Genomic DNA, 72,089 nt, shown 5'->3' with positions numbered 1-72,089 from the left:
CACAATTCCCAGTAAATTAACTGTAAGAGATTAGAGGGGAGAAAAAGAGAGAATATATTTACTAAACTTATTTTCCAGCTCAGACAATAATGCCAGGATTTTATGACAACAACCCAGCATGGGAGTTTGAAATTTAAACAGCATGACATAACCACCAAAAAAACCCATTTTCATTTTTATAGGGATCAGGTAATCAGCTACCCATAAGTGCAGATTGGAAATGTAATTACTTTCATGAGGTCACAAATGTTTGATTCAATCTGTTTGGTAGGTGTAACTCTGACCCACCTGATATCTCCATCAAACCCCATATCCCACACAATGATAACCAGGATTGGTGATCTCAGCCATGAACAATCTCTTGAAAAAAAAACAGTCCCTTGCTGGGATAACACTCTTAGAGAGATTGGGCCACATTCAATTGTATAATCACTGAAATGCCATGATCAGACTCCTCCCTAGTGTCACACCCTGCCAGGAACAGACAAGGACCCACTCCCACTAAAGGAGATCCTCCCAGGATCAGGCAGCTTTCCCAAAATAACAGTCCATCCCTGGGGTCAGATCTCATAAGTACAGGAGACCTCTCCTCTTGCTTTTGGAAATCTGGGACAATCTTCCAACTGGAAGTGTGAAGCGTCAGGAATGGGGAGATGGAGTTGAACCAGAGGCATGGAAAAGCCTACCAACTGTCTCCAAGTAGTGGATACCTCAGCCCAAACCAGCCCTCACCCCATTCCACTCCTCTGTTAGTAGAGTAGGCCACCTATGAAAATAAAAAGGGTATTGTAATCCATTTTTTAAACCTCCCTGATAATTGGGAATATTGCAATATCAGATTAAATGGAACAGAGGTGAAAAAAAACGAGGAAAGATTTGAGCATTGAAGTCACATCTGATAATCGTGTTGCCCATGCTAAACGCACCTCCATCACCAGATTAATACCATGATCCACACCACCAGTATCATTTGTTGGCTGATAAAAATAATTCTGACCAATATCTGCTGTCAATTGCTGTTTTCCAGCTCCACTCAAACAGATTACATACATTGGTCTTCAAATCTGAGATCTCCCCAAATAACTTAGTTATTAACTCTTATTATCAGCACAACTCGATCTCTTTCTCCTTCATGTCTGGATGACCTAAATATTGAATATTCCTGAATCGTTAGGTTGCCATGTATCTGTAATGACAATAAAACCAAACTCATGTATGTCTATTTGTGCCTTTAAGTCATCTACCTGGAGAATGCTATAAACATGCAAGGGGAGCGTCCTTAGCTTTGTCTTTTTGACCTAATTCTGATTTCTAAGCATAATCAATGCTCAGTTTTCTTTGTCCTGTTGTTGATCCTCCATAGCATCTTTTCTCCGTGTTTCTCTTCCTTCCAGTTTGGGTTATCTTACAGGTCTCATTGAAACTCGTCAGGTCTTCTTCAAACAGAACCAAAATATTTCCCAGTGTGAGGCTGTCTGTGCTTATGCCCAAAACGTTGATTCTCGTGCTCCTCTGATGCTATTGCAAACCTGCTGTGCGTTTCCAGCACCTCACCCTTGACTCTGATCTCCAGCATCTGCAGTCCTCACTTTCTCTTAATCAATGTCCTGTACAGTCACAATCTCCCAACTCCTATACTCAATGTTCTGATCAAAGAAGGCAAGTATACCAAATGCCTTCCTTACCTGCAACTACATCTCCATGGAACCATGCACCTGCACTCCCAGGTCTCTTTGATTGGCCAAACCCAACAGGACCTACCATTAAGTGTGTAACTTCTGCCCTCAAGACTCAAGCCCTGATAAAGTTCATGGACTGAAACGTCAACTTTCCTGCTTCTCCAATGCTGTCTGACCTGCTGTGCTTCTCCAGTTCCACATCTACTGACCCTGGCTTCCAGCATCAGCTGTCCTTGACATCTCCAGGTCATGAAAGTAAGAGGCTGTGTGATCCAAAGTAAAGTGGCATGTTGGATTTGAAAATTGTTGAGAGATAGGAAGCAGACACTAATGGTAGAATGGATGTCTGTTTGCAATAGATTCAGTGCTGGGTCCATGGTTGTTTGTGATGTGTGTAGTGGATAAGATCAATAAGTTCTCAGATGACACAAAAATTGTGAGTGTTGAGTAGTTAGGACAATATCCATAAATTGCTCACACACCTCAATGGACTGGTTACATGGAGAGAGCAGTGGCAAATATAATTCAACATGGAAAAGCCTGATATAATGCTCTTGGGGAGGGATGACAAGGGAAGGGATCACATTCTGATTGGTCAGATTCTGGAGGAACTGAAGACCTGTGGGAGTTTGTTGTCCATATACACAGATCTTGAAGGGAGCAGGACTGGTAGGTCAGGTGGTTAAGATGGTAGATGGGGCTACCTTATTTTATCAACTGCAGGAGCAAGGAGGTGAACTGGAACTTCATAAAATGCTGGTTAGGCCATATCTTATCCCCAGTTTATAGGAGGGAGTGATTACAAAGGACAATGGCAAAGAGATTCATCAGGATGCTGTGAGCTATGAGGAATAATTGAAGAGACTGGGGTTGTTCCCTTTAGACTGTAGACTGTTGCTCAGAGAACGAATCGAAGTGCATAAATTTATCAGGGCCATATATAGTTGGGAAAGGAGGCACCTTTTCCATCAGTAGACTGGTCTATAACAAAGATGGGACTGATTTAAGATAACAAGCAGAAAGCTAAAAGCTCAATCAAGGGGAATTACTTGCACCCAGAAGAACATCAAAGACTCACACTCACTGCTAGAATGGGTGTTTGAGTCAAAAGCTTTTATCTTACCTACACAGTGTTTTCCATTGCCATAAACTCCAGGAAATTGGGCCAAAAGCTGTAAACTGGATTTGTGTCATTAGATTGTCATTGACTGACATGGCCACAGGTCAACATACCTCGCTCTGAGCTATAATGAAAAAAGGAACATAAGGAATAGGAGCAGGAGTCAGCAATTTAGTCCCCTGAGCCTATTCCATAATTTAATACAGTCCCAGCTGATCTCATCTCAGCCTCAAGTCCACTTTCCTACCCATTCTCTTCAACACATTACTCATTCATAACCTGTTTATCGCCTCCTTAAATTAAGCCAAAATTCTGACATCCACTGCACCCTGAGGTCATTATTTCCATGGATTCATGACCCTTTAAGATAAATAATTTCTCCTGTTTCAATTGCGCTGCCATTATCGTAAAACTGTGACCTGTAATCTGAATTGCCCTACATGGAGAAACATCTTCTCTGCATTTTCTTTTTCAATCCCATTTAGCATCTTACATGCCTTAACTAGATCTCCTCTCCCTCTAAACTCAATAGAGTTTGAACCTAAACTATTCAATCTGTCTCTGGAAGACCAATGAATCTCAGATGGATTGTTGGCCTTGGAGATAAAAGGCCTGGCAAGAGATTTGATGGCAGTTTCAAAATCACAAGAAGTCAGGATACCACAGACAGGGTGGATCTTGGCAGAATGCTGACAGGATTGAAAACGACAAGACACAGATTTGAAGTCTTTGGTGAAAGAAGCAGAAGTGATGTGTAGAAATATTTCAAATTGCTGCTTGTGGTTGGGTCTAAAATGCAATGTCAGTGACTGTCTTGTAGGCAGTTTCAATTAAGGTTTTCAAAGGAAGTTAGATGGCTCAGTGTTACATGGCATTCAGCAGGAGAATGGTGAAAGCTAATTATGCCTTGTTATGGATGACACCAGACTCCAAACATACATTATGGAGATAACCTAGACATTACTTCCTATTGTTTTTTAAAAGGCAAGTATAAGATGCTGTTTTCCAGATTCAATTGATTGGTCCACCACTAACCTTTAATCAAAACACACTTTATTCTTATAACACAGTTAAAATATAACAAAAAGAAGAATTAGCATAACTTCACTTTATTGCAATACTTAACAAGATCATATATTATTTAACCACTTATTGTAAACTATTCCAAGATAGTATCATGAAGTCAAAAGAGTGTATGGTCACTGAAAGAGAGAGGTGCCTTTTCTGAGCTTGTGACAGCGCAGGTTGTGATAGTACATGAGCCTGTGACTAGCTGACAGTGCAGACAGTGCTGAGAATTGATAATGTGGAACCAGCTTCGGGTAGTGTTTTGATGTGAAGGTAACTGTATTTGAATTTAACAAATTCATTTAAATATTGCCCGGGATACCAAAAAAAAAATAATTGAATTTGACAACAGTGGATTAATGAGAGGCTATGAGTCTTGGGGATTAAAAATTAGTTTGAAAATTAGTCCATCGAACATGAGAGTACATGGCATCTGAAAGGGCTCGCAACACTCTCAAAGAAATCTCTTACAGAGCCCCTGTAAAAGATATTAAAGATATCAAGAAATTTTATACAAAGATATTCACTGTAAAAAAAGAAAAATCATAGCAGTCTGCCAAGGGAAAACAGCAGATTCAGAAGGACAGAAGGAAGCAGCAGATTCGGAAGGACAGAAGGAAACAGCAGATTCAGAAGGACAGAAGGAAGCAGCAGATTCGGAAGGACAGAAGGAAGCAGCAGATTCGGAAGGAAACAAGGAAACAGCAGATTCAGAAGGACAGAAGGAAGCAGCAGATTCAGAAGGACAGAAGGAAGCAGCAGATTCGGAAGGACACAAGGAAACAGCAGATTCAGAAGGACAGAAGGAAGCAGCAGATTCAGAAGGACAGAAGGAAGCAGCAGATTCGGAAAGACAGAAGGAAGCAGCAGATTCAGAAGGACAGAAGGAAGCAGCAGATTCGGAAGGACAGAAGGAAGCAGCAGATTCAGAAGGACAGAAGGAAGCAGCAGATTCAGAAGGACAAAAGGAAACAGCAGATTCAGAAGGGCAGAAGGACACAGCAGATTCGGAAGGATAGAAGGAAGCAGCAGATTCAGAAGGACAGAAGGAAGCAGCAGATTCGGAAGGATAGAAGGAAGCAGCAGATTCAGAAGGACAGAAGGAAACAGCAGATTCAGAAGGACAGAAGGAAGCAGCAGATTCAGAAGGACAGAAGGAAACAGCAGATTCGGAAGGACAGAAGGAAACAGCAGATTCGGAAGGACAGAAGGACACAGCAGATTCGGAAGGATAGAAGGAAGCAGCAGATTCAGAAGGACAGAAGGAAGCAGCAGATTCAGAAGGACAGAAGGAAACAGCAGATTCAGAAGGACAGAAGGAAACAGCAGATTCAGAAGGACAGAAGGAAGCAGCAGATTCGGAAGGACAGAAGGAAACAGCAGATTCAGAAGGACAGAAGGAAGCAGCAGATTCGGAAGGACAGAAGGAAGCAGCAGATTCGGAAGGAAACAAGGAAACAGCAGATTCAGAAGGACAGAAGGAAGCAGCAGATTCAGAAGGACAGAAGGAAGCAGCAGATTCGGAAGGACACAAGGAAACAGCAGATTCAGAAGGACAGAAGGAAGCAGCAGATTCAGAAGGACAGAAGGAAGCAGCAGATTCGGAAAGACAGAAGGAAGCAGCAGATTCAGAAGGACAGAAGGAAACAGCAGATTCGGAAGGACAGAAGGAAGCAGCAGATTCAGAAGGACAGAAGGAAGCAGCAGATTCAGAAGGACAAAAGGAAACAGCAGATTCAGAAGGGCAGAAGGACACAGCAGATTCGGAAGGATAGAAGGAAGCAGCAGATTCAGAAGGACAGAAGGAAGCAGCAGATTCGGAAAGACAGAAGGAAGCAGCAGATTCAGAAGGACAGAAGGAAACAGCAGATTCGGAAGGACAGAAGGAAGCAGCAGATTCAGAAGGACATAAGGAAGCAGCAGATTCAGAAGGACAAAAGGAAACAGCAGATCCAGAAGGGCAGAAGGACACAGCAGATTCGGAAGGATAGAAGGAAGCAGCAGATTCAGAAGGACAGAAGGAAGCAGCAGATTCGGAAGGATAGAAGGAAGCAGCAGATTCAGAAGGACAGAAGGAAACAGCAGATTCAGAAGGACAGAAGGAAGCAGCAGATTCAGAAGGACAGAAGGAAACAGCAGATTCGGAAGGACAGAAGGAAACAGCAGATTCAGAAGGACAGAAGGAAGCAGCAGATTCGGAAGGACAGAAGGAAGCAGCAGATTCGGAAGGACAGAAGGAAACAGCAGATTCGGAAGGACAGAAGGAAGCAGCAGATTCAGAACGACAGAAGGAAACAGCAGATTCGGAAGGACAGAAGGAAACAGCAGATTCAGAAGGACAGAAGGAAGCAGCAGATTCGGAAGGACAGAAGGAAGCAGCAGATTGAGAAGACTGGAAGGAAGACAGTGTAAGAGCCAGTATGGACTTTGAGAGATTAAGTTAATGTAATATTTAATGATTGTGTTACTGGAGCAGCATTTTAATAGAGATGGGGTCAGATAGTGATTAGGTAAGCGTCACAGAATCCCGACAGTTGTGAAACAGGCCCTTCTGCCTAACAAGTCCATGCCCACCCTTCGAAGAGTAACCCATCCAGACCGATTCCCCTCCCGTATTATCCCATATTTACCCCTGACTAATGCACTTAACCTACACATCCCTGAACACTCAGGGCAATTTTGCATGGCCAATTCACCTAACCTGTACATCTTTGGATTGTGGGAGGGAATTAGAGCACCTGGAGAAAGCCCACACAGACACGGGGAGAATGTGCAAACTCCACACAGACAGTCGCCTGAGGCTGGAATCGAACCCAGGTCCCTGGTGTTGAGAGGCAATAGTGCTAACCACTAAGCCACCATACTGCCCCAGGGGGCTTGGATTTGTTAATAGTTTTTGTTTGGTTTTTATTATTAGAGTTTGGAAAATAAATTTTATTTTTCATTAAAAGGTAGAAAGTCGGGGTTTTCTTTCACTCATTTACACTTTTAGCAAATGCCAACAGCATGGGTTCAATTCCCATCACCGATTTGAGTGACTCTCCTTCTCAACCTCTTCCCTCGTCTGAGGGTTGGTGACCCTCAGGTTAAATCTCCACTGGTCACTTCTTTCTCATGAGAGAGCAGCCCCTATGGTCTGGGAAGACTATGGCAACACAACTCAACATTGGGTGATGAGCCTTTTTGGGCTTTTAAATTTTAATTAGCACAGGGGTTGGACCTCTGCATCGAAACAATAGGCAGCATCCTGTAAACAAACCCTTTGGGTAAAATGTAATTCAGCCAATCAGTTATAATTCTCACATGCTGTCTGTCTCCAGTCTAGAGGAAAGCATTTGCACTTTTTGAATTTTAAGGGGCACCCTCACTTTCTAAGACTTCACTCGAGCTGCAGAGAACTCAAGCCTTCAGCTCCAGCAGGCAGCAAAAACTTACTCAACTAACAGAAAGCCAAACTATGGATCTTCTTGGTTCTGTGTGAGCCCTGGCCTCACCCACTCACATTTCAAAGAAAAACAGCCAGGGAGAACTCAAAAGCTGTTTACCAACTCCCTGTCTGAAGGAGACAACACGTCTCTGCAAGAGAAACAGGATCGAACACATGTCTTATCATCACATCATTCAGCAAGCTGGCACCGAATCTATGGCCTGAATGCCTTCCTCCTGTTCTGTGAAAACTTTTTGATCCTTGAGCACAGCTTCAGGCTCAGAAAGTGGATTGTATTATGGGACAGTGGAGCTGGAATGAAGCAATGGTTGCAGATTCAGAGACTGAAGAAGGAAGGGAGATCTCTTCAGGAGGAACAAAACTCAAATCAATATGAATAAGTTCAAACCAAAAGCCTCCATACGTTTAAGACAGATACTTGATGAAGTAATCAAAGACAGGGTCAAAAAGTGACTGGATGGCAGCAAAGCATTTAAAGAACACAGTAGGGAGAGACAAAGAGAGATTTATTTGTTCATCAATAATCATTGAAACATCATCAATGAAATAAAAGGCGGCTGATGTGAGTTTTTATATATTAACATAAGTTGACTTTATAGAATGAAAATGCCGAGAAATACAAAGTAAAATAAAGAACTTGCATCATAAATTCTAAATAGCAAACTTTATTAACTATTGAATTATGGAATAATAATTCAAAATTATAATTTGGTTTTGTAAAAGAATTGAATAATTTATAAGATAACAATCTCCTGATTAATCTCAGAGACAAACACACTAACACGCATATAGATGAGAAGCAGAATTATGCCACTGATTTCCATGAATTTACCTACAATTTTAAAAGTTTGGAGCTGTTCCATTTAACCTTCAAATTCCACTTTCCACTAATCCCATTTATTATGTCCAACACAAAACTATCCTCTGCTATCTGATGAAAGTCTCCCCATCTTTACTACCTTCTGAGGCAGGGAGTTCCGACCTCTCACACCACTCCAAGGGAGAATAATTTTCAGCATCCCTGTACTGAAAATGGGAGCCCTGATTTCTAAACTGTGCCACTTAGTTCTGGATTCACTACACAAGCGAACACCTTTTCAACCTTCATGTTGGCAAGACAATTCACGACAATACTTCAATGGGGACTCTTCTCACTCTTCGAGATATTCTCCTCATCTCCATCTTATTTTCAAAATAGTGTACCCAAATTCTGGGATCCCCCACAAGGATAAATATTGTTCCCACATCCACACCTCACTCTTCTCAACTCCAGTAGAAACAAATGCAGGCTCTCCAACCTTGGGAAATTCTTTGAGTGGAACTGAGAAATAAGAAAGGGATGATCACGTTATAAGGATTGGATTATGGACCCCCAAATAGTCAGTGGGAAATTGAGAAACAAATTTGTCAGGAGATCTCAGTTATCTGTGAGAATAATAGGGTGGTTATGGTAGGGGATTTTAACTTTCTAAATATCGACTGGGAATACCATATTATTCAGGGTTTCAATGGAGAGGAATTTGTTAAGTACGTCCAAGAGATTTTTCTGATTCAGTATGTGGATGTACCTACTGGAGAAGGTGCAAAGCTTGACCTACCCTTGGGAAATAAGGGCAGGTGACTGAGGTGTCAGTGGGGGAGCACTTTGGGGCCAGTGACCATAATTATATTAGTTTTAAAATAGTGATGGAAAAGGATAGAGAGGATCTAAAGTTCTTGTTAAAGTTCTAAATTGGTGAAAGGCCAATTTTGACGGTATCAGGCAAGAACTTTCAAAAGTTGATTGGGTGCGGACGTTCGCAGATAAAGCGATGGCTGAAAAATTCAAAAATAAGATAACAGGAGTCCAGAGACAGTATATTCCTGTTAGGGCAAAAGTAAAGGCTGGTAGATGCAGGGAATGCTGGAAGACTAGAAAAATTGAGGTTTTGGTCAAGAATAAAGGGAAGCAGATGTCAGGTATGGATAGCAGAGATCGAGTGAGTCCTTAGAAGAGTGTAAAGACAGAAGGTGTATGGACGCAGAACATAGAACATTACAGAGCAGTACAGGCCCTTTGGCCCTCGATGTTGCACCAGCCTGTGAAACCAATCTGAAGCCTATCCCTCCTACACTATTCCATTTTTATCCATATGATTATCTAATGACCATTTAAATGCCCTCAAAGTTGGTGAGTTTACTACTTTTGCAGGCAGTGTGTTCCAAACCCCTACTACTCTCTGAGTAAAGAAACTACTTTTGACAGCTGTCCTATATCTGGGACACCCGGACCAACCAACCCAACCACCCCGTGGCTCAACACTTCAACTCCCCCTTCCACTCCACCAAGGACATGCAGGTCCTTGGCCTCCTCAATCACCAGTCCATAGCAACACAACGTTTGGAGGAAGAGCGCCTCATCTTCCGTCTAGGAACCCTCCAACCACAAGGGATGAACTCAGATTTCTCAAGTTTCCTTATTTCCCCTCCCCCCACCTTGTCTCAGTCAAATCCCTCGAACTCAGCACCGCCTTCCTAACCTGCAATCTTCTTCCTGACCTCTCCGCCCCCACCCCCACTCTGGCCTCTCACCCTCATCTTGACCTCCTTCCACCTATCGCATTTCCAACGCCCCTCCCCCAAGTCCCTCCTCCCTACCATTTATCTTAGCCTGCTGGACACACTTTCCTCATTCCTGAAGAAGGGCTCATGCCCGAAAGGTCGATTCTCCTGCTCCTTGGATGCTGCCTGACCTGCTGCACTTTTCCAGCAACACATTTTCAGCTATATCTATCACCCCTCAATTTCAAGCTATGACCCCTCCTGCAAACCATCACCATCCTAGGAAAAAAGCTGTCAATGTCCACACTATCTAACCCTCTGATTATCTTATAAGTTTCAATTAAGTAATCTCTCAACCATTTTCTCTCTAATGAAAACAGCCTCAAGCCCCTCAGCCTTTCATCATAAGACCTTCCATCCATACGAGGCAACATCCTAGTAAATTTCCTCTGACCCTTTTCAATGCTTACACATTTTTTCTATAATGCGGTTACCAGAACCGTACACAATACTCCAAGTGCGGCTTTACAGTGAGAGGGAGAGCAATTCTCGATTTAATCTTCTGAAATGAAGTTGGTCTTGTGAATGAATTGCCAGGGAGGGACTATCTTTGAGTGGGTGACATTACTTCAGGTATACTTTGCGTAAGCATGGGACGCAATAGAGATAAGAGAGGGTAAAGATTTGATGGTTGATGGCGACAAATCTTTTCACTCACTGAGATATGTTAATTTGTTTTTATGAAAGCTTATGAATTGATGGGCTAAAATATTTCATATAAGACCCTGTTAGATCCAAGATTACAAGTTTCCTATTAATAATCCCAGGATTGTACCTCGTTAGCAGGTGCAGACATGATGGATTCAGCTTTCTCCTGCTGTTCCTTAAACATCCTGTCATATTCTGCGCCAATATAGCAGGCTGGTCTATAAAGATAAACTCATGAGCTCCATGGGACAGTTCCAGGCTGGATTGATACTGAGTGCAAAAACCACTCACACTATCCAATCACTATTTAATGGATTTGATCGACCGTCAACTCTGCTCTGAAAATACATGCAGTTTCATTATATAAGGAACAAATCAAGCCTCCCGTTATCTCCCAATTGAATTGTTGCTTGGTGCTGGCAATGATGGTTTTCCATGATCTATCGTGTGGGGCTGGATCAGAATTGTTCTGATTCTCTGAATATTGTTCCTGTGCTGCTTCCCATTTTTTACTAAATTATTGATTCCTGTATAGGGGCTGTTCTGTTGTTCTGACAGCGAGATACTGCTCACACTGGGAAACTTAAATAAATAGATGAGTATTTCCAATTCAGTTACAACATTTCAGAGGATTCTGCATGGGAACATGAACAGGAAGGAGTTAGAGGGTTAGGGGCCAAATGCTTGCAAATGGGACTGCAATAGATCAGTTTAAGTTATCTGTTCAGAATGGATAAGTTGGGCCAAAGGGTCAGTTTCTCTGATGATTGAGTCTATGACTCTAAAAGCTGCTGTGGAGACAGGCTGAGGGAAGATTAAAATATCAGATCTATAAAAGCTTAACATATGGATACTCAATCTGGAGCTTTGAAATAGCCAAAACACCTGAGTTTCTCATTTGTATTTAAAATTAATACTTACATACCGTCCAAACTAATGTTCAGAGTTTTCTGTTGTGCAAATATTGCACAATCTTGAGTAACATATAACAGGGCAAGTTCACAAATATCCAAACACCATTCTTCATTATATATAATAGATTGTTTTGTTTGTAAATCGAAAAGTGTACCAGTCTGAGTGTGGAGAGGACAAACAGAACCTGTTTGTTCACATGAGCAGCCTCGTTACCCCTGACAGCTTCTGAGCATTTCTGCAGTTTGGTTGCAGTTCCCACTTGTAGCCAGTAGCGGTCAGTAACCTGCGAAACAGTGAAGTTCCAGGATCAGAGAGATGGAGACAACAGACAATAATTATTCCCCTTGTGTTGGACAGTGTGAGGGAGAAATAACAAGGGTGGGGACCAGATGCTATTACATTTCCAGGGCCAGGAAAATGAATGGAAAATAACTCTGAAAGGCATTATAAATGACCATTTACAGTGGGTGCCTTTTTACTTTCATAAATGTACTTTATTCATTAAAAAATCTGCATATACACATAGCCACAAAAGCAGTCTGGTTCTGTATAGGAGCATATGAGGAAACAAACAAGCATTGGTGTTTGAGTCTATCCAACAAACAAACCAAAGGCATCTCTTATTTGTACAAAAGTATATTTACATGCATTGGAGGCATCAGGAAGTTCTGATAACTGAACGGTCCCGAATTTAACTTTGGCAGGAAGACTTCTGACAGTGGGAGAGATTAATCCAGGACCTTCAATATGCATTTGTTAAGGGACGATTGTATCTGATGAACATGACTGACTTTTTTTAGCAGGAACTAGTCTGATCACAGTGATCTGATTTTGATGTGGAGCAAATGAATTTTGGGAAGGTTGTTGGGTGTGATTGGCAGAAACAGCTTAGCTGTCCTGGGATTGAGCAAGAATTGTTGTTGCTTTACTGTTGCCAGAACGGTGAGTGACAAGGCCTCTTTCTGTGTTGTACATTTTCCATGATTTCTGCTCCTGAACGTGAAACGCCCAGCTGCTACTGAGCATTGGTGCTGGAGAGACTGGATGTTCTACCCCTTATTCTGGGCTTCATCTAATGGTTTTCAATCATGGTGGAAATCTCGAATATAAACCTTCTCACAATACTAACCATGCAATGATCATGGAATGTGCTAATAAAATCCAGTTGTTCATTAATTAATTTGTGACTTGACTTCAGTGTGAATCCAGACCCTGAGTGGGTTATGGGAGGCTCGAAGAGCCATATGCAATAACAGAGCAAACCAGTCAGTGATAGAATTAAGAATGTGTCCAGAATGCTGCTCCTTCCTTAATGACGTGATCAACATCGGAAGACACAAACGGAATAAAGGGACAGAAGCATGTTCAAAAATAAGCAAAGACCTTTTTCTTTCTTGCTGACTTCAAGGACAGATATGCAGATAATCACAAACTCGTCTGAGTACATATTGTGGTTCTTTGTTTTGTCAGAATTGCAAGTCTGACAATGCTGCTCCTTTAGCAAGGTTATGCTGTCCTTGGCTTGTTTTTTTGTCAGAGAGGTCATAAAAGCATCAATTCTGAAAAGTCTAAGTTTGAAGGGTTTGAGGGCAAACGTGATTGTAGCTTACAGATACTGCTTCCGGGAAAAGGTAAAAAAAAACTTGTACAATGAAAGGGGAGTAGCCAGTTCTCCCAGCTCAGCTTTAGTTGGTTTGATTTGGCTTGGGTTTTAGCAGTTTGGCTGTTTACTGAAAGCAGTCAGTCGGTTTGAGACTGCTGGTCCAAGAAACAGCTACATGGAAGAAAGTATTCCATGCCAAATCCCTCTGCTCTCTCTCTCTCTCTCTCTCTCCTATAAGACCCTGTGTTTTATTTTACCTGTTTTTGTGCCAAGGGATATTTATGAGGATTTTTGCATGAATTTGGAACAGCACCATTAAGTTGGGATAATCTGTAGGGTTTTTGGATATGTTAAGTTATTCCATATTCTGTTCTTTTTTATTTGTGATTCATTCAGTATTATTGCAAATAAATTCTGTTTTGTTTAAACTAAGTGGTTTGACGAGCTGCATCCCTCCTGGAATATCCACCTATGCCTACTTAAAACAACTCACAAAGTTAGGGTCTGGGCTACATTCTTGAAATGTTTTGAGAGGTCTGGCCTGGTCCAGAACAAAAGTGACATTGCCATTTGTATCATGACATCTCCTTCCACATGCTTCCCCACCATCACAGACATTCTGAAGATTCTGCAATGCTCACTATATTTCCAGCTTCCATCAGTTGTGATGAACAGTCATCAGCTTGAACCGTTCATTCTGTTTGTTTCCACCTATTCACTCTCACCTGCTGTGTGTATCCAGCTATTAGTGTAGTCACTGACAGACAGAGTACACTGAGAGGATTTCTGATCTGGGTCATTCAGTGAGACATCTCTTTAAATAGCAGAAGTGGGAATCCTCCACCTAGAAAATGTGAGGCTGGTAAATAGGAATATGAGAGAGAGAGAAACAACAGGGAATTATAGGCCAGTTTGCCTGATATCAGTTGTGGGGAAAATGCTGGAGTCAATCATTAAGGATATAATAACTGAGCATTTGGCAGATGGTGACAGAATCGGTGCTAGTCAGCATGGATTCATTAAAGGGAAACAGTGCTTGATAAATCTGCTGGAAATCTTTGAGGATGTGACCAGTAGAGTAGATAATGGTGAATCAGTAGATGTTGTGTATCTGGACTTTCAAAAGGCTTTTGACAAGGCTTCACACAAGAGATTAGTCAGGAAAATTAAAGCTTATGGTATCAGAGGCAGTGTGTTGACATGGATGGAGAACTGGATGGCAGACAAGAAGTAGAGAGTTGGAATAAACATGTTCTTTTCAGAATGGCAGATAGTGACAATAGCTATTAACAATATACATTAACAATTTGTACAAAGCATTGAAGACAGTGTCTCCAAATGTGCAGATGATGGCACGGTGGCACAGTGGTTAGCACTGCTGCCTCACAGCGCCAGAGACCCAGGTTCAATTCCCGCCTTGGGTGAGTGCCTGTGTGGAGTTTGCACATTCTCCCCGTGTCTGCGTGTATTTCCTCCGGGTGCTCCGGTTTCCTCCCACAGTCCAAAAATGTGCAGGTTAGGTGGATTGGCCATGCTGAATTGCCCGTAGTGTTAGGTGCAGGGGTAAATGTGGGGGAATGGGTCTGGGTGGGTGCGCTTCAGCAGGTCGGTGTGGACTTGTTGGGCCGAAGGGCCTGTTTCCACACTGTAAATAATCTAATCTAATCTAATGACTCCAAGCTGGGTGGCAGTGTGTGTGTTGTGAGGAGGATGCTAAGAGGATGCAGGATGGATTGGCTGAGTGGGCAAATACTCGATAAAGGCAAAACAATGTGGTCACAAAAATAATAGGCCTGTTATCTGAATAATGGCAGATTAGGAAAAAGGTGAGGTGCAACAAGATCTGGGTGTCACTGTGGGACACACAGTTGCAACAGGCAATGAGGGAAGTTAATGGCATTTGCATTTGAGGATTTGAGTGCTGGAGTAAGGATGTCTTACTGCAGTTATACAGGACCTTGGTGAGGCCACACCTTGAACACTGTGTGTAGTTTAGGTCTCCTAGTCTGAGGAAGGACATTCTTGCTATTGAGGGAGTTCAGTGAAGCATCTGTGTAGGGAGAAATAGAGTTAATGTTTTGAGTCTGTAACCTTTCATTAGAACAGGGAAAAGTCGGAGATGCAACAGGTTTAGAGGAAGGGCTGGGCGTGAAATGGTCAAAAGGAAGGTTTGTGATCGGGGTAAAGACAAGAAAGATTGAATGACAGAAGAGTGAATCTTCCTGGCTCAAGGGAATGATGATGGACCAGACAAGAAATGCAAATGTATGGAATGAGCTGCCAGAGGAAGTGGTGGAGGTTGGTACAATTGCAACATTGAAGAGGCATTTGGATGGGTATATGAATAGGAAGGGTTTGGAGGGATATAGGCTGGGTGCTGGCAGGTGGGACTAGATTGGATTGGTTTATCTGGTCGGCATGGACAGGTTGGACTGAAGGGTCTGTTTCCATGCTGTACATGTCTATGACCCTATAAAAACTAACGATGTGCATGGAGTAGGTGTGCTGCTGACTGAAGGAAATCAAACAGAAACAAACAAAGAAATGGAAACAAATGGAGACAAAGTTTCTGTCAAAATGCAGAACCCAGTTTTCATCCAGAAGCTGGAAAGTGTCTCATTAAAAGATGAGGGACTGTTTCTGAAGTTTATGTTGAGCCTCACTGGAACAGTGCAGTAGATCAAGGACAGAAATGTTAGTGTGAGACCAAAGTGGAGATTTAAAATTGACAGGAGGCCATAGTCAGAAAGGGGGTGTTCCACAAAGCAGTCACTCAATCAGTGTTTGGTCTCCAAAATGTAGAGGAGACCACATTGTGTGGAGTGAATACAGTTGACAGAAATAGTTGCCTTGCTTTCAGATATATGGGTATAACTCCCCCACCACTCTGTTTTGTCAATATCAGAACGACATCGGCCTATTGCTGAAGACGTGCAGGAGCTGGAGGCAGAGGGCAGGGTCTGACACCAGCTGATTGAGAGAACAAGAAAGAGACAGCACTGAGAATTCATCCTGTTGTTGGAAATGCTGGTCCAATCCACACTAAATAATCCCATCTTCTGTCGTGTGTCACAATACAAACAAAATAACGAGGTGCTCCTGAACAAATCATGGTCAGTTTTAAATCTTAAAAATGGACTTGATGCCTGTTAATATTATGAGACTGTTTCTGTTGCAGGTGTTTCATTGAATCTTCCCACACAGTGAGAGGTCATTTGGCCCATTGTCTTCCTGCTTGCTCTTTCAATGAACCATTTCATTCCATTGCTGCTCATTTCCTGCAGTCTCACACATTTCCTGTTTTAAATATATATCCACTTCCAATTTTAAAATGAATGATGGCAGAATATTGTCAGTTTCTTCTATCACTCTTTCAGGCAATCAGCATCACTCCCTGTGGCCACATTCTCCCAAATCCCTCTCAGGTGTTTCTGAGCTTTTTTTTAACTTATGTTGGTGGTTGTATCGGTGACTTCCTAACCTGGGTATGGCCCTCTGGTATTTTGGGAAGGACTTCATCGACTGACACTGACAACAGACCAACTACTGCAGCCGAAGACTGAAAAGCCACCTTAATGGTCACAATGCTAGCTAGATACCCAAGACCAAGACAGGATCATCCAACTCAGGAGGTAAATAGTCGGCTCAACAAGAAGAGGGAAAGGAGAGAGAAAGAACAGAGAAAGAATGGGAAAGGGGACAGGGTGAGAGAGAGCAGAGATTAGGAGAGAAAAGTGAAGGGGGAACAGAGAGAGAAACACGGGAGGGGGACAGAACTTTGGGAGGGGAGAGAGGGTGTAAAGGGGGGGTAATGTAGTACTGAGGTCGTCATCAGCCAGGGAGTGGGGATTGCAATGTTGGGTAGGGATCAGTCAGAGAGGGGGGATTGCAGTGATGAGTAGGGATCCGTCAGGGAGGGGGTGATTACAGTGTTGGGTCGGGATTAGTCAGGGAGAGGGGGAGTGCAGTGTTGTGTAGGGATCGCTCAAGGTGGGGGGGGATTACCGTGTTGGGAAGGGATCAGTCAGGGAGGAAGGATTGCAGTGTTGGGTAGGGATCAGTCAGGGAGGGGTGATTGTAGTGTTGGGTAGGGATCAGTCAGGGAGGGGAGATTACAGTGTTGGGTAGGGATCAGTCAGGGTGGAGTGATTGTAGTGTTGGGTAGGGATCAGTCGGGGGGTGATTACAGTGTTGGGGAGGGATCAGTCAGGGAGGGGAGATTGCAGTGTTCAGTAGGGATCAGTCAGGGAGGGGAGATTGCAGTGTTGGGGAGGGATCAGTCAGGGAGGGGAGATTGCAGTGTTCAGTAGGGATCAGTCAGGGAGGGGAGATTGCAGTGTTGGGGAGGGATCAGTCAGGGAGGGGAGATTGCAGTGTTCGGTAGGGATCAGTCAGGGAGGGGAGATTACAGTATTGGGTAGCGATTAGTCAGGGAGGGGAGATTACAGTGTTGGGTAGCGATCAGTCGGGGGGTGACTACAGTGTTGGGTCGGGATCAGTCAGGGAGGGGTGATTGCAGTGTTGGGTAGGGAGCAGTCGGGGGGTGATTACAGTGTTGGGTAGGGATCAGTCAGGGAGGGGGAGATTGTAGTGTTGGGGAGGGATCACTCAGGGAGGAGTGATTACAGTGTTGGGTAGGGATCAGTCAGGGAGGGGTGATTACAGTGTTGGGTAGGGATCAGTCAGGGAGGGGTGATTGTATTGTTGGGGAGTGATCAGTCAGGGAGGGGAGATTACAGTGTTGGGTAGGGATCAGTCAGGGAGGGGTGATTGCAGTGTTGGGTAGGGATCAGTCAGGGAGGGGGAGATTGTAGTGTTGGGTAGGGATCAGTCAGGGAGGGTTGATTGTAGTGTTGGGTAGGGATCAGTCAGGGAGGGGTGATTGTAGTGTTGGGTAGGGATCAGTCAGGGAGGGGTGATTACAGTGTTGGGTAGGGATCAGTCAGGGTGGGGTGATTACAGTGTTGGGTAGGGATCAGTCAGGGAGGGGTGATTGTAGTGTTGGGTAGGGATCAGTCAGGGAGGGGTGATTGCAGTGTTGGGTAGGGATCAGTCAGGGTGGGGTGATTACAGTGTTGGGTCGGGATCAGTCAGGGAGGGGTGATTGTAGTGTTGGGTAGGGATCAGTCAGGGTGGAGTGATTGTAGTGTTGGGTAGCGATCAGTCAGGGAGGGGTGATTACAGTGTTGGGTAGGGATCAGTCAGGGTGGAGTGATTGTAGTGTTGGGTAGGGATCAGTCAGGGAGGGGTGATTGCAGTGTTGGGTAGCGATCAGTCAGGGTGGGGTGATTGCAGTGTTGGGTAGGGATCAGTTGGGGTGGGGGGATTGCAGTGTTGGGTCAGGAATCCATCAAGGAGGAGTTGAGCGCTGTGTTGAGGTGTTGGGTTGTCGGTATCAGTATCAATGGATCTTCAGTCTTTATTTGGGATTGTACTTAGCGAATCTATAGTCAGCAGTCTGCTAGACTGGGGAAATTAGTGGCAGTTTATCCCGTCTAATCTCAGTGGTCAGATTAATTTCAACCTGGAATTATTTTGACATGTGGTAACTTACATCCACCAACATTTGAACCTTTCTCACTTATTCCCAAGATGGACATTTGTGTCTTAACATGGAATATGCTGATCCTTTTAAAATCATTCGCTTGGATTCATTGGAATGCCCACTTCACACTGAGACAGACAAAGGCTAACTCATACATACACACACATTCTCACACCCACACGCTCAAATAACGATGCACTCACGTAGACTTCCCCATTATCTTGCACTTCATCTGTGGACAGGGAAAATTTAAAATTATTGATAGAGCCTTTCATCTATCCTTTCTTGACTTCACTGACAGAACAGGTTACAACTCAAACATGCATTCAGGTTAATCCTTTTTCAGGGCAACTGAACTCCCTAGTATTTCCACTCTATAGCAATTTTGTCGAATTGTTCAGTCTATCCAAACATAACCACACACACACACACACACACACACACACACACACACACACACACACACACAAACTCACTATAATGACTGAGACCAATCTGGGCGTTAACTTATGCTGTAAAAAGCCGTCACTCTGTGATAGTTTGAAACAACTGCCATATTTTGAGTGAGGATAAGGCATTGGTGAGCTAAATAGAATGACTTTATTTCTAAATAGCTTTAGCTTGGGTCAAAATTGAAACATTCAACATGGACAACAATCTGGAGGAGTAAAATCAGTGCAATGAGAGGATTTTAAAAAGGAAATTATCAAAACAAAATAATTCATGAGAAACCATTGACAGATTGAATAGAGGAAAACTCATAAAAGCTGTTTAATATTGTAAAAGCAAGAGAATAACCTGGGCAAGTGTTCGGACCTGTGGGATATAGGTGAATTAATGTTACTTCTGCAATTATGCAATTCCATCTTACAAAGGAGGTGAACTCACACCAGTGTGTAATTGTTTTAGCCAAGAGCTGAGTCAACAAGAATGGAAACGATGTGGAGGAAATATATAATTGTTTTTGTATTAGCTAAAACTGTATGTCAGAAGGTAGACATTATGGGCAAGTAGATAAGATGTTGTGAGGGGATGAAGTTAAGCTAGATACGCCTGTACAAACAGTAGGTATAAACATGTGCTTCCCACTTTTACAAAAACACAGGAACAAACCCCAATTAAAAGGGTCATAGGGATCAGAACGGCCTCGGGAAAGGCACAGATGAAGGGGGTAGATAATGATGAAGAAAGGATAGGCCTAACAATGACCTATAGCCGGGTAAGGTCAAACAGCCTTGTGAGACCAGAAGTAAGCATTTTATCACAGACAAGGCCGGATAAGGCAAGAGGTAAACGGGGGTAATGGGGGCCGGTCTTAGGGAAGTGGACGATGTAAGCAGGGGAGGGAGCAGTGTAAAACAATAGACATCAAATCATATAAATGTTATGTATGAATTGAATTTAGTGTATGTATGTCCCTTGCCTTGAGAAAGTGACATCACACCCACTTGCAAGTGTAAAATAAATGACACTACTGATTCAGATCTTGTCTCGGACTGAAATTATTGAAGTGAGTGGGCTTTGTTTCTCACAGACCCATTACAGACCACCGTGGCAATCTGCTAGTGGATGGATAAGACATGGACACAGTCTTCAGTGAATAATTTGCATTTGTACTCACAATTGAAAAGGACATCAGAGTTATGGACATCAGATTGGATAGACTGAGCAATTAGATGAAATTGCTATAGAGTGGAAATACTCGGGAGTTCAGTTGCCCTGAAAAAGGATTAACCTGAATGCATGTTTGAGTTGTATCCTGTTCTGTCAGTGAAGTCAAGAAAGGATAGATGAAAGGCTCTATCAATAATTTAAAATTCTCTCTGTCCACAGATGAAGTGCAAGATAATGGGGAACTGCCAGCATGATCCAAGTGTCACAATAATGGAGAAAGTGGTAGACCAGGTAATTAGAGCCAATCAGTGTAACAGCAGTGATGGGGAAGTTATTAAAAATAATTCTTGTCAATACTGATGTTAGTCAGGGAGAGCCAGTAAGAATTTCATAAGGCTAGGCTGTGTTTGAAAGACTTGTTTTTCTTGAGGAGGGAACCACGATTGTTGACGTGGGTAATGCAGTTGATTAATACTACATGGATTTTAGCAAACTTCTGATAAATTCCTTCATGGAAGATTGACCAAGTAAAGGACCATGGGATGCAAGGAAAAGTTGGATCTTAGAGGCAAAATTGGTTGAGATGCAAAAAAACTGAGGGAGACGGCAGAGTGATGTTTCTCTGCATTAGAATTATACAGCACAGAAATTCGTATATGCCAACCAGATAACCTAAACTGATCCAGTTCCATTTGCCAGCATTTTCCTCATGCCCTCTCAACCCTTCCTTCTCAAGTAGTTATAGAGGTGCCTGTTAAATGTCTTAATTGTACCCGCCTCCACCAATTCATCTGGCAGCTCGTTATTTGAAGTGTGTTTCAATAGGATTCCACAGAGCTTGGTGCTGAGGCCCTTGCTATCTATGGTGTATTTTCAGAATTTGGAGATAACTGCAGGTGCTATGATGAAGAAGTTTGCATATGACATGAAAATTGGCCAGGTGATCAATAGTGAGGAGAATGGCATAAACTGGAGGAGAGCACCAACAGATTGTTCAGCTTTGCAGAGCAATGGCAAATGGAATTCAACTTGGGAAATAGTGAGAGGCTGTGTACTTGTGGAAGGCAAACAAGGATGAATCCGTGAACAGTGGGACCATGCAAAGTAGTGACTATCAGTGGGTATTTGGTCTACAAATCCACAGGTCCCTGAAGGTAGAGGGCAGGAAGGTAAAGTGACTCAGAAGCCAGATTGGTGATTTTTGGAGTGGTGCTGGAAAAGCACAGCAGGTCAGGCAGCATCCAAAGAGCAGGAAAATCAATGTTTCGTACAAAAGCCGTTCATCAGGAATTCCTGATGAAGGGCTTTTGCCCGAACCGTCGATTTCCCTGCTCGTCGGACGCTGCCTGACCTGCTGGGCTTTTCCAGCACCACTCTAATCTAGACTCTGGATCCCAGCACCTGCAGTCCTCACTTTTGCCTAGATTGGTATATTTTCATGATTTAGCCAAGGTGATTTTGAGTTGGGGACCAAGTGTAGTGCATCAAAGTTCGCAGATAACACTGAAATGAGTGGGACAGTGCAGAGGACACTGAAAGTCTGCAAAGAGATATAAATGGGTTAAGTGAGTGGGCAGGGGTCTGGTAGGTGAAGTACAATGTTGGTAAATGTGAGGTCAGCTAGTTTGATGCGAGTCAGTTTAGCTCACTTGGTTGGATTGGTGGTTGGTAGAGCATTGTGATACTAACAGTATGGGTTCAATTCCCATCACTGGTTTGAGGTTAGTATGGAGGATGCTCTTTCACAACCACTTCTCTTGCTCAAGGTCTGGTGGCCCTCAGGTGAAATCATCCCCAGTTGCTTCTCTATCATGAGAGGGCAGTCCTATGATCTGGTAAGGCTATTGCGACACAATACAAATACATCCATTTTGGTCAAAATAGGCTACTATTTAAATAGTGAAAAATTGCAGGATGCTGCTGTGCAGAGGGATCTGTGTGTCCTTGTGCATGAATCACAGAAGGTTAGTATGTAGGTGCAGTGGGCAAACAGAATAGTGTCGTTATTGCTAGACGGATAGTGCTTAAAAACAGGGAGGGCATTTTATAAGGTCATGAGGGGTTGGATGGGGTGCATCAGAAGGCATTTCCTTTTTCCATCAATAGAGGATTCAACAACCAGGGGCACAGATTTATGTTTCGATGAAGACGGCTTCGAGGACAGTTTGGGACGAGGCTTATCACTCAGAGTGTCGTTGGAAAATGGAAGCCATGCCTGATGATGTGTTTGAGTCGGAAACTGATGTAATATTTAAGCAGCACCTAAATAGAGTCATACAGACCCTTTGGTCCAACCAGTCCATGCTGAACATCATTCCAAACTACATAGGTCCCAGCTGCCTGCACCTGGCCCATATCCCTCCAAACTTTTCCTACTCATGTATCTATCCAAATAGCTTTGAAACGTTTTAATTGGACCCACATCCACCACTTCTTCAGGAGGTTCATTCCACTTTTAATTACTTTGCCACAACCTCCAGGACTTTGTAAGCAAACCTGGAAAATTCGATGATTGTAGCCAGCTATTTGTTAACATGGACACGATGATCCGAATGTTTCTAGCTTTTCTGTTCATGTTTCTATGTCAATGTTGAAACATCTTTCTGATTGTCACAAGCAAAAGCACAAACTGCTGGAAAAACTCAGTTGGTCTGGCAGCATCTGTGGAAAGAAAGCAGAGTTCACGTTTCAGGTCCAGCAATCCTCACCAGCAGGAACCAGCCTCTTTTGTTCTTCCTGATTTCCAGCATCAAAGTGCTTCGTTTGTGTTTGCTACTTTCTTACTGTTCTTGGGTCTGCTGGGGAGTTTGGAGATTTCTGATTGGTTAAAGCAGCCATTACTCTGCAAGAACTCAGCAACCATTGGACAAAAGGAATACCCATTACAACCTGTCCCATTTTGATTGGTTAAAACCGTCAAAGTCATAACATGGCTGACAGGATATCTGCGAATTAGACAGACAGGAGGCTGGAAGAACACAGCAAGCCAGGCAGCATCAGGAGGTAGAGAAGTGGGTGTAACCATTCTTCAGGACTGGGGGTGGGTGTGGGGGGACCTGCAGATAAAGGGGGTGGCAGGGGCAGGGTAGTGAAGTGGGGATAGGTGAGGACAGGTAGAGGGTATGACCTAGTTGGTCAATGGGAGGAATGAATCCGGTTGGTGGCAGAGAGCGTTAGAAGGGTTGGGAGGGGGCAGGGTGGGGGGAAATGGCTTTGAAGGGAGTCGGGAGATGGGGACTGAGGTTATTTGAAATTGGAGAACTCAATATTGTGTCCTCCGGGCTGCAGGGTGCCCCGGCAGAAGATAAGGTGTTGTTCCTCCAAAAGACGCCGTGGTTTGTTTTGGCAGTGGAGAAGGCCAAGGATGGTCATGTTGGAAAGGAAGTGGTTAGGGGAATTGAAATGGGCTCAGACTGGGAGGTCCTTTCAGCGCCGGCTGACCAGGATGGGATGCTCAGCGAACCGTTTCCTAAGTTTATGTTCGGTGTCCCCATTGTAGAGAAGACCACATTGGCAGCATCTGATGCAGTAAACCAGGTTAGAGGAGAGACAGTGACCCTCTGTCTCACCTGGAAGGAGTGTCTTGGGCCCTGAATGGAGGTGAAGGTGGAGGGCGGTGTACCAGCAGGTTTTGTATCTTTTCTTGTTGCCGGGGAAGGTACCTGGGGTTTCGGCGGTGGGGGCAGCTGGAACCAAGGACTGTTGGAGGGAACGGTCCTGGCAGAGAGCTGAGAGGGGAGGGGAGGGGAAGATGTTCTAGGTGAGGTCTATATGGATCTGGCAGAAATGTTTGAGGATGATGTGTTGCATGCGGAGAAGAGTGGGGTGGTAGGTGAGGACAAAGGTGTCTCTGTCCTTATTGTGTTGAGATGGGGGTTGTTTACAGCAGTGGAACGGGGAATGGAAGTGGTGCGGTAGTGGGTTGTCTGGATGACGGAGAAAGGAAAAGCACAATGCTCAAAATAGGTGGACATCTGGGATGTCTCCTTGTCCGAGCAAATGCAGTGGAGGTGAAAGAATTGGGAGAATGGGATGGAGTTCTTGCAGGACATTGGGTGGGAGGAGCTATGGGTTTGTAGTAGATGTGCTGATGGTGGACAATGATAGGATTATAGGATTGGTTCACTTGGCTGTCAGTCATGCCCAGTTTTGTAGATGTTGCTGTCAGTAATTGTCAGATCTCCGTGAATTTTTGAAGCTGCTGTGTAGGTGTCATTCAGAGCTCTCTGATTGGTTCAACTGGCTATCAAACATTGGGCATCACTCACTCATTGGCTGCCACCCTCCTCTAGATGAGTCTCAGTTGTTTTGCTTCTTCATCAATTGAATAATTGTTGTGATTGGATATTTCATCGCATTCTTCAGTTGCTCTCGGAACTTACACTGAGTCACAGCATAAATAAAAGTGTTTGTACAGCAACTTAAATTCAGTAGCATTTCTCCAACTTGTTCAAATATATATTCAGGTGGGGTGTAATCCGCAGGATCTGTTCCTTGGATGTTATAATAAATGAATTCTATAACATTAACCAACCACAGAAGAATGAAGTTGCCTGATATGGCCAGAAGTAAAATCACAGACTTCCTTCTGCTCTCCATCTCTGGGTCTCTGCGAATCTCTCCATTGCTCTGACCCCTGAGTCCATTCCGCACTCTACTGGCCACTAAAATGTGTCTGACAGTCAAAGTATTGGCCAACAGAATTAAAGCGAATGGGATCAATGGGATTAAGACTGTATCAAACCAGTCAAATGCCACCCACCAAGGGTCAATGTATGAGTTTGGCTTCACAGTACAGTGCCATGGTATACCATCAATTATTATCACAGGTTCATAAATAAAATAGTACGGAATATTCTTTATACAGAGCAAGAAGCTAGTGATTGCTAAAACCACAGCTGCAGTTTTCTCAGTGCAATATTTTGTTTTCAGCTTCTTGCAACAAATAGCCACAAATCGGTCGAAGGAGAAAGTGACAGTGAACCAGACAGAAAGGTCTGTGACTGCAGACTGTAGGAAAGAATTTACATGACACACAGGGGTTATGTGCAGGATGAGCCCTGGGGAAAAGTACAAACAGACTCGCAAAGGTATGATTCCAATGCTAATGAACATTAGATCCGCTGTTGCCATGGCCACCAAGTAGCGAGTGATGCAGTTGGAGAGGCCACACTTTCCCCTGGACAGTATCACAATTCCCAGTAAATTAACTGTAAGAGATTAGAGGGGAGAAAAAGAGAGAATATATTTACTAAACTTATTTTCCAGCTCAGACAATAATGCCAGGATTTTATGACAACAACCCAGCATGGGAGTTTGAAATTTAAACAGCATGACATAACCACCAAAAAAACCCATTTTCATTTTTATAGGGATCAGGTAATCAGCTACCCATAAGTGCAGATTGGAAATGTAATTACTTTCATGAGGTCACAAATGTTTGATTCAATCTGTTTGGTAGGTGTAACTCTGACCCACCTGATATCTCCATCAAACCCCATATCCCACACAATGATAACCAGGATTGGTGATCTCAGCCATGAACAATCTCTTGAAAAAAAAACAGTCCCTTGCTGGGATAACACTCTTAGAGAGATTGGGCCACATTCAATTGTATAATCACTGAAATGCCATGATCAGACTCCTCCCTAGTGTCACACCCTGCCAGGAACAGACAAGGACCCACTCCCACTAAAGGAGATCCTCCCAGGATCAGGCAGCTTTCCCAAAATAACAGTCCATCCCTGGGGTCAGATCTCATAAGTACAGGAGACCTCTCCTCTTGCTTTTGGAAATCTGGGACAATCTTCCAACTGGAAGTGTGAAGCGTCAGGAATGGGGAGATGGAGTTGAACCAGAGGCATGGAAAAGCCTACCAACTGTCTCCAAGTAGTGGATACCTCAGCCCAAACCAGCCCTCACCCCATTCCACTCCTCTGTTAGTAGAGTAGGCCACCTATGAAAATAAAAAGGGTATTGTAATCCATTTTTTAAACCTCCCTGATAATTGGGAATATTGCAATATCAGATTAAATGGAACAGAGGTGAAAAAAAACGAGGAAAGATTTGAGCATTGAAGTCACATCTGATAATCGTGTTGCCCATGCTAAACGCACCTCCATCACCAGATTAATACCATGATCCACACCACCAGTATCATTTGTTGGCTGATAAAAATAATTCTGACCAATATCTGCTGTCAATTGCTGTTTTCCAGCTCCACTCAAACAGATTACATACATTGGTCTTCAAATCTGAGATCTCCCCAAATAACTTAGTTATTAACTCTTATTATCAGCACAACTCGATCTCTTTCTCCTTCATGTCTGGATGACCTAAATATTGAATATTCCTGAATCGTTAGGTTGCCATGTATCTGTAATGACAATAAAACCAAACTCATGTATGTCTATTTGTGCCTTTAAGTCATCTACCTGGAGAATGCTATAAACATGCAAGGGGAGCGTCCTTAGCTTTGTCTTTTTGACCTAATTCTGATTTCTAAGCATAATCAATGCTCAGTTTTCTTTGTCCTGTTGTTGATCCTCCATAGCATCTTTTCTCCGTGTTTCTCTTCCTTCCAGTTTGGGTTATCTTACAGGTCTCATTGAAACTCGTCAGGTCTTCTTCAAACAGAACCAAAATATTTCCCAGTGTGAGGCTGTCTGTGCTTATGCCCAAAACGTTGATTCTCGTGCTCCTCTGATGCTATTGCAAACCTGCTGTGCGTTTCCAGCACCTCACCCTTGACTCTGATCTCCAGCATCTGCAGTCCTCACTTTCTCTTAATCAATGTCCTGTACAGTCACAATCTCCCAACTCCTATACTCAATGTTCTGATCAAAGAAGGCAAGTATACCAAATGCCTTCCTTACCTGCAACTACATCTCCATGGAACCATGCACCTGCACTCCCAGGTCTCTTTGATTGGCCAAACCCAACAGGACCTACCATTAAGTGTGTAACTTCTGCCCTCAAGACTCAAGCCCTGATAAAGTTCATGGACTGAAACGTCAACTTTCCTGCTTCTCCAATGCTGTCTGACCTGCTGTGCTTCTCCAGTTCCACATCTACTGACCCTGGCTTCCAGCATCAGCTGTCCTTGACATCTCCAGGTCATGAAAGTAAGAGGCTGTGTGATCCAAAGTAAAGTGGCATGTTGGATTTGAAAATTGTTGAGAGATAGGAAGCAGACACTAATGGTAGAATGGATGTCTGTTTGCAATAGATTCAGTGCTGGGTCCATGGTTGTTTGTGATGTGTGTAGTGGATAAGATCAATAAGTTCTCAGATGACACAAAAATTGTGAGTGTTGAGTAGTTAGGACAATATCCATAAATTGCTCACACACCTCAATGGACTGGTTACATGGAGAGAGCAGTGGCAAATATAATTCAACATGGAAAAGCCTGATATAATGCTCTTGGGGAGGGATGACAAGGGAAGGGATCACATTCTGATTGGTCAGATTCTGGAGGAACTGAAGACCTGTGGGAGTTTGTTGTCCATATACACAGATCTTGAAGGGAGCAGGACTGGTAGGTCAGGTGGTTAAGATGGTAGATGGGGCTACCTTATTTTATCAACTGCAGGAGCAAGGAGGTGAACTGGAACTTCATAAAATGCTGGTTAGGCCATATCTTATCCCCAGTTTATAGGAGGGAGTGATTACAAAGGACAATGGCAAAGAGATTCATCAGGATGCTGTGAGCTATGAGGAATAATTGAAGAGACTGGGGTTGTTCCCTTTAGACTGTAGACTGTTGCTCAGAGAACGAATCGAAGTGCATAAATTTATCAGGGCCATATATAGTTGGGAAAGGAGGCACCTTTTCCATCAGTAGACTGGTCTATAACAAAGATGGGACTGATTTAAGATAACAAGCAGAAAGCTAAAAGCTCAATCAAGGGGAATTACTTGCACCCAGAAGAACATCAAAGACTCACACTCACTGCTAGAATGGGTGTTTGAGTCAAAAGCTTTTATCTTACCTACACAGTGTTTTCCATTGCCATAAACTCCAGGAAATTGGGCCAAAAGCTGTAAACTGGATTTGTGTCATTAGATTGTCATTGACTGACATGGCCACAGGTCAACATACCTCGCTCTGAGCTATAATGAAAAAAGGAACATAAGGAATAGGAGCAGGAGTCAGCAATTTAGTCCCCTGAGCCTATTCCATAATTTAATACAGTCCCAGCTGATCTCATCTCAGCCTCAAGTCCACTTTCCTACCCATTCTCTTCAACACATTACTCATTCATAACCTGTTTATCGCCTCCTTAAATTAAGCCAAAATTCTGACATCCACTGCACTCTGAGGTCATTATTTCCATGGATTCATGACCCTTTAAGATAAATAATTTCTCCTGTTTCAATTGCGCTGCCATTATCGTAAAACTGTGACCTGTAATCTGAATTGCCCTACATGGAGAAACATCTTCTCTGCATTTTCTTTTTCAATCCCATTTAGCATCTTACATGCCTTAACTAGATCTCCTCTCCCTCTAAACTCAATAGAGTTTGAACCTAAACTATTCAATCTGTCTCTGGAAGACCAATGAATCTCAGATGGATTGTTGGCCTTGGAGATAAAAGGCCTGGCAAGAGATTTGATGGCAGTTTCAAAATCACAAGAAGTCAGGATACCACAGACAGGGTGGATCTTGGCAGAATGCTGACAGGATTGAAAACGACAAGACACAGATTTGAAGTCTTTGGTGAAAGAAGCAGAAGTGATGTGTAGAAATATTTCAAATTGCTGCTTGTGGTTGGGTCTAAAATGCAATGTCAGTGACTGTCTTGTAGGCAGTTTCAATTAAGGTTTTCAAAGGAAGTTAGATGGCTCAGTGTTACATGGCAGTCAGCAGGAGAATGGTGAAAGCTAATTATGCCTTGTTATGGATGACACCAGACTCCAAACATACATTATGGAGATAACCTAGACATTACTTCCTATTGTTTTTTAAAAGGCAAGTATAAGATGCTGTTTTCCAGATTCAATTGATTGGTCCACCACTAACCTTTAATCAAAACACACTTTATTCTTATAACACAGTTAAAATATAACAAAAAGAAGAATTAGCATAACTTCACTTTATTGCAATACTTAACAAGATCATATATTATTTAACCACTTATTGTAAACTATTCCAAGATAGTATCATGAAGTCAAAAGAGTGTATGGTCACTGAAAGAGAGAGGTGCCTTTTCTGAGCTTGTGACAGCGCAGGTTGTGATAGTACATGAGCCTGTGACTAGCTGACAGTGCAGACAGTGCTGAGAATTGATAATGTGGAACCAGCTTCGGGTAGTGTTTTGATGTGAAGGTAACTGTATTTGAATTTAACAAATTCATTTAAATATTGCCCGGGATACCAAAAAAAAAATAATTGAATTTGACAACAGTGGATTAATGAGAGGCTATGAGTCTTGGGGATTAAAAATTAGTTTGAAAATTAGTCCATCGAACATGAGAGTACATGGCATCTGAAAGGGCTCGCAACACTCTCAAAGAAATCTCTTACAGAGCCCCTGTAAAAGATATTAAAGATATCAAGAAATTTTATACAAAGATATTCACTGTAAAAAAAGAAAAATCATAGCAGTCTGCCAAGGGAAAACAGCAGATTCAGAAGGACAGAAGGAAGCAGCAGATTCGGAAGGACAGAAGGAAACAGCAGATTCAGAAGGACAGAAGGAAGCAGCAGATTCGGAAGGACAGAAGGAAGCAGCAGATTCGGAAGGAAACAAGGAAACAGCAGATTCAGAAGGACAGAAGGAAGCAGCAGATTCAGAAGGACAGAAGGAAGCAGCAGATTCGGAAGGACACAAGGAAACAGCAGATTCAGAAGGACAGAAGGAAGCAGCAGATTCAGAAGGACAGAAGGAAGCAGCAGATTCGGAAGGACAGAAGGAAGCAGCAGATTCAGAAGGACAAAAGGAAACAGCAGATTCAGAAGGGCAGAAGGAAGCAGCAGATTCAGAAGGACAGAAGGAAGCAGCAGATTCGGAAAGACAGAAGGAAGCAGCAGATTCAGAAGGACAGAAGGAAGCAGCAGATTCGGAAGGACAGAAGGAAGCAGCAGATTCAGAAGGACAGAAGGAAGCAGCAGATTCAGAAGGACAAAAGGAAACAGCAGATTCAGAAGGGCAGAAGGACACAGCAGATTCGGAAGGATAGAAGGAAGCAGCAGATTCAAAAGGACAGAAGGAAGCAGCAGATTCGGAAGGATAGAAGGAAGCAGCAGATTCAGAAGGACAGAAGGAAACAGCAGATTCAGAAGGACAGAAGGAAGCAGCAGATTCAGAAGGACAGAAGGAAACAGCAGATTCGGAAGGACAGAAGGAAACAGCAGATTCGGAAGGACAGAAGGACACAGCAGATTCGGAAGGATAGAAGGAAGCAGCAGATTCAGAAGGACAGAAGGAAGCAGCAGATTCAGAAGGACAGAAGGAAACAGCAGATTCAGAAGGACAGAAGGAAACAGCAGATTCAGAAGGACAGAAGGAAGCAGCAGATTCGGAAGGACAGAAGGAAACAGCAGATTCAGAAGGACAGAAGGAAGCAGCAGATTCGGAAGGACAGAAGGAAGCAGCAGATTCGGAAGGAAACAAGGAAACAGCAGATTCAGAAGGACAGAAGGAAGCAGCAGATTCAGAAGGACAGAAGGAAGCAGCAGATTCGGAAGGACACAAGGAAACAGCAGATTCAGAAGGACAGAAGGAAGCAGCAGATTCAGAAGGACAGAAGGAAGCAGCAGATTCGGAAAGACAGAAGGAAGCAGCAGATTCAGAAGGACAGAAGGAAACAGCAGATTCGGAAGGACAGAAGGAAGCAGCAGATTCAGAAGGACAGAAGGAAGCAGCAGATTCAGAAGGACAAAAGGAAACAGCAGATTCAGAAGGGCAGAAGGACACAGCAGATTCGGAAGGATAGAAGGAAGCAGCAGATTCAGAAGGACAGAAGGAAGCAGCAGATTCGGAAAGACAGAAGGAAGTAGCAGATTCAGAAGGACAGAAGGAAACAGCAGATTCGGAAGGACAGAAGGAAGCAGCAGATTCAGAAGGACATAAGGAAGCAGCAGATTCAGAAGGACAAAAGGAAACAGCAGATCCAGAAGGGCAGAAGGACACAGCAGATTCGGAAGGATAGAAGGAAGCAGCAGATTCAGAAGGACAGAAGGAAGCAGCAGATTCGGAAGGATAGAAGGAAGCAGCAGATTCAGAAGGACAGAAGGAAACAGCAGATTCAGAAGGACAGAAGGAAGCAGCAGATTCAGAAGGACAGAAGGAAACAGCAGATTCGGAAGGACAGAAGGAAACAGCAGATTCGGAAGGACAGAAGGACACAGCAGATTCGGAAGGATAGAAGGAAGCAGCAGATTCAGAAGGACAGAAGGAAGCAGCAGATTCAGAAGGACAGAAGGAAACAGCAGATTCAGAAGGACAGAAGGAAACAGCAGATTCAGAAGGACAGAAGGAAGCAGCAGATTCAGAAGGACAGAAGGAAACAGCAGTTTCGGAAGGATAGTAGGAAACAGCAGATTCGGAAGGATAGAAGGAAGCAGCAGATTCAGAAGGACAGAAGGAAGCAGCAGATTCAGAAGGACAGAAGGAAACAGCAGATTCGGAAGGACAGAAGGAAACAGCAGATACAGAAGGACAGAAGGAAGCAGCAGATTCAGAAGGACAGAAGGAAACAGCAGATTCGGAAGGATAGAAGGAAACAGCGGATTCGGAAGGACAGAAGGAAACAGCAGATTCGGAAGGACAGAAGGAAGCAGCAGATTCAGAAGGACAGAAGGAAGCAGCAGATTCGGAAGGACAGAAGGAAACAGCAGATTCGGAAGGACAGAAGGAAGCAGCAGATTCAGAAGGACAGAAGGAAACAGCAGATTCGGAAGGACAGAAGGAAACAGCAGATTCAGAAGGACAGAAGGAAGCAGCAGATTCGGAAGGACAGAAGGAAGCAGCAGATTGAGAAGACTGGAAGGAAGACAGTGTAAGAGCCAGTATGGACTTTGAGAGATTAAGTTAATGTAATATTTAATGATTGTGTTACTGGAGCAGCATTTTAATAGAGATGGGGTCAGATAGTGATTAGGTAAGCGTCACAGAATCCCGACAGTTGTGAAACAGGCCCTTCTGCCTAACAAGTCCATGCCCACCCTTCGAAGAGTAACCCATCCAGACCGATTCCCCTCCCGTATTATCCCATATTTACCCCTGACTAATGCACTTAACCTACACATCCCTGAACACTCAGGGCAATTTTGCATGGCCAATTCACCTAACCTGTACATCTTTGGATTGTGGGAGGGAATTAGAGCACCTGGAGAAAGCCCACACAGACACGGGGAGAATGTGCAAACTCCACACAGACAGTCGCCTGAGGCTGGAATCGAACCCAGGTCCCTGGTGTTGAGAGGCAATAGTGCTAACCACTAAGCCACCATACTGCCCCAGGGGGCTTGGATTTGTTAATAGTTTTTGTTTGGTTTTTATTATTAGAGTTTGGAAAATAAATTTTATTTTTCATTAAAAGGTAGAAAGTCGGGGTTTTCTTTCACTCATTTACACTTTTAGCAAATGCCAACAGCATGGGTTCAATTCCCATCACCGATTTGAGTGACTCTCCTTCTCAACCTCTTCCCTCGTCTGAGGGTTGGTGACCCTCAGGTTAAATCTCCACTGGTCACTTCTTTCTCATGAGAGAGCAGCCCCTATGGTCTGGGAAGACTATGGCAACACAACTCAACATTGGGAGATGAGCTTTTTTGGGCTTTTAAATTTTAATTAGCACAGGGGTTGGACCTCTGCATCGAAACAATAGGCAGCATCCTGTAAACAAACCCTTTGGGTAAAATGTAATTCAGCCAATCAGTTATAATTCTCACATGCTGTCTGTCTCCAGTCTAGAGGAAAGCATTTGCACTTTTTGAATTTTAAGGGGCACCCTCACTTTCTAAGACTTCACTCGAGCTGCAGAGAACTCAAGCCTTCAGCTCCAGCAGGCAGCAAAAACTTACTCAACTAACAGAAAGCCAAACTATGGATCTTCTTGGTTCTGTGTGAGCCCTGGCCTCACCCACTCACATTTCAAAGAAAAACAGCCAGGGAGAACTCAAAAGCTGTTTACCAACTCCCTGTCTGAAGGAGACAACACGTCTCTGCAAGAGAAACAGGATCGAACACATGTCTTATCATCACATCATTCAGCAAGCTGGCACCGAATCTATGGCCTGAATGCCTTCCTCCTGTTCTGTGAAAACTTTTTGATCCTTGAGCACAGCTTCAGGCTCAGAAAGTGGATTGTATTATGGGACAGTGGAGCTGGAATGAAGCAATGGTTGCAGATTCAGAGACTGAAGAAGGAAGGGAGATCTCTTCAGGAGGAACAAAACTCAAATCAATATGAATAAGTTCAAACCAAAAGCCTCCATACGTTTAAGACAGATACTTGATGAAGTAATCAAAGACAGGGTCAAAAAGTGACTGGATGGCAGCAAAGCATTTAAAGAACACAGTAGGGAGAGACAAAGAGAGATTTATTTGTTCATCAATAATCATTGAAACATCATCAATGAAATAAAAGGCGGCTGATGTGAGTTTTTATATATTAACATAAGTTGACTTTATAGAATGAAAATGCCGAGAAATACAAAGTAAAATAAAGAACTTGCATCATAAATTCTAAATAGCAAACTTTATTAACTATTGAATTATGGAATAATAATTCAAAATTATAATTTGGTTTTGTAAAAGAATTGAATAATTTATAAGATAACAATCTCCTGATTAATCTCAGAGACAAACACACTAACACGCATATAGATGAGAAGCAGAATTATGCCACTGATTTCCATGAATTTACCTACAATTTTAAAAGTTTGGAGCTGTTCCATTTAACCTTCAAATTCCACTTTCCACTAATCCCATTTATTATGTCCAACACAAAACTATCCTCTGCTATCTGATGAAAGTCTCCCCATCTTTACTACCTTCTGAGGCAGGGAGTTCCGACCTCTCACACCACTCCAAGGGAGAATAATTTTCAGCATCCCTGTACTGAAAATGGGAGCCCTGATTTCTAAACTGTGCCACTTAGTTCTGGATTCACTACACAAGCGAACACCTTTTCAACCTTCATGTTGGCAAGACAATTCACGACAATACTTCAATGGGGACTCTTCTCACTCTTCGAGATATTCTCCTCATCTCCATCTTATTTTCAAAATAGTGTACCCAAATTCTGGGATCCCCCACAAGGATAAATATTGTTCCCACATCCACACCTCACTCTTCTCAACTCCAGTAGAAACAAATGCAGGCTCTCCAACCTTGGGAAATTCTTTGAGTGGAACTGAGAAATAAGAAAGGGATGATCACGTTATAAGGATTGGATTATGGACCCCCAAATAGTCAGTGGGAAATTGAGAAACAAATTTGTCAGGAGATCTCAGTTATCTGTGAGAATAATAGGGTGGTTATGGTAGGGGATTTTAACTTTCTAAATATCGACTGGGAATACCATATTATTCAGGGTTTCAATGGAGAGGAATTTGTTAAGTACGTCCAAGAGATTTTTCTGATTCAGTATGTGGATGTACCTACTGGAGAAGGTGCAAAGCTTGACCTACCCTTGGGAAATAAGGGCAGGTGACTGAGGTGTCAGTGGGGGAGCACTTTGGGGCCAGTGACCATAATTATATTAGTTTTAAAATAGTGATGGAAAAGGATAGAGAGGATCTAAAGTTCTTGTTAAAGTTCTAAATTGGTGAAAGGCCAATTTTGACGGTATCAGGCAAGAACTTTCAAAAGTTGATTGGGTGCGGACGTTCGCAGATAAAGCGATGGCTGAAAAATTCAAAAATAAGATAACAGGAGTCCAGAGACAGTATATTCCTGTTAGGGCAAAAGTAAAGGCTGGTAGATGCAGGGAATGCTGGAAGACTAGAAAAATTGAGGTTTTGGTCAAGAATAAAGGGAAGCAGATGTCAGGTATGGATAGCAGAGATCGAGTGAGTCCTTAGAAGAGTGTAAAGACAGAAGGTGTATGGACGCAGAACATAGAACATTACAGAGCAGTACAGGCCCTTTGGCCCTCGATGTTGCACCAGCCTGTGAAACCAATCTGAAGCCTATCCCTCCTACACTATTCCATTTTTATCCATATGATTATCTAATGACCATTTAAATGCCCTCAAAGTTGGTGAGTTTACTACTTTTGCAGGCAGTGTGTTCCAAACCCCTACTACTCTCTGAGTAAAGAAACTACTTTTGACAGCTGTCCTATATCTGGGACACCCGGACCAACCAACCCAACCACCCCGTGGCTCAACACTTCAACTCCCCCTTCCACTCCACCAAGGACATGCAGGTCCTTGGCCTCCTCCATCGCCAGTCCATAGCAACACAACGTTTGGAGGAAGAGCGCCTCATCTTCCGTCTAGGAACCCTCCAACCACAAGGGATGAACTCAGATTTCTCAAGTTTCCTTATTTCCCCTCCCCCCACCTTGTCTCAGTCAAATCCCTCGAACTCAGCACCGCCTTCCTAACCTGCAATCTTCTTCCTGACCTCTCCGCCCCCACCCCCACTCTGGCCTCTCACCCTCATCTTGACCTCCTTCCACCTATCGCATTTCCAACGCCCCTCCCCCAAGTCCCTCCTCCCTACCATTTATCTTAGCCTGCTGGACACACTTTCCTCATTCCTGAAGAAGGGCTCATGCCCGAAAGGTCGATTCTCCTGCTCCTTGGATGCTGCCTGACCTGCTGCACTTTTCCAGCAACACATTTTCAGCTATATCTATCACCCCTCAATTTCAAGCTATGACCCCTCCTGCAAACCATCACCATCCTAGGAAAAAAGCTGTCAATGTCCACACTATCTAACCCTCTGATTATCTTATAAGTTTCAATTAAGTAATCTCTCAACCATTTTCTCTCTAATGAAAACAGCCTCAAGCCCCTCAGCCTTTCATCATAAGACCTTCCATCCATACGAGGCAACATCCTAGTAAATTTCCTCTGACCCTTTTCAATGCTTACACATTTTTTCTATAATGCGGTTACCAGAACCGTACACAATACTCCAAGTGCGGCTTTACCAGAGTTTTGTACAGTTGCAGCATGGCTTCATGTCTCCGAAACTCAATACTTCCACCAATGCAAGGTTTGTGAAGGTTTGTAGCTCAGGTTGAGGTTTAGGGTATAGGTTTGCTCGCTGAGCTGTAGGTTTGATATCCAGACGTTTCATTACCTGGCTAGGTAACATCATCAGTGGTGACTTCCAAGTGAAGCGAAGCTGTTGTCTCCTGCTTTCTATTTATATCTTTCTCCTGGATGGGGTTCCTGAGGTTTGTGGTGATGTCATTTCCTATTCATTTTCTGAGGGGTTGACAGATGGCATCTAGATCTATGTGTTTGTTTATGGCATTGTGGTTGGAGTGCCAGGCCTCAAGGAATTCTCTGGCATGTCTTTGCTTAGCCTGTCCCAGGATAGATGTGTTGTCCCAGTCGAAATGGTGGGTTTTCTTTCATCGGTGTGTAGGGCTACGAGGGAGAGAGGGTCGTGTCTTTTTGTGGCTAGCTGGTGTTCGTGTATCCTGGTGGCTAACTTTCTTCCTGTTTGTCCTACGTAGTGTTTGTGGTAGTCCTTGCATGGAATTTTGTAGATGACATTGGTTTTGTCCATGGGTTGTACTGGGTCTTTTAAGTTTGTTAGTTTTTGTTTGAGAGCGTTGGTGGGTTTGTGTGCTACTAGGATTCCGAGGGGTCTCAGTAGTCTGGTTGTCATTTCTGAAACTTCTTTGATGTATGATAAGGTGGTTAGGGTTTCTGGCTGTGTTTCTGACCAAACACTTGTTCAGCTCCTCTCTCTCCCTGTTCCACGCCTGTGGCACAGATAACAAACCAGAGATAACAACTGTGTTTGTTCGAGCACTGAACTTCCACCCGAACTTCATGAATGTCTGCCTTAAATCCCCATCCCTTTTCCTACCGATGTCGTTAGCCCACTTGGGGCTGCTCCCCCTCCCCATCAAGGATCCCAAAACACGATCACAGATATCACGAACCCTCGTACCTGGGAGTAAACACACCAACCATGAATCTCTTTCATTCCCAGAGAACCTCATGTCTGACCCCTGAACTATGGAGGCCCCAGTGACGAATGCTCTGCTCCTCTTGCCCCTTCCTTTCTGAGCAACAGGGACAGACATTGTGCCAGAGATCTGTACCCCATGGATTATCCCTTGTAAGCCGTACCTCCCCCCAACAGTATCCAAAATAGTATACTTGTTATTGAGGGAATGGCCACAAGGGATTCCTGCACTGTCTGCCAGTTCCCTTTCCATCCCCTGACTGTAACCCATCTACCTTTCTCTTGTACCTGAGATGTAACTGTAATCCCTCGCAATATGCCCTCTGCATCCCGAATGATCCAAAACTCATGCAGCTCCAGCTCGAGTTCGCGAACAGTTTTCAAGGAGCTGGAATTGGGTGCACTTCCCACTACCACCTGATGAAGGAGTGGCACTCCGGAAGCTAGTGCTTCCAAATAAACCTGTTGGATTATAACCTGGTGTTGTGTGGTTTTTAACTTTGTCCACCTCTGTCCAACAATGGCACCTGCACAACATTTTATTCTTGTTAAGCAGCAGCTGCGGATTTTCAGTGGGAATTCGATGATGCTGAGGGATTCGAGGGTTTGTTGGAGCAGATTTATCATGGATTGAATATAGCTACACATGGTAACGAGACACCAAAACACCAAACACCAAACAAATTCTGAGTGTTTTTTTTTTCCCCATGGAATGGAACACTAACAGTGAAAGATCTGAAACTGATCAACACAGAATATCAGATTTACAAACTGATTTTCGTGTTTAGAGTGTTTGGAGTTTAACGATGCACCACGCAGGGTGTTATCGACACAAACAATGTTGCCCAGAGTGGGAGGAATGAAACCTCTATTTTGTCATTAAGAATATGTTCATATGATCGTTTAAGGTAAGAAATACCAGCAAATTACTGCGAATGCTCCAAATCTAATTTTTTTCCAAGTGTTTAAATCGTCATCTCAGGCAGCGACTGTTGACAGAAACAGAATTAATGTCTCCAATCAAATGTGACTCATTCAAATTGAAATTTGTGATCCATTTCTCTCCGTCGGGTTTAGTGTATAAATAGTTTCTTATTTACTGCTCTCGTTGTGATCACTATTACAATAACCCATTTTACCTGTTCCTCAGTTTTAGGTGACTCTTTTCAAAGGGTCACAACATTCGAACTAAGGCCAGATATTGGGATGGGCGACACGACCGTTCTGAATCCTTGGTAAGAACTGAATTTTAAAATCCGAGTCAAAAAAGGGAGCACAATTTAGTAAACCGAACCCAAAATTAATCATGAACAATTGAGCTCTCATCGCCCTTGGACTCACAGCTCCGTGCAGGGGAAGGGGCTCGATCAGCAATTAAACCAATGGAGTGTTTACAGACCTCCTCATGGGTCTGCTCCTGGGCCGGGCCAAACTGGTCAGAAACAGGTCCAGACATCGGGCCGTGGAGGGGGTCGTTAGGGCCGACTGCCTGCCCCTCTTCCACGGTTACGTTAGAGCCCGGGATGTCTCTGGAGAAGGAGCACGCGGTCTCCACCGACACCCTGGAGTTGTTCAGGGAGAGATGGGCGCCACAGGGAGTGGAGTGTATTATTTCCCCCTCCAACTCTATTTTGATTTGATCCCTGCCCTCCCCCCTCACTGTTTGATCATACGCCCTCTGAGAAGGGCACTGCTTGTCACTGGCCACCCTGGAGTTTCCTTTCCTCCTGGTGGTGGAAATTGAATAAAGATTCGTGCACCTTGTGTCTTTCACTGTGTCTCACACCTGCACACACACACCATGGGTGCTGGGGAAAATATAAGCACCGCTGCAGTTAGGGGGGACTGTGGCGGTAAGAATAAAATACGGAAACAGGGGATTTCGAGTCTCCACAGTTTAGAACACTGACTCTGTTGGCTGGTATATACATGTATATAAAACCAAAAGAGTTAGAATCTCCTCAGTATTAGGGGACTGACAGGTAAAGAGTGTATATATAGAGAGAGCGTGTTTGTAGTGACTGCACGGACATTCTACAGTAGATTTGAATAGTTTGATGACAGCTCGGTTCTCTAAAAGTCAGGAATGAATTCATGCCTGTTCCCTATAGCACAGTTCAACAGAAAGATGAGAAATACTGAGGCATTTCTCCATATCCCCTCATTAACTATCGTACATATGCAAAGTAAAACTCTTCTTCTGTTAAGTGCCTCATCTGGTAAAACAGAGGATCAGCTCCAATGGAAAGGGCAATTTCAAAATAGGAATAACTAATTTAACTCCAGCTCCGCACCTACATTCAACAGTGAAAGAAAGATATTCACAATTGTACGGGGCCAGTGGAACCAAGTTTTCGCCTGCGGCTGGATTCAAACCAAACCTCACAAATACTTCCATATATACTTGTTCATTTGGATGAAGTATTGCAGGTAGATCGTGCTCCCTCGCAGTTCAGTTCTACACTGATGGATTGTACCTGTTCTGCACTATTTCTGAGTGTTTCTACGCTCATGTCTCATTCAAATGCGTACAATTCCAAATAGATCAATTTTTATAACATTTCAATGATATTGCAAATTTAAGCATAAAATGATTTTGTTCCAACAATAAAATGAATCCTCTGAGTTAATTCCGGATATTTGACATTAGAAAGTGTTGTATTGAATAGATGACTGTTGAAAGGTGACCAATAGGTTACCATGTCACATTGTCAGTCACCGCCTACAGACCAGTGCACAGAAGTAATCATAGACACTCATTGATTCTCCTACCTGGTACACCAATGATGGCCAGGATCAGGTAATAGAATTTCCTGACACTGTTGAATGTTTCAACCATGTTCATTATGTTTTGAGAAGTTTAATCCTGCCGTCACCGGTGTCTTGGCAATTTTCTCTGAGGTGATGCTTTCACAGATCTTTTCTGTTATAAATTGTGCGATCACATTCAGGTCACATCATCGCAACTTTCGGCTTATTTTGTAATGAACAAAGAGATGACGATAATGAGCCAATTCCCTTTTGTGATTAAAATTAGTTTGGACTGAAACTCCAAAGCACAATCTAATTATGCTAATTGGCCAAATGAAAGTTGGGAGTTGGATCCTGATGACATTAATGCTGTTGAATCAAATGATTCGTTCGAAAACAACACAATTTTACTGCTAAATGTTCATCCTTTCGTTATGGCCATTCAGTCATTAAATTGTATGTGGTCAAGACTTTTTCCCTATCTGTCGTTAAGTCTATCTCTCACTCTGTCTCTCTGTAGCTCTCTTCCTCTCCAGCAGTCTGTCTGCATCATTTCATGTTTCCATGTGTCCCTCTCTCTCTCTCTGTCTTTCTGTCTTCCATCAACACCTCTCTGTCGATCAGTCTACCTCGTTGTCTGTTTTTTATTTCTCTCTCTCCCTGCCAGTGTGATTAACACTGTGTTTTCTCTTCCTATGTTTATCTCTCTGTCCCTGTCTCCCTCACACTCTCTTGTCGCTCCTCTGTGGCTGGAACTTCCTCTGTAAATGTGATTATTCACTTGCCCAATTAAAACTGCAGAATATATGACTAAGAATAACATATTCACAAAAGTTTACTTTTTGAACTAGAATCCGACTACTTCAATGAGGGGCAAAATGAATACGTTGGTGTGAATTTGAAATTTTCTTCACATAAAGATCGAAAGGTTCTCAGCGTTCTCTCCTGAGTTATTCCCTTCGATCCTTTACCTTTCAACACCAACTTATCTTCACTCAGGGCAATGTGGCCTGTCCAGGAGGAAGCTGAGTTGGAGATTCCAACATGAAGATGTCTGACTAACATGCACACATTACTCCCACTCTTTTCCCTTCCTTAACTCAACAAACTCATGTTTCGTGGATGACAGCAATGGCCTGGAAAGACCCTTTAATCTCTCCACTGGACACTGACAGGTCGACCCTATCCGCCCACCTGACATGACAAAGGAGCAGGAGATAGTCAAAGTGAAATTACTGTCAATAACGTTGGCACATTAAAAAAAAACGGGCCTTTTTGGGCTAAGAGCAGGATTATTTAAGTGATGCTTCTTTGCAAGTGCCCTTTCTTAAAGAGATTTGTTAAGCAGAGGCTCCATTAGTGTAATGGTCCCTGCTAATGTCACGGCCTCCATTGGTGTGATGGTTTACCATTAGTGTCAGTTAGCAACAGGCTCTCTGCTCGGGTTGACTCTTGATTCTAGACCACACAAAGTTCAGTTTTGAAACACACTTTGTTCCTCGTCAGCCAGTGAGAGATCCGAGTAACATCAAAGGAGCCTCAGAGCCTCCTTGGGATGGCACTCCTCCACAGATCTCTGAACATTACATGCAAGCAGTATACGTTATATTCCTTATGGGGGTGACCAATACAAATTTCTTAACATCACATGGTTAAGCGCTAGTACATTATTAAACAGGTATTTCCCAAACTTACATGACTAATTACTGCTGCCATCCTGTTGCAAATACCATATTGTTCACCTAAGCATGTTACAGGATTCTTCTCATAACCTTGTGTTAATGGGCCAGGATGTGTTTAATAGGAAGCTGTATTGTTGCCATTGTTAGTATTCACATCATCTTGTTACAGAGGAACCTCGATTATTGGAAGGGCACGGGCGGGGAGTATTTCATTTGGTTAATCGAATTCTGGATAATGGAATGCCAGATAACATAGTTTAGTGATATTGCTGGATAGTCCAATATTCAGATAATCAAATGCCAGATTTCATTTTTTAGAAATCCAACAGTGTGGAACCAGGCCCTTCCTCCCAACAGCAATCCTCTGAAGTTTACCCCACCCAGACCCATTCCCCTACCCTACATTTACTCCTGCCTAATACACCTAACCTACACATCCCTGAACACTATGGGGCAATTTAGCGAGGCCAGTTCAACTTTTAGATTATAAGAGGAAACCAGAGCAAGTAAAAAACACTTACATAATTCTTTTAGTTATGATATTGCATAATAGACTGGCCTGTGGAAATCTAGGGGACACATCCAATATGGTAAACAAATACTAATTCCCACTTTTTGTTTTAGGTAGGGATCCTACGCAATCAATTAAGACCCTTATGAAATGTTTCTCAAATGCGTGAAGGTGTATTAAAGGTGCTTGTTTTATCACTGCCTGAGATTTTCCAATAACCTGACACATATGATATGTCTGTCAAAACTCAACTACATCCTTGTGTAGTCCAGGTCAGTAAAAATGTTTTTGTATTTTGGCTTGAGTTTTCCTTGCTCCCAAGTGACCTCCTCTTGGTAATTCGTGTGTTTCCCTCAACACCTTTCTATAACCCATCGGTAATACAACTTGATGAAATTTCTCATCCATCTGAATATATCATGGTCTCCATTTTCTCATCAAGGCATCATTTTTAAGAGAGTAACATTTGGGCATATACTTAGATTCTTCTGCTCTGTACACTTTTTAAAACAAATACCTCAGTTTTTCATCTTTATGTTTAAGTCAGTTAATTTCTCTGAACTAAAAAAGCCACTTTGACCTCCATCTGCCCTTTTTTTTAAAACAATCTGATAATTCTCCCACAGGGATTTCCTGCTACGATACTAACTGCTGTGTAGATGGAAGCTCTGCATGTGCTGTACTCCCCGACTAACACCCTGGAGATGGAACAGCCCGAGGCCCTATTTATTGTAACTGGTGACTTCAATCAAGTCAATCTAAGGAAGCTGTTGCCCAAGTACCACCAGAACATTACCTGTCCCACCAGGGGCCTGAACATTTTAGACCACTGTTACACCCCTGTGAAAGATACCTACCGCTCCAACCCCACCCTCATTTCAGGAACTCCGACCACAATGCCGTGTTTCATCTTCGGCCGACAGGCAAAAGCTCAAACAGAAGACCCCTTCATGGATACAGGTCCAGTGTTGGTCGGAGAAGGCAGAGGATCAACTCCAGTGCTGTCTGGAATCAGCTGATTGAGCCATGCTCAAACAGGCCGCAGGTACCTTGGATGACTCCGACACCACCGTCACAGACTTTATCAGTAAGTGTGTGGTAGACTGTATACTGAGGAAGTAAAGTCTGGGTGTTTGCCAACAGGAAACCCTGGATGAATCAGGACATACGGAACCTACTAAAAACCAGGCATGAGGCCTTCTGATCAGGAGACTCACTCAAACATAAGGAATCCAAGTATGACCTTCATAGAGCCATTAAGACAGTCAAGGACCAATATTGATCCAAACTAGAGACCCAGACAGACACCTGGCAATTATGGCAAGGATGGAATGACATCACAGGTTCTCAAAAGAGACGGTGCAAGGTAGCAGACGATGACATGTCCCTCCCAGATCGTCTTAACGCCTCCTATGCTTGCTTTGAGCAGAGTTTCGGCAGAGAGTAACACCTATTCTGACAAGTCATGACTAACCTATCCCAGCAGTCACTGCATCGGAAGTCAGATCAGTTTTCCTTCGTGTAAATCCAAGGAAAGCGATGGTACCAGACAGGGTACCAGGCCATGCACTCAGAACATGTGCAGATCAATTGGTAGAGGTCTTCTTGGACATCTTCAACCTCTCCCTGTACCAGGCCACTGTCCCTGCCTGTTCAAGAGGGCCAACATCATCCCTCTGCCTAAGAAGTCTCGTGCAGCATGTCTCAATGACTACCACCTAGTGGCCCTAACTTCAGTGGGCAGGAGGTGCTTTGAAAGTCTGGTCATGGCATTAGTCAACTCCAGCCTCCCCACTACTCTTGACCCATTCCAATTTGCCTGTTGGACCAACAGATCCACATCAGATGCCATATCACTTGCCCTTCACTCCACCCCAGAACATCTTGACCCCAAGGACAGCTAATGTAAGAATCTTACACATTGACTACAGTTCAGTCTTCAACACTATTATCCCCTCAAGACTGATGACTAAACTTTAGTGATCTCGGACTAAGCCCCACTCTCTACAACTGGATCCTCAGTTTCCTGACCCACAGGTCACTATCAGTGAAGACTGGGGACAATATTTCATCCTCGCTAACACTCAACACTGTAGCCTGCCAGCAGAGCATACTCAGTGCATACCCCGACTGTAATCATTGTAAAGCTGCAACTGTGTCGCCAAATACCAGACTAATGCCATTTACAAGTTCACTGATGACACCACCGTTGGTCAAATTGCAGATGGTGATGAAACAAACTACAGATGGGAGGTCAAAGACCTAGAAAAATGGTGTACTGAGAACAACCTCGCTCTCAATGCTGGCAAAACCAAGGAACTCATTATTGACTTTCGACGGGATGTTACTCATGCCCCCTAACACATTAACAGCACAGAGGTGGAATGAGTGGACAGTGTCAAGCTCCTGGGAGTAGTCAACCACAATAAAAAATCTTGGACTCTTCATGTATGGATGCACGAGTTACAAAGGCCCAACAATGTCTCTTCTTCCTCAGGCAGTTGAGAGAATTTGGCATGATGGTGAATACTCTTACCAACTTTTATAAGTGCACCATCAAGAGCATTCTGTCTGGATGTATCACTACCTGGTATGGTGACTGTATCATTCAAGATCGGAGACAGTTACAGAGAGTGGTGAACTCGGCCCAGACAATCACAAAGGCCAACCTCCCATCTATAGAATCCATCTACCAAACCTGAGGTCAAGGAAAGGCCACCAGCATTCTCAAAGATCTATCCCACCCTGGCAATGTTTTTCTACAACCTCTACCATCGGGGAGAAGGTGCAAAAACCTGAACACATGCACCAGACGGATCCGAAACAGCTTCGACCCTGCTGTTATTAGAATACCGAATGGACTCACAAACTCTTAGCATTTGCCTGTACCTGTGTGTTTGTTTTTGCCACTGTTTACCTATTATTTGCTTATCAATGCTATTTAACGATGTAATCTGCCTGTATTGCTCACTAGAGCAAAGCTTTTCACTGTGCCTTGGTACACGTGATAATAAATTAAATTCAAATTCAATTCAATTCAGTACTTCAACTTCATTTTGCTTATTCTTTGTTTATTCCTGCTTCAAACTGTGGCTATGTGACCCTGTTATCACACAGTCAGGAAACATCTCAGGATACACTTCCTGTAATATCTCCATTTCTTGATTTTGTATTGGCTTTTCAACCCACAGTAGGCAGCACACCCACCCATGTTCCAGCGAGATTGTCAAGGTCAAGTGGTATTCCTGGAGCTGAGAGTTTCTCCAGTATTCCTACTACCATTCTTCACTTTTCACCTGACACTCCAATCTTACTTTACATAATGGAACACTTCTCATCTCTCCATGACTTCCACGTAGTACCACTATTTCAGGCAATATTCTTCCTGAATTACATATCTCCTCATCTCTCAATATCAAAGATTGACGTGATCCCATATCTTTTAAAATTGCAATTTCTTTACCTGCTGCTCCTGACATACCCTCACAAATAGATGATTTAAGAAGATCGGACACTTTCTTCTCAACCAACCCCTGACTGGGCTACACATTCTGGTGCAGCTTTTTATTTTCCACTGGGTTTTTCTTTACCACTCAAACAAAATTCCCTGGCTTCTCCTGTTTTCCTCCATCTGTCTCCCCAGTGCTTTTTCTAAAGCACCAGGGCTGCGATTTAATGTGGCAGTGAAAACCCCTGAGTCTTTTAACTTCTCTTTCCTTTTCATGGGTTTCCTTTTTACCCCCTGATAAATTGTCTTTATGATATTTAACGAGATCTGCTTTTCCCTTAACACCTGAGTATTTCTCTTTGTCCCAATCTCTGTTCCTCACAGACTGAAATTGATGTCGGAAGCCAAACTCAGATTCATGAGTCAACTTATAATGATTGGCCATTTCAGCTGCTGATCTTGCCATTTTAAGTGTCTGTTCTTCCACGTGAGTTCTCAATACCTGAGGAAATGAATTTTTGAACTCCTCCAAAATGGGCGTCGAAGAGCATCATATTTGATCTATTTTAATTGCCCTTTTAAGTTGACTTTCCTCTTTAAATGCCAACTTTGGAAGTTCAAATTCATTCCCTTTCTGCTCTTCTCTCTCTTTCTTCTGCTAGGGCTTTCCTATCCTTTTCTTTTTTCCTGGCCTTTAATTGTAATTTGAACTGTTTCATTTTCTTTTCTCATTCTTGTTGTTCTTCCAGGGCTATCCTTTGCTTTCCATGTGCCTCTAATTCAAGCTGCTTCATTTGCAATTACATTTAAGCCATTATCAAAGATTCTAAGAGCATGTCCTACAATCTTAAATGCTGTTGTATCACAGACCCCTGCATCCCCAACTCCATCTTGCTTGCCAATTTCAATGGCTATACCTTGCTCACTTTTTGTAAAACTTCCAAAGGCATTTTGTCCACCCCAGAAAACACACAGTGGCTGAAAGAGTTATAATTGCACAAAGCACACCCTATTTAAACCAACCCAATTCAACACCCGAAACTAAAGACATAAACAACTACCATTTGCTGCCTTTGAGTGCAACAATCCTAAACCAGGTCAGCCAATGTCACCTGACCTGTACATCTTTGGACTGGGAGAATACCGGAGCACTTGGAGGAAACCCCTGCAGACACTTGGAGAACGTGCAAACTCCACACAGACAGTTGCCCGAGGCTGGAATCAAACCTGGGACCCTGGTGCTGTGAGGCAGCAGTGCTAACCACTGAACCACCATGCCACCCCCAAATGCGAAGTGCCATACTCCAGATGCAATGCAACTGGTCAAACTACTCAATGTGAAGCAAAACACAATTGTATTTTAACAATGGTGTTTAAGTAAAACAAGGAAAGGTGAATTTGGGAAACAAAAACTTAATGATTGGAAATCTAAATGAAATAATTGATACAGTGCCTGTTACTAATTAACTGTGCCAATATAGTATTCCACAAACACCTCTCTTGGCAAAAAAGCAAATTCAAACACAGATTCTCACATGCAATTCTCTAATCCAGGAGGAAAGAAACATCAAGAGAAAATCAGAGAAAGTAACAGCTCGGAGACATTCACTGAAACTCTGTTTTTGGGGCCACTCTTTTGACAACCCAATGCTTCTGCTCTAAACTAAACCTAAAAACTAAAAAACACAGAAATCCTGATCTGTGAGAGCTGGCCACACCCATGTTTCCATTGTCCCAATTTTACAAATCACCTCAAGGCCTCACAAATTGTTTACTTTCTTAGAGACAGCTCTGTACCTCTCTCCTGCAATTGCTCTTCAGAAGAAAATCCTGGTCAAAATAACCTCATAAAGTGACAGTATCGTTATAATCATCATTATTCAACATCAGAATTCCAGATTATTATTGAATTAAGTTCCACATCTACCATGGTAGACATCGAACCCAGCTGCCCAGGTTCCTGAATTAATAGTCTCGTGATAAGACTGTGAGGCCATTGTCTTCAATCTTTCGTTTTGACCTGTATCTACAGAAGCAATCTCTGATACTAAGCAATGGTACAATGTTTGGGTCTCCTTGTATAAGCTGCATACAATTCTGGTGGTTTCTTTGGAAAGTGCTGGTTAAACTGTGGAGATTTCTAGCCCCAGTGTGTTCTCCAACTCTCGGAGCAGGCTCTCTGTTCACAAGTAGGAAGTCAAGGAGAGGAGCTTGGGGTGGGAGCCTGGACACCAGGCAGGAAGCTTTGCTGCATCCCCGATAAAGTAAGCGATTTCTAAACTGGAAGTGGTAATCACCAATGTTTCATGGATTCAGGTTTTGTTTGGGTTGAGGCTGTGGTTTCCAGTCTTGAACAGGTGTGGAGGTGAGGAGTCCATGCTAAATGTTGAAGTTCTTCTGATTGCAGTGAGTATCCAAACTGGGACACTGCTGAATATCTTCTTAATTCAGATAATCAACAGAATGCAGTCTGTACAAAGCAAGGTCATTAGTTTAATAAAGTAAAGCACCTTGAAGCAATTCTGTCCAGCAACACAGAGGTTAAAGCTTCTGAATGACAGACAGACAGACAGAAAGCTGAAAGAAATCTGTGATGTTACTCTTTGCTATATCTGCCAGCTTCATGCTGGTATATTTTATATTTCTGTAATACTGGTTACACCTTGGGTTCCACTGCTAATTATCTCTTTGTACAAGTTGATTTTTTTGCTGCAGAACCTAAGTTGCTGCACAAATGCAGTGGTTAGCACTGCTGCCTCATAGCACCAGGGACCTGGGTTTGATTCCAGCCTTGGGTGGGTGTCTGTGTGAAGTTTGCACATTCTCCCTATATTGTGTGGGTTTCCTCCGAGTGCTCTGGGTTCCTCCCACAATCCAAAGATGTGCAGGTTAGGTGAATTGGTCATGTTAAATTGCCTATAGTGTTCAGGAATGCATCGGCCAGGTGCATGAAGCAGGGTAAATGTATGAGAATAGGGTTGGGGAATCAGTCCGGGTGAGCTACTGTTCAGAGGGTCAGTGTGGACTTGTTGGGCTAAAGGGCCTGTTTCTACACAGTAGGGATTCTATGAAATGCATTTATTTATGTGGTGACAAAGAATAGTTTCAGAGACCAGTTAAATTATGCAGTGAAATATCCTCTGATAACATTTATTCAATTGGTGAATAAATCCAAGTGAGGAATGGACCGAAAGGAGAAGGAGGAGCAGCAACATGATAACACTCTTTTCCTCATGGGCAAGGACTGACTCCATCTGAGGGGCAAAATGAAAGAGACTGGAGGGGTAATGCCAGTGTAAAGGGCTGTTAGTAATCAGCAACAATTAGTAGGAAGTGGGACAACAAAAGAATAACTGAAAGCGGAATCAGATGTGGGTAGAAAGAATTCATCCCAAGCAATCAATTCTCTAAGTTACTGGATATAAAAATAAATGATCTGGAGGAAAGCATCATCGTTCACTGCTGTTCCCTCTCTGGCCTGCTATGACACACTCCTGTACACTCTGACTCACAAAACTGTCTGATCCATACCTCTGGGCAAAAGCAAAAAACACGAGAGGTTTCCTGTTATGAAAGCTGAATAATATACTGGAAAAAGATCTGTGTCTTTGGATTACGAACATATCTTTAGAAACGCTTTACTTTGTTTCTCCATTCACTCTGGCCTGATACATAATATCACTCCCCTTCTTTATTCATTTCTTTCCATACATTAGGGATAACGTTACTGATGTACTTAGGGAGGATATTCCCTGGGAATATATCCAGGGAAGCTATTTGATGGAGCTGAGAAATTAAAAAAGGGATAATCACATTAGGTGGATTATACTTTAGACCCCCAATAGTCAGCAGGAAATTGAGAAACAAATTTGCAAGAAGATCTCAGTTACCTGTAAGAATAATAGGGTGGTTATGGTAGGGGTTTTTAGTTTCCAAACGTAGACTGGGTCTGCGATATAGTTAGGGCTTGTATAAAGAGGAACTTTCAAAGCGTGTAGAAGAAAATTTCCTGAATCAGTATGTGGATATAAGTACGAGAGAAGGTGCAAAATCTGACTTATCCTTGTGAAATAAGGTACAGCAGGTGACTGAGGTATCAATAAGAGAGCACTTTGGGCCAGTGACCATAATACTATTTGTTCCAAAATAGTGATGGAAAAGAATAGAACGGATCTAAAAGTTAAAACTCTAAATTGGAGGAAGGGTAATTTTGATGGTATTAGGCAAGAACTTTCAAAAGCTGACTGGGGGCAGATGTTCACAGGTAAAGGGACAGCTGGAAAATGGAAAGTCTTCAGAAATGAGATAATGGGAGTCGAGAGACAGTATATTCCTGTTAGGGTGAAGGGCAAGACTGGTAGGTGTATGAAATCATGAATGACTAGAGAAATTGAGAAATTGGTCAAGGAAAAGTAGGAAGCACATACGTAAAGTATAGACAGGTGCGATCGAGGGAATCCTCACAAGAGTATAATGGAAATAGGAGTATACTTAAGAGGGAACTCAGGAGGGCAAAAAGGGGACATGAGATAGCTTTGGAAAATAGGGTTAAGGAGAATTCAAAGCGATTCCACAAATATATTAAGAACAAAAGGGTAAGACAACAGGACCCCTTAAAGATCAGCAAGGCAGCCTATGTGTAGAACCGCCGGAGATGGGAACATACTGAACGAGTATTTTGCATCGGTATTTACTGTGGAGAAGGACATGGAAGATAAAGAGCATGGGGAATAAAACGCGGCATCTTGAAAAATGTCCACATGACAGAGGAGGAGGTGCTGGATATCTTAAAAATGCATAAAGTTGGATAAATCCCCGGGACCTGATCAGGAGTAACCTAGAACTCTGTGGGAAGCCAGGGAATTGATTGCTGGGCCCCTGCTGGGATATTTGTATCATCAATAGTCACAGGTGAAGTGCCAGAAGACTGTGGGATACCTTACATGGTGCCACTATTTAAGAAACGTGGCAAGGACAAGCCAAGGGACTATACACCAGTGAGCCTGACATTGGTGATGAGCAAGTTGTTGGAGGAAATCCTGAGGAAGAAGATTTACATATATTTGGAAAGGCATTATAAATTGGGGAGTGATAGATATAGGACAAATGTCAGTGGTAGTTTCTTTACCCAGAGTGTAGTAGAACATAGAACATAGAACATAGAAGAATACAGCGCAGTACAGGCCCTTCAGCCCTCGATGTTGCGCCGATCAAAGCCCACCTAACCTACACTAACCCACTATCCTCCATATACCTATCCAATGCCCGCTTAAATACCCATAAAGAGGGAGAGTCCACTACTGCTACTGGCAGGGCATTCCATGAACTTACGACTCGCTGAGTGAAGAACCTACCCCTAACATCAGTCCTATATCTACCCCCCCTTAATTTAAAGCTATGCCCCCTTGTAATAGCTGACTCCATACGTGGAAAAAGGTTCTCACTGTCAACCCTATATAAACCCCTAATCATCTTGTACACCTCTATCAAATCACCCCTAAACCTTCTTTTCTCCAATGAAAACAACCCCAAGTGCCTCAGCCTTTCCTCCTAGGATTTTCCTACCATACCAGGCAACATCCTGGTAAACTTCCTCTGCACCCGTTCCAGTGCCTCCACATCCTTCCTATAGTATGGCGACCAAAACTGCACACAATATTCCAGATGCGGCCGCACCAGAGTCTTATACAACTGCAGCATGACCTCAGGACTCCGGAACTCAATTCCTCTACCAATAAAAGCCAGTACGCCATATGCCTTCTTCACTGCACTATTTACCTGGGTGGCAACTTTCAGAGATCTGTGTACATGGACACCAAGATCCCTCTGCTCTTCCACACTAACAAGTAGTCTACCATTAGCCCAGTAATCCATCTTTTTATTACTCTTACCAAAGTGAATCACTTCACACTTAGCTACATTGAACTCCATTTGCCACCTTTCTGCCCAGCTCTGCAGCTTCTCTATATCCCGCTGTAACCTGCCATATCCTTCCTCACTGTCTACAACTCCTCCGACTTTCGTATCATCCGCAAACTTGCTCACCCAACCTTCTAACCCTTCCTCCAGGTCATTTATAAAAATGACAAACAGCAATGGTCCCAAAACAGATCCTTGCGGAACACCGCTAGTGATGGCACTCCAAGATGAACCTTTGCCATCAACTACTACCCTCTGTCTTCTTCCAGAGAGCCAATTCCTAATCCATACCTCCAACGCACCCTCAATGCCATATCTCTGTATTTTCTGCAGTAGCCTACCATGGGGGACCTTATCAAACGCCTTACTAAAATCCATATATACCACATCTACCGCTTTCCCCTCATTTACCTCTTTAGTCACCTTCTCAAAGAATTCAATAAGGTTTGTGAGGCACGACCTGCCCTTCACAAAACCATGCTGACTATCCTTGATCACATCATTCTTATCCAGATGTGCATAAATCCTATCCCTTACAATTCTCTCTAAGACTTTGCCCACAACAGAAGTGAGACTCACTGGCCTATAGTAGGAGTGTGGAATGCACTGCCTGCAACTGTAGTAGATTTGCCAACATTAAGGGCATTTAAATAGTCATTGAATAAAAAGTGGATGAAAATGGAATAGTGTAGGATAGATAGCCTTCAGATTGATTCCACGGGTCAGAGCAACATCAAGAGCCAAAGGGCCCGTACTGCGCTGTAATGTTCTATGTTCTATATGCCAGGACTGCTCAGGAGTAGTCAACATGGCTTTGTCTCAATTCCTTGATTGAAATTTTTTGAAGAAGTAACAGAGAGGATTGATTAGGTCAGAGCGGTGAACATGACTTCAGTCAGGTGTTTGACAAATTCCCTCATGGTAGATGGTTAGCAAGGTTTGATCACATGGAATACAGGGAGAACTAGCCATTTGGATACAGAACTGGCTTGAAGGTAGAAGACAGAGGGTAGTTGTGGAGGTTGTTTTTCAGACTGAAAGTCTGTGACCAGTGGAGTGCCACAAGGATGGGTGCTGGGTCCACTACATTTTGTCATTTATATAAATGATTTGGATGCGAACACAGGAGGTACAGTTAGTAAGTTTGCGAATGACAGCAAATTGGAGGTTCAAGTCATAGAGTCATCGAGATGTACAGCATGGAAACAGACCCTTCGGTCCAACCTGTCCATGACGACCAGATATCACACTCAATCTTGTCCCACTGGCCAGCACCCGGCCCATATTCCACCAAACCCTTCCTATTCATATACCCATCCAAATACCTCTGAAATGTTGCAATTGTACCAACCTCCACCGCATCCTCTGGCAGCTCATTCCATACACGTACCACCCTCTGCGTGAAAATGTTGCCCCTTAGGTCTCTTTTATATCTTTCCCCTCTCACCCTAAACCTATGCCCTCTAGTTCTGGACTCCCCGACCGCAGGGAAAAGACTTTGTCTATTTAGCCTATTCATGCCCGTCATAATTTTGTAAACCCATATAAGGTTACCCCTCAGCCTCCGATGCTCCAGGGAAAATAGCCCCAGCCTGTTCAGCCTCTCCCTATAGCTCAAACCCTACAACCCTGGCAACATCCTTGTAGATCTTTTCTGAACCCTTTCAAGTTTCACAACACCTTTCTGATAGGAAGGAGACCAGAATTGCATGCAATATTCCAACAGGGGCCTAACCAAAGTTCTGTACAGCCGCAACATGACTTCCCAACTCCTGTACTCAATACCCTGACCAATAAAGGAAAGCATACCAAACGCCTTCTTCACTATCCTATCTACCTGCGATTCCACTTTCAAGGAGCTATGAACCTGCACTCCAAGGTCTCTTTGTTTAGCAATACTCCCTTGGACCTTACCATTAAGTGCTTCTAAGATTTGCTTTCCCAAAATGCAGCACCTCGCATTTATCTGAATTAAACTCCATCTGCCACTTCTCAGCCCATTGGCCCATCTGGTCCAAATCCTGTTGTAATCTGAGGTAGCCCTCTTCGATGTCACTACAACTCCAATTTTGGTGTCATCTGTCAATTTACTAACTGTACCTCTTATGCTCGTATCCAAATCATTTATGTAAATGACAAATAGTAGAGGGCCCAGCACCGATCCATGTGGCACTCCACTGGTCACAGGCCTCCAGTCTGAAAAACAACCCTCCACCACCACCCTCTGTCTTTTACCTTTGAGCCAGTTGTGTATCCAAATGGCTAATTCTCCCTCTATTCCATGAGATCTAACCTTGCTAATCAGTCTCCCATGGGGAACCTTGTCAAACGCCTTACTTAAGTCCATATAGATCACATCTACTGCTCTGCCTTCATCAATCTTCTTTGTTACTTCTTCAAACAACTCAATCACGTTTGTAAGACATGATTTCCCATGCACAAAGCATGTTGACTATCCTAAATCAGTCCTTGCCTTTCCAAATACATATACATTTTGTCCCTCACGATTCCCTCCAACAACTTGCCCACCACTGAGGTTAGGCTCACAGGTCTATAGATCCCTGGCTTGTCTTTACCGCCCTTCTTAAACAGTGGCACCACGTTAGCCAACCTCCAGTCTTCCGGCACCTCACCAGTGACTATCGATGATACAAATATCTCAGCAAGAGGCCCAGCAATCACTTCTCTAGCTTCCCACAGAGTTCTCGGGTACACCTGATCAGGTCCGGGCAATTTATCCATCTTTAACCGTTTCAAGACATCCAGCTCTTCCTCCTCTGTAATCTGGACACTTTGCAAGCTGTCACCATCTATTTCATGACAGTCTATATCTTCCATGTCCTTTTTCAGAGTAAATACTGATGCAAAATATTTATTTAGTACCTCACCCATTTTCTGTGGCTCCACACAAAGGCCGCCTTACTGATCTTTGAGGGGCCCTATTCTCTCCCTAGTTACCCTTTTGTCCTTCATATATTTGTAAAAACCCTTTGGATTCTCCTTAATTCTATTTGCCAATACTATCTCATGAGCTCTTTTTGCCCTCCTGATTTCTCTCTTAAGTATACTCCTACTTCCTTTATACTCTTCTAAGGATTCACTCGATCTATCCTGTCTATACCTGACATATGCTTCCTTCTTTTTCTGAACCAAACCCTCAATATCTTTAGTCCTCCAGCATTCCCTATACCTAACAGCCTTCCCTTTCACCCTGACAGGAATATACTTTCTCTGGATTCTTGTTATCTCATTTCTGAAGGCTTCCCATTTTCCAGCCGTCTCTTTACCTGCGAACATCTGCCCCCAATCAGCTATCAAAAATTCTTGCCTAATACCGTCAAAATTGGCCTTTCTCCAATTTAGAACTTTAACTTTTAGATCTGGTCTATCCTTTTCCATCACTATTTTAAAACAAATAGAATTATGATCGCTGGCCCCAAAGTGTTCCCCCACTGACACCTCAGTCACCTGCCCTGCCTTATTTCCCAAGAGTAGGTCAATTTTTCACCTTCTCGAGTAGGTACATCCACATACTGAATGAGAAAATTGTCTTGTACGTACTGAGTTTCGAAGACTGAGAGGGGATCTGATTGGGACATATAAGATTATTAAAGGAGTGGACACTCTGGAAGCAGGAAACATGTTTCAGAAGATGAGTGAGTGCCGAACCAAAGGACACAGCTTAAAAATATGGGATATTCCATTTAGGACAGCGTTGAGGAGAAACTTCTTCACCCAGAGAGTGGTGGCTGTGTGAAATGCTCTGCCCCAGAGGGCAGTGGAAGCCCAGTCTCTGCTTTCATTTAAGAAAGAGTTGGATAGAGCCCTCAAGGATAGTGGAATCTCAGGTTATGGAAATAAGGCAGGAACAGAATACTGATTAAGGATGATCAGCTATGATCATATTGAATGGTGGTGCAGGCTCGAAGGGCACAATGGCCTACTCCTGCACCTATTGTCTATTGTCTTAACAAATTCTTCTCCATCTAAACCTTTAACACTATGGCAATCCCAGTCGATGTTTGGAAAGTTAAAATCCCCTACCATAACTACCTTATTATTCTTACAGATAGCTGAGATCTCCTTACAAGTTTGTTTCTCAATTTCCCTCTGACTATTAGGGGGTCTATAATACAATCCCAATAAGGTGATCATCCCTTTCTTATTTCTCAGTTCCACCCAAATAACTTCCCTGGATGTATTTCCGGGAATATCCTCCCTCAGAACAGCTGTAATGCTATCCCTTATCAAAAATGCCATTCTCCCTCCTCTCTTGCCTCCCTTTCTATCCTTCCTGCAGCATTTGTATCCTGGAACATTAAGCTGCCAGTGGACAGTGAAGTTATTGAGTTCAATCCAGGCAAATGTGAGGTGATGCATTTTGGGAAGTCTAATTCTAGAGCGAATTGTACAGTAAACGGAAGAGCCTTGGGATAAGTTGATGGGCAGAGAGATCTGGGTGTTCACGTCCATTGTACCCTGAAGGTTGCTGCACAGGTGGATAAGTGGTCAAGGAGGCATATGGTATGCTTGCCTTCATCAGACGGGGTATTGAGTAAAAGAGGCGGCAGGTCACGTTAAAATTGTACGAGACATTGGTTTGACCGCATTTAGTGTTTACGGTTCTGGTCACCACATTACCAAAAGGATGTGAACACTTGGGAGAGGGGGCAGAGAGGGTTTACGAGGATGTTGCCTGATATGGAAGGTGCTAGCTATGAAGAGAGATTGAGTACATTAGGATTGCCTTCATTAGAAAAAAAAAGATTGATGGGGGACCTGATTTTTAAACATGACAGCTTACTCATGTGTCTCACATTATCTCTCAACAGTTAGATAGTGGATTAAAAAAACACAGTGCAGGTTATTACTTTCTCACTCACTTTTGTGTTCAGTTTGTAGACGACTTAGATGGTGGTACTCCTGTAAAGATGAAGTGAAAATCTTGTAAAACCAAGGAATCTCAGCAAATGGAGGTTTGCAAAAATTTCAGCAGGGTGGTTCTCTCTAAACTCAATGGTGGCGAATGTTAATGTGGGATATAGGTGATATAATGTTACTTCTGCAATTCTGCAATTCCATTTTACAAAGTAAAATGAACTCACACCAGTGTGTAATTGTTTTAGCCACGAGCTGAGTCAACAAGAATGGAAACGATGTGGAGGAAATATATAATTGTTTTTGTATTAGCTCAAATTGTATGTCAAAATGAGATGTGCCAGCAAAACAATGGTAGACGTTACGGGCAAATAGATAAGATGTTGTGAGGGGATGAAGTTAAGCTAGATACGCCTGTACAAACAGTAGGTATAAACATCTGCTTTCCACTTTTACAAAAACACAGGAACAAACCCCAATTAAAAGGGTCATAGGGATCAGAATGGCCTCGGGAAAGGCACAGATGAAGGGGGTAGATAATGACGAAGAAAGAATATGCCTAACAATGACCTACAGCAGGATGAGGTCAAACAGCCTTGTGAGGCCAGAAATAAGCATTTTGTCACAGACAAGGCCGGATAAGGCAAGAGATAAACAGGGGTCATGGGGGTCGGTCTTAGGGAAGTGAACGATGTAAGCAGGGGAGGAGCGATGTAAAACAAAAGACATCAAATCATATAAATATTATGTATGAATTGAACTTGGTGTGTGTATGTCCTCTACCTTATGGGCACTGGACATCTCACCCACTTGCAAGTGTAAAACAAAGGACACTGCTGATTCAGATTTTGTCTCGGACTGCAATTATTGAGGTGTGTGAGCTTTGTCTCTCACATTAAGACAGTCATTTCTTGAATTTACTGTGGCTTCGTTTCATGATGTAGCTGTTTATTACTTTGGATTCTTGAATCCTTGACTGGTTTATTGGCTTTTGATGGGATTCTCCATCTGCAAGTAGCACCTTGGCATTTTTACGAAGTCAACAACTAAATAGTTTCCTTGTCAAATGACATTCAAACTTTAAATGTCTTTTCCAACCAGAGGGGTGCTGTGTTTAACATTGGTGTTTGAGTCAGCCAGTGTAGTTTCACTAAAAGGTTATCATGGTACAGTGTGAGTTTATAGTATCCATTTGCCTTACAGGCATCTTACATTTCAAGATTTTCCCTTATCCATAGTGAGAGAGAGAGAGACGTTTACTACAATGTTGTTGTTACTTTGTTATTCGCTAATTAGTTCCAGGGAATTCATCCTGTTTTACACGAATGTTCACATTTACTTTGCTTTTTATTTGGAACTGACAATTAACTGGAGTTCAGAATAATTAGGAACATACAACTTGAGCAGCGATTTTTAAAAAAATTGTTTCTGCTCAAATTTTCCAAGTATTAACTAACAGTCCATGACTTACAAAGGAATGAATATGCAACTGACAGATTTGCTGATGAGACAAAGAAGGGTTAAAAAATTAACCTAAGAGGACATTGGGATGCTATGGAGAAATATAGGTTAAGTGAGTAGTCAAAGACCTGACAAATAGAGCTTTACGTGGATAAATGTGAAGTTATCCATTTGACAGGAAGAAAAGCAAAGGTTTTTTTTAATGGGGGAGATTTCATTTTTAAAAATCTCCTAATGTAATGCTGTGGGATCAGAGTGTAACAGCACATGAATCACAAAGTGCTAGTATATAGGTACAGTAAGCGAATAAATGTTTTCATTTTATCATGGGGAATTTAAACACAAAAGTGGAGAGCACCGGTGAGCCTATATCTTGAATGCTCTATTTCCTATTGGTCACCCTGTTTAAGGAAGGAAGTAAATACATTGGAGGCAGTTCGGAAAAATGTTGACCAGAATGATACCTACTGAGTGACTTGTCGTACAAAGGAAATTTGGATAGACTAGGCTTGGGTCAGTTTGTGTTTATGGGAGGAGGAGGAAACTTGATTGAAATAAGATGTTTCCTCTGACAGAAGAGACGAGAATGAAGGGTTACTGTCTAAATGTCAGTGGTTGTCCTTTTAAAACAGATGAAGTGATTTTTTGTTATCTCAAAATGTGGAATATCTGAAAAGTCACTAAAGCAGAGCTATGGGATATTTTAAAGGCAAAGATAAATAGATTCTTGTTGAGAGAGGGGTGATGGAAGGTTTTCAGGGTAGGCAGGAATGTGGATTTAAAGTTACAATTAGATGAGACATACCCATGTTGAATATCTAAATCATCCCGGGTTATATGGGATGTGGTAGGTTGATTAAAATGCTAAATTGGAGTTTCAAGATGAAGTTTCAACAAACACGTTTCTCATGTTGAAATCCTCAATCTTCAGAGATTTTTCCAGTGGTTGAATTTTTCAAGTGTTTGTTTAGAATCAATGACTTTGCGCTGTAACACCAATTGCAGATATGAAAACTGTGACATTCCCAAGGCACAAGAGATTCCAGTAATGAAGGAGGTGATCACAAGTTTTAGTCCAATGTGTGACTTAATTAAGCTTCATCCAGAACACAGCAATGTGAAAGAAAATTTGTGCCACTTCCTGGAAGTTCTCTGGTGGGGCTTCTGTATGAGGACATGCCAGAGCAATGCAACAAACACCAGCCCACAGCAGTCGCATGAACAAAGTTGCTTTAATATGTCTATAATGTTTGCATTTTGCTGAGAGATTAGGGATTTTGTTTGCTTAAAAAAATAACTGCATCAATTCAAAACATTCAAAAGTGGTCAGTGGAAAAGTGCTTGTCCATTCAATGTTCAGATCTCAATTTGTAGTTGAACATTTAGATTGCTGAACTCTGAAACAAGGACAAATATATTGAACAATTAGGGTTCCAATCTCCTCCGCCCCCTTCATTGTGCCTGTGGTGTCTTTCAAATCCCCTTTGAAAGTTTTAAAGAGAAACCTATTGTTTTCCATTGTCCCGCTACTTCCTGGAAGTTGGTCTATTTCGCTAAAAGGGTTGATCAAAGAATGTGATCCTGAATCCCTGAGTATCCAGCAATTTCATACCAGCCGTCAGCCAATTGTGGACACAAGACCTAGTGTTTTTTCGTGACTAATTTCAGCTGTGGACACTGTGAAGAACCTGGAAACCTAATGTCTCCAGGGACAGTTGCAGTGATCACAAAGTGAGTTTGCTCCAATTTGTGTACAAATGATCCTTGATTCAGAATTCAAAGACGTGAAAGGATATTGCTGGAGAGCTGTTGTTTAGATTGTTCAGGGGCTTCCTCTTGAAAGCATGTGACAGCAGTGCAACAAAATCTTTTACAGACCAGACCACAGCAATCGCACTCAATTTGCATCTCTAATGCTTGCTTTGTTCCTACAGATTGAAGCTCTTATTTAACTAGAACAACAGAAAGGATCCGAATAAAACCCGAAAGAACTGCAAATGCTGAAAATCAGAAAGAAAAACAGAGTTGCTGGAAAAGCCATTGCTGTAAAGCATCCAAATCTCTTCAGTGAAATGTTTCCCCTTCCTCAGCCTGGCCCTGAACGGTTTATCTCCCATTGACCTCTCTGTCTATACTGCAAGGAAAAATCCCTTCTCCCAGACATTCTCTGTCTCGCCCCTTACCTGTACTCTGCTTTCTTGCAAACCAGTTATCTAAGTTTGACACAAAAAATCACCAACTACTGCAGTCATCCTTCTGCAGTGTGAGCAGTTTTACAAAAGCAGCTGAATAAGAGCTGCAATATTGAATCCAAATCCTTCAGCCATTCCAACAGCTGGTACATAATTGTAGATGGAGGCAAATGCTGATTTCAGTGACTAAACTTGTCTGTTCAATTGCAGGCCTGGTAAACTTTATAGCCTAAACTGCGATGGAGATGGCAAACCGTTCCATCCAAATCTAAGGCGGTCACAAAAAAGGATGTTTAATACAATATGTGACCATGATGTTGCTTCATTCCGAGTACAAGAAAGTGAAAGTAAATTGCTGGTGGGCTAGCAGTTATGGTAAGATAACGTAGGGATTCCTCATGAAAACATCACACAGCAATGCAGAGAATACATTCCCGACCATAGCATGCCTCTCTATTATCTACATTATTCTTCGGGTCAGAGAGTTTTTTTCAAAACAGACAGTTTTAGAAGAGAACATCAAAGAAGCCTGAATTCAAAATTGCTTGCCTTTAAGAATTCAAATTTGGGTTACTTGTGCCTGATCATTTTAGTCACTTAAAATGAATATATTCAAGAAATGTGCATCCCATCACTCTCTCACCCTTATCACCAGCTATTGTGTCTATCAAACCTACGAAAGGGGTTGAAGAACAAAATCAGTACTGTTTGATCTGGATTGTGAGAAGTTTAACAAAAGCAGATGAACTCAAGCTGAACTCAATACTGAATCCAGAGTCTTCAGCCATTCAGGCAGCTGGCACTCAGTCGTATCTGGAGGCAAATGCTAACTTAAGGACTTAATTTATCTTGTCTAACCAGTTGCAGGCATGGTAAAGTTAACAATCCAAACTGCAAGGGATATGGAAAATAGTTCTCCATGATTGTTTGCAATAACTAGTAAATATGTTTGATCTTTTGTATAATTCGTACTTCATTTGACAACATATTCTCAAAGGCAGTTACTGGAGAACACAGAGTTTCTGTGAAGTTATGTGGATATTTCCTTCTGCATCCAGGAACCATGTAGCAAACCTCATTCCAGGCCCTAGTTACCCCAGTAAGTTTAACACAAGAAATACGTATGACATCCAGAAGTTGGAAGGTGGTGTTCTTTCTCACACAGCGTCATTTGCAGTCATAATTTTATGAATTCTTGTGAAACCCTGCTGCTTGAACTGAGAGTTGGAATCAAATGTGACGGTTGGCAGCACCAAAGGTGGCATGCTACTGACAGTAGCTAATACAGAAGTTGCTGCGTGGTCACAAACCATTATTGAAATGGCATGATCCCAGGAACTAACAGAAACAGTCTTGATTAGAGTGGTGCTGGAAAAGCACAGCAGGTCAGGCGGCATCTAAGGAGCAGGAAAATCGACGTTTCGGGCAAAAGCCCTTCATCAGGAATCAACAGAGTTAAGGCAGAGCAGCGACCCTTTCTTTTCTGCCATTAGTGGTGGGTATTGCTGAGCCTGTCCTAAAGACATTTGCAGGCCAAAACCCACTGTGGGAGTTTGAGGTGTTCTATTATTCACAACTCAGACTGACATGAGTGGCTCTCAGATGGTGACTTCATTTGCCCCCCACTGATAAGATAATATAATAGTCCAGAGGGAAGTCGGGCTTTTCTCCTGAACTCCCCTCCACTTGGCCTGACTCATGGCAATCTTGGCAAATGCCAGTTGACTTCAAAAATTCAACCCTGTACGTACAGACAGTCCCAAAGGTCTTCATTGGAGACATTGGAAAATTGGTTGCCTACTCTCTATTTGGGCCTAGAGTTCTTTACTTGAGATACTTCAAGACGTTGCAACAAGTATAAAGCATTGAGAAATGAATTTGTTGCATCGTATCTCCCTTTCTTTGCTTCCACACTCCAGCCTCACTATCTTGTCTTGCAAACAGCCGATGAAGCTTTTAGAACATAGAACATAGAACAATACAGCACAGAACAGGCCCTTGGCCCCACAATGTTGTGCCGAACATTTGTCCTAGCTTAAGCACCCATTCATGTACCTATCCAATTGCCGCTTAAAGGTCACCAATGATTCTAACTCTGCCACTCCCAAAGGCAGCACATTCCATGCCCCCACCACTCTCTGGGTAAAGAACCTACCCCTGACATCCCCCCTATACCTTCCACCCTTCACCTTAAATTTATGTCCCCTTGTAACACTCTGTTGTACCCGGGGAAAAAGTTTCTGACTGTCTACTCTAACTATTTCTCTGATCATCTTATAAACCTCTATCAAGTCACACCTCATCCTTCTCCATTCCAATGAGAAAAGGGCTAGCACTCTCAACCTATCCTCGTACGATCTATTCTCCATTCCAGGCAACACCCTGGTAAATCTTCTCTGCACCCTCTCCAAAGCTTCCACATCTTTCCTAAAGTGAGGCAACCAGAACTGCACACAGTACTCCAACTGTGGCCTAACCAAAGTCCTGTACAGTTGCAACATCACCTCACGACTCTTGAATTCAATCCCTCTGCGAATGAACGCTAATACACTATAGGCCTTCTTACAAGCTCTATCCACCTGAGTGGCAACTTTCAAAGATCTATGAACATAGACCCCAAGATCCCTCTGCTCCTCCACCTTACTAAGATTCCTACCGTTAACCCTGTATTCCACATTCTTATTTGTCCTTCCAAAAAGGACAACCTCACACTTGGCAGGGTTGAACTCCATCTGCCACTCCTCAGCCCAGCTCTGCATCATATCTAAGTCTCTTTGCATCTGACAACAGCCCTCCTCACTATCCACAACTCCACCAATCTTCGTATCATCTGCAAATTTACTGACCCACCATTCGACTCCCTCTTCCACGTCATTAATAAAAATTTAGAAACAGCAGAGGACCCAGAACTGATCCCCGCGGAACTCCACTTGTACCTGGGCTTCAGGCTGAATATTTACCATCTACCACCACTCTCTGACTTCAACCGGTTAGCCAGTTTTCTATCCAACTGGCCAAATTTCCCTCTATCCCATGCCTCTTGACTTTCCGCATAAGACTACCATGGGGAACCTTATCAAATGCCTTACTAAAATCCATGTACACTACATCCACTGCTCTACCCTCATCCACATGCTTGGTCACCTCCTCAAAGAATTCAATAAGACTTGTAAGGCAAGACCTACCCTTCACAAATCCATGCTGGCTGTCCCTAATCAAACAGTGGCTTTCCAGATACTCGTAAATCCTATCTCTCAGTGCCCTTTCCATTACTTTGCCGACCACCGAAGAAAGACGAACTGGCCTGTAATTCCCAGGGTTATCCCAATTCCCTTTTTCGAACAGGGGCACAACATTTGCCACTTTCCAGTCCCCTGGTACCATCCCCGTTGACAGTGTAGACGAAAAGATCATTGCCAACGGCTCTGCAATTTCCTATCTTGCTTCCCACATAATTCTCAGATATATCCCATCAGGCCCGGGGGACTTGTCTATCCACAAGTTGTTCAAAATGCCCAACACATCTTCCTTCCTAACAAGTATCTCTTCTAGCTTACCAGTCTGTTTCACACTCTCCTCTTCAACAATATGGTCCTTCTCGTTTGTAAATACTGAAGAAAAGTACTCATTCAAGACCTCTCCTATCGCTTCCAACTCAGTACACAGTCTCCACTACTGTCCTTGATCGGACCTACCCTCGTTCTCGTCATTCTCATGTTTCTCACATATGCATAAAATGCCTTGGATATATCCTTGATCCTACCCGCCAAAGATTTTTCATGCCCTCTCTTAGCTCTCCTAATCCCTTTCTTCAGCTTTCTTCTGGCTATCCTGTATCCCTCCAACGCTCTGTCTGAACCTTGTTTCCTCAACCTTATGTAAGCCTCCTTCTTCCTCTTTACTAGACATTCAACCTCCCTCATCAACCAAGGTTCCCTCACACGACCATCTCTTTCCTGCCTGACAGGTACATACATATCAAGGACACATCGTATCTGTTCCTTGGAAAAAGTTCACATTTCAACGACATCCTTCCCTGACAGCCTATGCTCCCACCTTATGCTCCTCAGATCCTGTCTTACAGCATTGTATTTACCCTTCACCCAGTTGTAAAACTACCCTGTTGCACGCACCTATCTCTCTCCATAACCAAGATGAAAGTCACAAAATTGTGGTCACCATCACCAAAATGTTCACCCACTATCAAGCCCATCACTTGTCCTGGTTCGTTACCAATTACCAAATCCAATATGGCCTCCCCTCTGGTCGGACAATCTACATACTGAGTTAGAAAAGCTTCCTGGACACACTGCACAAACACCTCCCCATCCAATCTACTTAATCTAAAGAGCTTCCAATCAATATTTGGGAAGTTGAAATCGCCCATGACTCCTACCCTGTGGCTTCTGCACCTTTCCAAAATCTGTTTCCCAATCTGTTTCTCTACATCTCTGCTGCTATTGGGGGGCCTATAGTATACACCCAACAAGGTGACTGCTCCTTTCCTATTTCTGACTTCAGCCCATACTACCTCCAAAGGCAGATCCTCCTCAAACTGCCTTTCTGCAGCCGTTATACTGTTTCTAATTAGCAACTCCAGCCCCCCTCCTTTTTTACCACCCTCCCTAATCTTACTGAAACATCTGTAACCAGGAACCTCCAACAACCATTCCTGTCCCTCTTCTATCCACGTTTCCGTGATGGCCACAACATCGTAGTCCCAGGTACCGATCCACGCCTTAAGTTCACCCACCTTATTTCTGATACTCCTTGCGTTAAAGTAAACACACTTGAACCTATCTCTGTGTCCGCAAGTATTCCTTGTCAGTGCTACCTTTTCCAAAGCCTCCCTACATTCTTGGACATCCTGACAAACAGCTAGTCTACTTGCTGGACTACAAGTCCAGATCCTATCCCCCTGCCAAATCAGGGGAAAATAAATCACCATCTACTGTGATTGTGTCTTGAAGTGGTTTTACAAAACCAGCTGTCAATGACATGAAATACTTTCTCAATTTTTCACATTTATAATGATTTTATTGTGCATGCGGATGTTTGCTTAAAATGACTGAATAGCACTTTTCTGACCATTTGCAGATCACCTGACAGTCCAAAGTACAAGGTCGATGGAAAACTCTACACTCCAAAATCTATCATGAAAAAGTAAGGTTGAAAACAATGTGTGATTAATGTTTTGCTTCATTCAGAGGACAAAAAATAGAAAGGAAGTTACTGGTGAGCTGGCAGTTACTGTAAGATATTGTCGGGACTTTTCAGGAAACATCGCACAGCAGTGCAGGGAACATCACTCCAGGCAAGAGTGTTTGCATCACTGTCTCTCTGTTATCTGTATCATTATGAGGGCTTCAGAATTATTTTTCAAAAATATTGTATTAGGATTGGATATCAAAGACACTTCATTGGAAGTTTGCTTGCATTTTGTTGTTGAAGTGTCCAAACTCTGAATATGACTATATCCAAGAACTTGAGATCCCATTTCTGTCTCTAATTGTTATCACCAGCAAAAGTGTTCTTCAAATCCTTGAAATGTTTTGAAGAACAAATTCACCATCTATTGCAGTCACCCATCTGGAGTGTGGCCAGTTTCACACAAACGGCTGAATGCAGACTGCAGTCCTGAATCCAGAATCTTCAGTCTTTCAAACAGCTGGCACACAATTGTGGGATGGAGGCAAATGCTCATTTAAATAACTACATTTATCTATTATGACCAATTGCAGGCAATATAAGTGTGACAATCCAAACTGCAATGGAAATGAAACCTATAGTCTGTCAGGAACAACTGAAGAAATTAAAGTGTCAGTTTGATCCAAAGTACAATTTAATTACTGATTAATATTGTATTTGGAATAAAGGTTATTGCTGCAGAACCAGCAATTCCTGTGAAGTTATGTAGGCATTTCCTTCTGCATACATGCGGGAATAATGTCAAATATGTTATTCCAGGCCATTGTTAGCACATTACGGAATCTGTTGGGCTCTGCCTCCCAAATGTATGTTTTTCCTAGAAGTTGGATTGTGGTGTTTTTTTTTAAACAAGACTTTTGCAGCAACAATGTTGTGAATTGTGGTAGAGCCCTGCTGTTTAGCCTGAGAGCTGGAGCCGTGCTGCTGTGAATGATGGCACCACTAATGTTGGCATGCTGCTGATGTGGCCTGATCAAGAAGCTGTTGCTGGGTCACTATTCCAAGGAAGAAATGGCCCAATCTAAAGAGCTAATGGTGTAATTGGAACGATAACAGAGTGGCAAACCTTTCTGTGCCACCATTAATGTTTGCAATTGCTGAGCCAATATCCATTGATGAGGAAAGTTCAATCCTGTATGTAGATCCAGTATCCAAAGCTCTTCACTGGAGAAATTGGACAGTTAGTTGCCGTTCTATAATTGCCCTAAGCTCTTTATCTGAGACTTTTATAGACTATGCAACACGTGTAAAGCATTGAAGAAATGGGTTTGTCACATCCTTCATTTCCATGTTCCAGCCTGACTGACAGTGGCTTGAAATCCTGACACTCCTATTCAAGTTGATAATAATGTTTTTATTCTGAACGTAAATGTTTGTTTAAATTGACTTAATGGCACTTGATGACCATTTGCATCTCTGAAAACATCAACTGCTGAAAGTTCAAGGGAGTTGGCGATTCTGGTTCTCCAGAAACTGAGGAGGTCATTGAAAAGTAAGCTGAACACAATGTGTGACTGTCTACTAAAAGCTAGCAGGTCTGGCTGCATCTGTGGAGAGAAAGCAGAGTTAATGTTTTTGGTTGAATGACTCATGTTCAGAATTTCAGATCTCTCTGAAGAAGGATCACGACTCAACGTGAACTCTGCTTTCTCTCCGCAGATACTGCAAAAGATGTTGAGTTTCTCCAGCAACCTCTGCATTTCTTTCAGATTGTCAACTTCCAGTTTGTTCTTTTACACCAAAGAACTTATTGACTGGCATATAATCTTTGCTCTATCGTTAGTGTTGTAAAATGACATTTTAGGTGGAAGCTTGCGGTTAATGCGGCAGACCTGATGCTGGGATTGAAACCTGGAGGCTTTGGCCTATGCCAAGGATGGTATGTTGCCAGCAGTGATCAATGAAGAGATTCTTGCCAGGGTTACTCATCAGTTGATGATGCGGCTTAGTTTCAGGATCTGCTAGTCCAGTAAGAGGGAGGACAGATCAGCACATTAGTGAGCCCTGCTAATCATACTGACCATCGCTGAGACTGCAAAGGTGGGCTCAATCAGGGAAATGAGGGAGGCAGGCCTGAGAGCTCATGGAGAGTCAAGATGTCAAAGAGAACTGGTCTATGTCAGCATGGCTTAGTAATGGGAAGGTGCCAGACTCCCTCCCTGTCATTTTTCCAATTCTCCCACCTCCCAGTTATTTGCCAGGGAATAATTGACCATGCATTAACACACAGTCTTTAATTCAATATTTCTTGCCCATCAATGTTCAGGTCTTCAGTTGTTCATTTCTAAACAATGAGGGTAGACGTATTGAAGACATTGACTGCTTAACTCTTTGCTTGCCAATGCTATTACATGGCCCACCTCCCCTCACCCTGTTCCTCAAAAAAGAACAGACCATGTGTCCTGCAAACCTGTGCAAAAGTTGAAAAATATCAGCATGTACTGCAGTTATATCATTAGAAAATGACTTTTTGAACAAAAAGTAATGTTAAAGGAATTTCGGGAGAGCAAGCAGTTTCTGTAAGATTTCTGTAGGAACGTCCTCTTGAAGACATCTCCCAGTGCGATAACAAACACCAACATTCCAGATCATAGAGTCTCCCAATATTTGCATTATTCTTGGTGATTTAGAGTGATTTTTTAAAAATGTTGTATCAACTCAATAGAGCCTTTTGATCTTCATATTTTCATAAGCTGCAAGTCATTTATTGGTGTAAGTCCTTTGTTTAATTTGTGCTTCATGAGGACTTGTGTCTGGGGACATTTTAATTGTCAGGAGGATGGGAATCAAAGTTTGCCAGACCTGAGTCCAACCATGAGGAAGCAAGTTTGATTTGATCGCATTTTGATGTGGCTTCATTATGCTTTGTTTGCAATCCAGCTGTGTGAAAAGGGAATGTTGGAGAACCATTGATTCCTTCAAAATGTTTCGTGTAATACAATGAACGCCAGTCCAGACAACAGCAGCCACATTAAGGAGGCTGCTGGACTGCCTCCCTAAGAGTTTAATATTACAGGCAGAGTTGTCTTAAACAATAGGACCAACATTGAAGCACCCAAAACGCTGAGATGGGAAATTACTTGCTGATCAATATTGAGGTTCTATTTCTGGACAATGTTGCCAAAGTGAAAAAACTGAAGAAATGGCTCCTCTCCTTCACCCCACCTCATCGCTTCTCTTTGTTTTTTCTTTCCTCCTATCCTCACCACCTCCCCCACCCCAAACTCCCTCCAAATTCATTGCCGTGGTCTCCAAAGTTTGGTGAAATTTGAAGAAGTATGGCTACAATTAAGAGTGTGACCTAGGGATCTAAGATGGCTGCGATCTGAGAAGATCACACTGCAGAGCTTTGCATCACAGCAGGAGCAGGACGGTCCTTTAACCCACCCAACCCAGGACATCAGGAATTCTTGGGGTGTTGGGAAGATTGGGAAGCCCCAAGAAACATTTAAAAATTGACTCACCTGTATTTACAGCTGTCCAGAAATACCTAAAAAGGGAGAAGGAGCATCTGAGACCGGGCCTGCAGCTCAGCCTGCAGCAGCCTCGGAGCTGATTACTCTCCAGGACCTGGTGAACCAGCTCTCAACATCTCGTGAGATGTTGGGGAAACAGATTGAAGAGAAGCTGGCTCCAGTCTCTCTCATGCTGCAGCACCATGAGCAGCAGCTGGGAGACCTGGAGAAGAGGACGGATGAGGTGGAGCACAGGGTCACAGTGGTGGAAGCTGATGCCAGTTCATTCAAGGAAGAGATCCAAGCCCTGAAGACGCAGGTTCGTAATTTGCATGACCAAGTGGATGATCATGAAAACAGGGGCTGGAAAAAAACATTTGGATCATTGGTCTGCCTGAGGGTAAGGAAGATGAGGTTACATTACAGTGTGGAAACAGGCCCTTCAGCTCAACAATCCACACTGACCCGCTGAAGCGCAGCCCACCCACCTAACACTACGGGCAATTTAGCATGGCCAATTCACCTTACCTGCACGTCTTTGGACTGTGGGAGGAAACCGGAGCACCCGGAGGAAACCCACGCAGACACATGCAAACTTCACACAGTCAGTCGCCTGAGGCAGGAATTGAACCTGGGTCTCTGGCGCTGTGAGGTAGCAGTGCTAACCACTGTGCCACCGTGCCGACCACTAAGTCACTAAGGTGAGCAGCCTGCGGAATTTGTTGAAGATTGGCTTCCGAAATTCCTTGACTTGGAGACTGGCATGAGAGGATTGAAGATAGAGAGGGCTCACCGGGTCACAGCACGGAGGTCGGGTCTGGGTCAACGCCCTTGTCCTTTCCTGGTGCAGTTCCATCATTACCGGGATAAGGAGAGAGTCACGGAGGCTTCCAGACTCCAGGAGAGCGATCCAAAGGCCCTAATGTATGAGGGGTCTAAGATCATGTTTTTTCAGGACGTTTCAGTGGCGGTGATCCAGAAACGAAAATCGTATGATGGTGTCAAGAGAAGATTGAAGGAGCTTGGTAGTCAGTACTCCCTGAGATATCCGGCAGTGCTTCGGATCACCTTAGATGGATCCATGCATCTCTTTGACACATCGGAGAAGGCAAGAGACTTTGTGGACAAACTAACCTAATTGTTGCTTGGGTATGTGTTTATCATTCTCGAAAAGAAATGGAGGAAATCCGGTTGGAGCTTTGTTTTTCCCCTTTTTTTTCCTCTCTTGATAATAATTTAGTTCAAACTATGTCTGGTGGTGGTCAAGATGAACATTTTAAATTTCTAAGTTAGGACATACCAAAGGATGGGTGGGGTATTTATTGCCCCTTTTTGTTTATGAAAGAATGTTTTTTTTATTCACATTGATATTCTATGGGGTGTTTATTCTTTTTAGCTTGTGCTTGCGATGTGGCTCTAGCTGGGAGAAGTGAAGGTGGTTGAGATGTTTAAATACCTATTTATGGGCAGTTTGGGAGGGGTAGTTGCCCCCTCCCGGCAGGGAGTGAGTTCCCCTACTCAGCGCTATTGTATGTTGGTTTGTTTTCTGGTTTTTGTTGTTTTTTATTTTTAATAATTTGGTATGTTTGTTAAATGTAGCGGTTTTAGTTTATATAGTTTTTATATTTTGTGGACCATGCGACACTAAGGCTCAACAATTTGTGGTTCAGGTTCCTCCTCTCTGGAATTTAAATGTAATTGCAGAAGTTTATGGCTAATGATTTGATGAAATGGTGTACCTGGAATATCAAGGGAAGTCACTCACCAATTAAGAGGAAGAAGGTACTCTTGAGTCTTAGAAAGGAGAATGTGGGTATTGCTTTGTTCCAGGAGACACATTTGGATGACAAGGAGCATCTGAAATTACAGCAGAATGGCTTTGACCGAGTTTATTTTTCATCATTTAATACCAGAAGTAGGGGAGTGGCTATATTGGTAAGGAAAAATCTCTTCTCATTTAAATTGTTGGACGGCACGGTGGCACAGTGGTTAGCACTGCTGCCTCACAGAGCCAGAGACCCGGGTTCAATTCCCGCCTCAGGCGACTGACTGTGTGGAGTTTGCACGTTCTCCCCATGTCTGCGTGTGTTTCCTCCTGGTGCTGCGGTTTCCTCCCACAGTCCAAAGATGTGCAGGTCAGGTGAATTGGCCATGCTAAATTGCCCGTAGTGTTAGGTAAGGGGTAGATATAGATGTAGGGGTAGGGGTATGGGTGGGTTACGCTTCGGCGGGGCGGTGTGGACTTGTTGGGCCGAAGGGCCTGTTTCCACACTGTAAGTAATCTAATCTAATCTAATATGTTAACGACACATATGGGAAGTTTGTAATTCTTAAAGCCTTGATAAATGGGGAAGAATATGGCATTTTAAATGTTTATTGTCCCCTAGCTCATCCTCTTAAATTCTTGTTAGATGCTTTATTAAACTGATAAGTCTCAAGTCTCGGCACATCATTATCGAGGGAGATTTTAACTGCCTCATGGACCCCACAGTAGACAGGTTGCCGCTGGGTTAACCCCCGTACACAAGATATGATACAACAGCCAATTGCTGCCAGTACCCCTGCTACCACTATCAGGAAGGTGAGGATGGAGACTACCACGCCTTTTCACTTCCCAAACCATGATTCCAGCCATCTCGTGAGTGATGTGTCCACTCCTGAATTCTCAGCCAATTCTTCCGCCAAAGTGGTCAATCCTCGCAAGGCACGAGAGATTGACCCATCAGGTGCTGTATCTTTTGGAATAAAGGTACAATAGCTCCCTCCAAACATCACACATACACCCCCTTTTATCGGCTAAGGCCAGTCTGTTTTCCCAGGCCATTCTGTTGGTTGCATCAAGTCGCCCGGAAATACCCTTGACAGCATCTCTAGTGTAATTGATGAATCTTTGCTGGTTGCAAAAAAAATATAGTTTATCCAATCCACATTCTTGTTGACCGTTACCCACCAAAATAGGGCCGATTGAAAACCTGCTGCAATCTGGTCGGGGAGCCCTCTAGGAACTCCTATTGAGTCGAGATAAATCCTATCATCAAAGGAAGGATCTAATAACGCCCTTTTACTGCTCTCATTCTTTGTTACTACCACCTTCTCCTTCTCAAATGCCATGGTGAAGGGATTGCCAATTGTACAACTGCACATATCCCTCTCCAGTCAGGAGGTAGGGTAGGTCGCAATATTCTGCCTCCACAGTCCCACCAGAGATCCGATCGGGGAACCCGGAGTGCTGA

This window comes from Chiloscyllium punctatum, chromosome 29 (genome assembly GCF_047496795.1).
Source record: "Chiloscyllium punctatum isolate Juve2018m chromosome 29, sChiPun1.3, whole genome shotgun sequence".
NCBI classification, from domain to species: domain Eukaryota; kingdom Metazoa; phylum Chordata; class Chondrichthyes; order Orectolobiformes; family Hemiscylliidae; genus Chiloscyllium; species Chiloscyllium punctatum.
This window is presented reverse-complemented; position numbering follows the sequence as displayed.